Below are 72089 nucleotides of genomic sequence, written 5' to 3'. Positions count from 1 at the left end.
CCCACTTAGAAGTGTGTGTGTGTGTGTGTGTGTGTGTGTGTGTGTGTGTGTGTGTGTGTGTGTGTGTGTGTGTGTGTGTGTGTGTGTGTGTGTGTGTGTGTGTGAAAGAGAGAGAGAGAGAGAGAGAGAGAGATACATTTCACATAAGAGAAGCATTTCAATACTTTGTCGGTATCTTTAATGTTGATATGGTACATTCATCAAAATGTTAATTAGCTGTCCTGCATCTTAGATACCTGGCGTCTTAGATACCTGGCGTCTTAGATACCTGGCGTCTTAGATAAATTGCCTATTTGATAACTGGGGTCTTAGATAATCTGGGGTCTTAGATAACTGGGGTCTTAGCTGTCCTGTGTCTTAGATACAGTAGTCAGAAGTTTACATACACCTTAGCCATACACTTAAAGCCAGTTTTTCACAATTCCTGATATTTAATCCTAGTAAAAATTCCCTGTTTTATGTCAGTTGGGATCACCACTTTATTTTAAGAATGTGAAACGTCAGAATAATAGTAGAGAGAATGATTTATTTCAGCTTGTCATAGGCGTCGTAAGGATTGGACCAAGGCGCAGCGGGTAAAGTGCTCATACTTAATTTATTCGATGAAAACACTTAAACAAAATAAACAAACAACGAAAACAGTTCCATAAGGCTCCCAGGCTATACAGAAAATAACCACCCACAAAACACAAGTGAAACAACATCAACTAAATATGGCCTCCAATTAGAGACAACTACAACCAGCTGCCTCTAATTGGAGGTCATGCCCAAAAACCAACATAGAAATAGAAAACTAGAATTTAACCATAGATATAGAAAACATAGAAAAAAACTCAAAAACACCAAAACACACAAAACAAACACCCCCTGCCACGCCCATACCATAATGACCAATAACCCCTTTTACTGGTCAGGACGTGACAGGTTGCAGACCACCGCTGAAGGCTCTGGGTTGCAGACCACCGCCGTAGGTTCCGGACTGTAGACCGTCTCAGCAGGTTCCGGACTGTAGGCCGTCTCAGCAGGTTCCGGACTGTAGGCCGTCTCAGTAGGTTCCGGACTGTAGGCCGTCTCAGCAGGTTCCGGACTGTAGGCCGTCTCAGCAGGTTCCGGACTGTAGGCCGTCTCACTAGGTTCCGGACTGTAGGCCGTCTCAGCAGGTTCCGGACTGTAGGCCGTCTCAGTAGGTTCCGGACTGTAAACTGTCGCCGGACGCTCTGGACGGGGAACTGTCGCCGGAAGCTCTGGACGGGGAATTGTCGCCGGCAGCTCTGGACGGGGAACTGTCGCTGGATTGGGAACTGTCGCCGGCAGCTCTGGACGGGGAATGCGCACTGGAGGGAGAGTGCGAGGAGCAGGAATCGGTCTCACCGGACTGGGGAGACGCACTAAAGGCTGAGTGCTCACCATTGTTTTATTCTCTCACCTGTCCTATCCGCATGTTTGAAAATAATGTTACTGACAGTGTTTCTAGATGTTGTGCAACTCATTAAAATAGACTGACTGTAACGCCCTGGCCATAGAGAGGGGTTTTTGTTCTTTATTTTGGTTAGGCCAGGGTGTTACATTGGGTGGGTGTTCTATGTTCCTTTTTCTATGTTTTTGTATCTCTTTGTTTTGGGCCGTGTGTGGCTCCCAATCAGGCACAGCTGAAGCTCGTTGTTGCTGTTTGGGAGTCACACATAAGGAGCATGTTTTTCCTTTGGGTTTTGTGGGTAATTGTTTCAGTTCAGTGTGTTTCCTGTCAGTACTGTTTGGCCGTTGGTTTTCCTGTTTTTTGTATAGTGTTCTCTTTGTTTTTTGAATGAAATGTCAAGATGAACACTAACTCCGCTGCACCTTGGTCTCTCCCTCACGACAGCCCTTACACTGACAAGAGTGTAATTGAACAACAACAATATAACTTTTTTTAGATGTACATAGCAGGAAAAAACTGTCATAAAGACGTCATTGCAACACGTTTTGTCCACTGGGCAGTCTCAAGATCTCTCTGCCAGAACCCCTTTAAAATGTATATTTACCTGTATAACCTAGTTATAACTTGTTAACCATTGTTCTAACCATGTAGTTAACCAATATTTGACTGGATGGGTTTGCTGATGTTGTGGATCATCCTTTTCCCAAGTCGTCCTATATAATGTGGCCATCAATATGCTCACACATGCCCAGTTATTAAGGCAAGTTTACCTTACTCTCTACCTTCTCTCCTCTCCGAGCAGACTAGCCCACCTAGATCCAAGAACTCTTCAATAGAACATGTTTTTTATTGGTTGTTCTTGTTTTATTGTCGGAGGGACAGGGTAAAAAATTGCCCTGAAAGTGATCCGAACCACAGATCTCATTATTGTTCTCTGTGTGTAGTTATCGTTGTACTGTGAACGTGCCTGTTCACTTGAATTTGTTTTTTTTTTAAATCGTTATCGTTATAATCCTTGGTGTGGATGGCTCTTAACTATGGGAAGGAGAAGTGGGTGGAGGTGAAACAGATGTTGTCTTACGAATAGTTTTGGAGAATGTCTGTCAAAGTCGATGCCAATTGTTTGCAACGTAATCTACAATGAACAAAAATATAAAACACAACATGTAAAGTGTTGGTCCCATGTTTCATGAGCTGAAATAAAAGATCCTAGAAATGTTCCATACTGTCACGCCCTGATCTGTTTCACCTGTCCTTGTGATTGTCTCCACTCCCTCCAGGTGTTGCTTATTTTCCCCAGTGCATTTATCCCTGTGTTTCCTGTCTCTCTGTGCCAGTTCGTCTTGTATGTTAGTCAAGTCAACCAGCGTGTTTTTCCCATTCTCCTTTTGCTATTCTCTTTTTTATAGTCCTCCCAGTTTTGACCCCTGCCTGACTCTGGACTACTTTCCCGCCTGCCTGACCTTGATTCTGCCTGCCCTTCGGTACCTTTTGGACTCTGAACTGGTTTTGACCCTTTTGCTTGTCCACGACCATTCTCTTGCCTTACCCTATTGAATTAATAAATATTGTAAGACTCCAATCATCTGCCTCCTGTGTCTGCATCTGGGTCTGCATCTGGGTCTGCATCTTGTGTCATGATACATATGCACAAATAGCTTATTTCTCTGAAATGTTATGCACACAAGGTGCACCTGACAGGTGTGGCATATCAAGAAGCTGATTAAACAGCATGCTCATTACACAGGTGCACCTTGTGCTGTGGACAATAAAAGAGCCCAGATGTCTCAAGTTTTGAGGGAGCGTGCAATTGACATGCTGACTGCAGGAATGTCCACCAGAGCTGTTGCCAGAGAATTTAATGTTCATTTCTCTACCATAAGTCGCCTCAAGTCATTTTAGAGAATTTGGCAGTACGTCCAACCGGCCTCACAACCGCAGACCACATGTATAGCGTAATGTGGGTGAGCGGTTTGCTGATGTCAACATTGTGAACAGAGTGCCCCATGGTGGAGGTGAGGTCATGGTATGGGCAGGCATAAGCTATGAACAATGAACGCAATTGCATTTTCTAAATGGCAATTTGAATGCACAGAGATACCGTGACGAGATCCTGAGGCCCGATGTCGTGCCATTCATCACCTCAGGATTCAGCATGATGATGCACAACCCCATGTCGCAAGGATCTGTACACAATTCCCGGAAGCTGAAATTGTCACATTTCTTCCATGGCCTGCCTACTCACCAGACATTGAGCATGTTTGGGATGCTCTGGATCGACGTGTACGACAGCGTGTTCCAGTTCCCGCTAATATCCAACAACTTCACACAGCCATGCAACAGCCTAATGAACTCTATATAAAGGAGATGTGTCACGCTGCATGAGGCAAATGGTGGTCACACCAGATATTAACTGGTTTTCTGATCCACGCCCCTACCTTTTTTAAGGTATCTGTGACCAACCGATGCATATCTGTATTCCCAGTCATGTGAAATCCATAGATTAGGGCCTAATTAATTTAAATTGACTGATTTCCTTATAAACTGTAACTCTGTAACGATGTACGCTGAGAGTCGGGAAGCAAGTTCAGGGAGTGTAGTGTTTTAATAAATAAATGAAACAAACACATAACACAAACAACGGACAGACATGACCCAGGAACAGAAACAATGACGACTGGGGAAGAAACCAAAGGGAGTGACATAAAGGGCAGGTAATTAAGGAGGTGATGGAGTCCAGGTGAGCGTCATTATGCACAGATGCGCGTAACGATGGTGACAGGTGTGCGCCATAACGAGCAGCCTGGTGACCTAGAGGTCGGAGAGGGGGCACACGTGACAAACTCAGTAAAATCTTTGAAATTGTTGGATTTTGCATTAACATTTTTGATCAGTATATTTGATTTAAGTGGATTGATCAGAGAAAAAATAATTAACTATAGGGAATATGGTGCAATTTGGGACGCAACCCGGGTCTGTCTATTTGTTGACTGTGACACACACACACACACAGACAGACAGACAGAGAGCTGTTGCTGGAGACAGGGGTCACTATTACTCAGGGACCTAATCTGATATGGAATCAGTTGATTTTGAATTTTAGATATGATTTTAGTGTCACACCCTGATCTGTTTCACCTGTCCTTGTGCTTGTCTCCACCCCCTCCAGGTGTCACCCATCTTCCCCATTATCCCCTGGGTATTTATACCTGTGTTCTCTGTCTGTCTGTGCCAGTTTGTCTTGTTTGCCAAGTCAACCAGCGGTTTTCTCTTAGCCCATGGTTTTTCCCAGTCTCTGTTTTCTCGTCCTCCTGGTTCTGACCCTTGCTTGGCCTGATTCTGAGCCCGCCTGCCTGACCACTCTGCCTGCCTGCCACCCTGTAGTGTTTTGGACTCTGCCCTGGCTATGAACTCTTGCCTGTCCCTGGTCTGCCTTTTGCCTACCCCTTGGAGTATAATAAATATCAGAGCTCAAACCATCTGCCTCCTGTGTCTGCATCTGGGTCCCGCCTTGTGTCATTATATTTAGGACCTAAAGCACCATTGTTTTATTCCTCCACCTGCCCTACCCGCAGGTTTGAAAATAATGTTACTGACAGTGTTTTTAGATGTTGTGCAACTCATTAAAATAGACTTCCAAGAGTGTAATAGAACAACAACATAACTTTTTTTAGATGTACATAGCAGGAAAAAACTGTCATAAAGACGTCATTGCAACACGTTTTGTCCACTGGGCAGTCTCAAGATCTCTCTGCCAGAACCCCTTTAAAATGTATATTTACCTGTATAACCTTGTTATACCTTGTTAACCCTGGTTCTAACCATGTAGTTAACCCATATTTGACTGGGTGGGTTTGCTGATGAAGCAGTTCTCATTTACATGTAAGTAGTTCTGACAACTCCTTATCTCTTTCCTATATCTCAGCCCATCTCCTGCCCCTCCTGCACTGCTGTGACCTCTTCATATAACACACGCACGTACACACACACATACACACACACATACACACAGTAACGTTGTTCCTTCCCGGCTCCGCCAACCTGACTCAAACTATGACCAACACTTGTGGAATTTATAAGAACGAATAAGTTCAAACTGTTTTGGAGACAGTCTGTCCTGACTGTGCAGACACACCCCGGCTCTCTCCATCTATCCTGCTCTCTTTCTCCATCCATCCATCCTCCTCTCTCTCTCCATCCATCCTCCTCTCTCTCTCCATCTATCCTGCTCTCTCTCTCCATCCATCCTCCTCTCTCTCTCCATCTATCCTGCTCTCTCTCTCCATCCATCCTGCTCTCTCTCTCCATCTATCCTGCTCTCTCTCTCCATCCATCCTCCTCTCTCTCTCCATCTATCCTGCTCTCTCTCTCCATCTATCCTGCTCTCTCTCTCCATCCATCCTCCTCTCTCTCTCCATCTATCCTGCTCTCTCTCTCCATCCATCCTCCTCTCTCTCTCCATCTATCCTGCTCTCTCTCTCCATCTATCCTCTCTCTCATCCATCCTCCTCTCTCTCATCCATCCTCCTCTCTCTCCATTCATCCTCCTCTCTCTCTCTCATCCTCCTCTCTCTCTCTCTTCCCATCCTCCTCTCTCTCTCTCCGCCCATCCTCCTCTCTCTCTCTCTCACTCCATCCATCCTCCTCTCTCTCACTCACTCCATCCTCCTTTCTCTCACTCCATCCATCCTCCTCTCTCTCTCGCATCCATCCTCCTCTCTCTCCATTCATCCTGCTCTCAATTCAATATCAAAATAGTATGACAAAAAAACAGGAGGAATAAGAACTACTACAAGTACATTAGAGTGTCTAGTTTGAGAAACAGACGACTCACAAGTCCTCAACTGGCATCTTCATTAAATAGTACCCGCATAATACCAGGCTCAAAGTCAACAGTGAAGAGGCGACTCCGGGATGCTGGCCGTCTAGGCAGAGTTGCAAAGAAAAAGCCACATCTCAGACTGTCCAACAAAAAGGAAATATTAAGATGGGCAAAAGAACAGAGACACTGGACAGAGGAACTCTGCCTAGAAGGCCAGCATCCCGGAGTTGCCTCTTCACTGTTGACGTTGAGCCTGGTGTTTTGTGGGTACTATTAAATGAAGCTGCCAGTTGAGGACTTGTGAGGCGTCTGTTTCTCAAACTAGACACTCTAATGTACTTGTCCTCTTGCTCAGTTGTACACCGGGGCCTCCCACCCATTCTGGTTAGAGCCAGTTTGCGTTGTTCTGTGAAGGGAGTAGTACACAGCGTTGTACGAGATCTTCAGTTTCTTGGCAATTTCTCGCATGGAATGGCCTTAATTTCTCAGAACAGAATAGACTTACGAGTTTCTTAACCTCTACGGGCCACGGTGGCAGTATTGAGCATTTTTATTTGTTTTGAAAGTTATTTGTTTCTAGCCATTTTGATCACTTTGTTTCTAGCCATTTTGAGCCTGTGATCGAACCCACAAATGCTGATTCTCCAGATACTCAACTAGTCTAAAGAAGGACAGTTTTATTGCTTCTTTAATCAGAACAACAGTTTTTGGCTGTGCTAACACCATTGCAAAAGGGTTTTCTAATGATCAATTAGCCTTTTAAAATGATAAACTTGGATTAGCTAACACAACGTGCCATTGGAACACAGGAGTGATGGTTGCTGATAATGGGCCTCTGTTCGCCCATGTAAATATTCCATAAAAAATCTACCGTTTCCAGCCACAATAGTCATTTACAACATTAACATTGTCTACACTGTATTTCTGATCAATTTGATGTTATTTTAATGGACAAAAAAACAAAAACAAAAACAAGGACATTTCTAAGTGACCCCAAATTGTTATACTATTTTTATATTGAATACTGCATTGTTGGGAACAGCTTGCAACTTAAGCATTTCTCTGTACTTGTGCATGTGACGAATAAAACCTTGAAAGCGCTCTCTCTGTTTTCTCTATCCATCACAGCACCCAGAGCAGGGCTGAAGAGTGTGCAGCCCAGGCCATTACCTCTCCTCTCCTCTCCTGTCCTCTCCTCTCCTCTCCTCTCCTCTCCTCTCCTCTTCTCTTCTCTTCTCTTCTCTTCTCCTCCTCTCTTCTCCTCCTCTCTTCTCTTCTCTTCTCTTCTCTTCTCCTCCTCTCTTCTCTTCTCTTCTCTTCTCTTCTCCTCCTCTCTTCTCTTCTCCTCTCCTCTCCTCTCCTCTCCTCTGCTCCCCCAGCCTTGCCGCAGCATAACAACCATCCCAGGTTGGGTCTATTTCTGTCCTTCTGTCTCCCTGCTTTTACCAACGTGCTTCTGATGTCTCTCCAGCAGTAAACAGATGTTAATGGATTTAGCAGTAAGCATCAGCTAAAGAGAATTGTGAGTGAAGTAAGGATCTGAAAAATAATTTAATGCTCTATTAGAGGACATTGGCATTACAGTGAAATTCATATTGCTTAGGAGACTGGACAGGAGACTGTGTAGCTTTTGTGTCGTCAATTACACTTACTGCAAGGCAATTTCAACGTGATTAATTTTATGTCTAAATGTAATCATGTGTCACATTATAAAGATGAGATCTAGGGCCACAATTTGTGACATCCCTGATAAAAACAATTAAGTAGTGAAACTAATGGGGATATTCTGAGGAGGGAGAAGAGGATCATTCACACATTTCATCTGGGAAATTGCTGAGTCACTGGAAGTGCAGAGTTGCATTCTCTCTCTCTCGCTCTCTCTCTAAACCTTCTCCAGCTACATAAAGAGAAGATGAGGTTCTCTCTCACTCTTTCGTAAACACACACACCACCCAAACAGACACACACCCCACACGCTTATGGGAGTAAATAATTGGGTATCTTTCAGCCATGATAATGGAGGATCGCAGCATTCTGCAGCTGGACCTCCTCCTGGTCTTCTCCTTCTCCTCCTCCTCCTCCTCCTGGTCTCCTTCTCCTGGTCTCTTTCTCCTTCTCCTCCTCCTGGTCTCCTTCTCCTCCTCCTGGTCTCCTTCTCCTCCTCCTGGTCTCCTTCTCTTGGTCTCCTTCTCCTTCTCCTCCTCCTGGTCTCCTTCTCCTCCTCCTGGTCTCCTCCTCCTGGTCTCCTTCTCCTCCTCCTGGTCTCCTTCTCTTGGTCTCCTTCTCCTTCTCCTCCTCCTGGTCTCCTTCTTCTCCTCCTGGTCTCCTTCTCCTTCTTCTCCTCCTGGTCTCCTCCTCCTCCTCCTCCTCCTGGTCTCCTTCTCTTGGTCTCCTTCTCCTTCTCCTCCTCCTGGTCTCCTTCTTCTCCTTCTCCTTCTCCTCCTCCTGGTCTCCTTCTCCTCCTCCTGGTCTCCTTCTCCTCCTCCTGGTCTCCTTCTCCTTCTCCTCCTCCTGGTCTCCTTCTCCTCCTCCTGGTCTCCTTCTCCTCCTCCTGGTCTCCTTCTCCTTCTCCTCCTCCTGGTCTCCTTCTCCTCCTCCTGGTCTCCTTCTCCTTCTCCTGGTCTCCTTCTCCTTCTCCTTCTCCTTCTCCTTCTCCTTCTCCTTCTCCTTCTCCTTCTCCTCCTCCTGGTCTCCTTCTCCTCCTCCTGGTCTCCTTCTCCTCCTCCTGGTCTCCTTCTCCTCCTCCTGGTCTCCTCCTCCTGGTCTCCTTCTCCTCCTCCTGGTCTCCTTCTCTTGGTCTCCTTCTCCTTCTCCTCCTCCTGGTCTCCTTCTCCTCCTCCTGGTCTCCTTCTCCTCCTCCTGGTCTCCTTCTCCTCCTCCTGGTCTCCTTCTCCTTCTCCTTCTCCTTCTCCTTCTCTCCTTCTCCTTCTCCTTCTCTCCTTCTCCTTCTCCCGGCATAAGCCTTGCTATCTGACTCATAAAAACATCTGTGACAAGGACATATCCAACTGCATGCTTTTACAAATCAAAGATTGCTGTCATTTCCTGCTGAACTGATGGGCACCTCAGACCCCCATCACATCGCCTCAGGGCATTGTCACAGTCACACCAACTGACTCACCGAAGCCATCAATGGACCAGATCCCAGGCAACCTTATATTGACAATGAATAGATTACATCTCTCTAGAGACCCTCTGAGTCCTTTGTTGTACATCAGAGACTACGTAGATTTTGCCTGCACTGATCTGTCTCCTATCTTGCAAAGGTAATGGGATAGATACAAATTAGTTTGGCTACAATGTACTGTCTAACATTAGAAAATATTACCTAGGTGGCGTCGTCTGCTAAACCCCATTTCTGACTCATATAACAGTCTGAATTCATCTAAGCTAAAGCAATAAATCTGTCGATAATTTAGCTTTTTTTAGGGTGAGGAAGTCTTAGTCTCCCCATTTTACATCTAGTTAAGGATTTGTGTGCTTCAAAATGCAGTATTTCTTAAGTTTGACAATGCGCACTAAATGTGTCCAACATTAGCAGCCTGCTAGCTGAGCCAGTCCCTGAAACAATGCTGCTAACCAACCTACAGTACCTGCTTAGTGCTGCACACACAATGTTGCATGCTTTCAAACAAGCTAGCTAGTTAGCAAGCTACTGTAGTATTGTTAATTCTAACATTATTCTGAGTTTTCATGAAGCAGCTATTCTGCCGCGATTCATTGAGTCTCCGTCACTAAGCACAGTACACAGACTCATATACATTTGAAATAAAACGATAGCCCACACCATAGAGATATACAGAGAGGCTGGTGTTCTATTTAATTCTATGCTGATCACAGCAACCCTGCAACATAGTGGGGATGAAACCTCTGAATGGAACTTGAAACGAGTTATACACCATCAGTCTCCATCAAATCTAATCCAGTGGGAAGCTCAGTGGTGTGGAGGGAGGAAACAGTGAAAACGGGGTTTCCTAAAACTAAGTCAATGATTGACAACCATGATAATCCCATCCATTATGCTTTTCAATGGTTACTGACTCAGAGTGTTGATTTGATTGGTTCTAATTCTGGCAACACTTTAGTAACAATGAACATATGAAAACAATAAGCTAGAGAGAGTATTAACAGAATATTTTTCTGCTAAATTAATTGATGTTTAATTTAGGGTATGAAGTGATGGCCTTTATCATCTGATTAAGATTTTATAATTAATTTAATTAATTTTAATCTCCTAAATTGACTGAGTTGACCTCAGTCAGCAACAACAACATCAACAATGACTAAGGTCAAGGCAGGGGTGGACTAGGACCAGTAATCGGCCCTGGTATTTTTAACACACTGGCCCATATTTTCCCTTGAAGCCCCCACTATTAGCCAAATTATTATAATTTTGCCACCCCAAAAAATTACTAGTTAGACAGGCCCCCTGGGCAAAAAGTGGACCAGCCCATCTGGCATTTGCCCGAAATGGCCAGTCCGGCCCTGGGTCAAGGTGATGATAACAGCAATGACAATACAACAATGGTCTGGTTAAATCAAGGGTTCCTAACATACTGTAGCTTTCCCCAATTCCAAGAAGTCAGGGAAGCGTGGGATGCACTTTTATAGTATTTCAATAGGGCCAAAGAGAAAAACCTTAGAGTTGAGCAGGCACAAGGCCTGTGTTCACTAAAGTGGGGGTGTTACATTTTGCACACTTGCATTCATACATGTACAAACACTGAATCCTACTGTGACACTCACAACCTGGTATATGTGACATGACACACTGTTGGTCCAGGGGAGGGAACAAAGTGGAGTTTCTCTCTTTCTCTTTTACACACACACACACACACACACACACACACTTTTAGATAACTCTGTTGTGCGAAGGGGAGCCAAAGGTATCAAAGCATCATCACAGTGAACAATAACTCATACTGCAGCAGAGTACACAGATCAATAACACATATTGCGGGTCCTATACCCTCTACACCAGAGTCACTATCTGGCCGTACTGCCTGTCCTATAGCCTCTACACCAGAGTCACTATCTGACCATACTGCCTGTCCTATAGCCTCTACACCAGAGTCACTATCTGACCGTACTGCCTGTCCTATAGCCTCTACACCAGAGTCACTATCTGACCGTACTGCCTGTCCTATAGCCTCTACACCAGAGTCACTATCTGATCATACTGCCTGTCCTATAGCCTCTACACCAGAGTCACTATCTGACCGTACTGCCTGTCCTATAGCCTCTACACCAGAGTCACTATCTGGCCATACTAGGAAGGACTAACCACATTGCCATGTTAACTATTACAGAACCAGCAAGCTCAGAGTATGCGGGGGTAAGTGTATATCAATGGTCTACTGTGGTGTAAGGAAACTGGTAGATTCTCTGACCTATCCTATCCTGTCTAATGATTGTTGAGGGAGAGGAGGAACCCACTGCAGACTGTTGAGATGCACTCAGGACTGTGGAGTCAGGAGTCAGTCTGTGGATCTTGGATTTAGGCAGTGATTAAAGGATTGAGGGAGGGAGGGAGACAGCACTCTATTATTGATATACTGACATATACAGTGGTAGGTGTGTGTACAATTGTACTTGGGTGCATGCATACAGTACCTATGTGCTTGCGTATATACGTGCGTGTTTGTTTGTGTCTGTATTTACTAATGCTGTGTGTGTTGATTAGAGTGCTTAGTTTCACAAGCTGGAGGTCAGACTGGAGGGAGTAATTAATATCAACAGAAAGTGTGAAGGAACAGAGTCAAACACTACAACACCTTTCATCATCAGCATCTGGAAATAGACAGGCCAGTACATCAACACCTTGTGAAGTAGAGGCCCATCAAAGCCATTGAATGGGTCAGTAGGAACAGATGTTCCAACTGTATTCTGGTCAACACCTAGCTGATAGCCTGGATACCAGTCTGCTATTCATGCCACACACACACACACACACACACACACACACACACACACACACACACACGTCTTCCTATTTCTCCTCTGATCTGGTAGAAGTGTTAATTAGCTTTGTGCATGGTTGGAAGTTAGTCTACTCCACCTCTCTGTCTCTCAGGGTCAACTGGCTGTGACAGGGAAGGCTATACAACCTTATGTGCAAATAGTACATTTAATTTAGTCCAATCATTAATGGCAGGGAATTAGTGCGTTATCACTCTTCTTAATTGCAAGAAACTAAATCCCCCGTAGCCTGATTTAGATTATTATTATTATTTTTTTTTTACCTTTATTTAACCAGGTAGGCCAGTTGAGAACAAGTTCTCATTTACAACTGCGACCTGGCCAAGATAAAGCAAAGCAGTGTGACACAAACAACAACACAGAGTTACACATAAACAAACGTACAGTCAGTAACACAATAGAAAAATCTATATACAGTGTGTGCAAATGCAAATGGAGTAGATGGCTGAGTGCCAAATGCAGGCCTGCTGTTAACTTTTTTTTTAAACGTCAATGAAAGTTAAAGTGGTGCTGCTCCTTCTATTGTACCTCTGGTATTTGCTAACTCACGTGCGGTTTTAAGAATGAACATGAAACACTTTAACTAGTTGCCTTGAACACGGCTCCCTTGCTACTCAACAAGCACCAGCTACTACTAACTGCCAATCATCCTCCACACCTGTCCTCAATCTCCTTAATCACCACAGCCACACTACTTTAACCTGACCAATGAACGTTCCTTCTCTATGTTCTGTAGTGCATGACGTGTTGCAGTACACCATGCATTACTACCTTTATCAAGTTTTTGCATCCCTTCACCTTTTATCTAGGTTCTTCCAAGGCTCTCCTGGGGAGGGTCATCTGCAGCCCTCGGCTTCATCTGGTCCATTCTAATTCTCCTCCTGAATCCTCGTTCTCACATCCATTTCCTCAATAAATATTCTAAACCCATTTCAAAGTCTGGTCCTTAAACTTGTGAAACATAACACTTGAAACGCTATGTGGAGGTCATACATGGTGTTAAAGGACGGGGAAACATGCGTAGTGAAGTCTTTTATAGGCTGGTCATACTCATTAGGAGTGCACACGTGTGAACCTCATTCTTCACTGTGAAAAGGTTAAACAGATACAATGTCCAATGTGGAGGACATGACTTGGAACTCTATCGTCAAGATTGTTCAGTGGGCAGAACTCCGTTGAATGCTAAGTTTAATTTACATCAGGAAAGGAAATATTTGTACTCTCTTTGGGGATATTTTTCTAAAGTCAACTTTCTGCTTTGTAGACTGAAGATCAGCTTGGATGATTGGTGGGGGGTGGGGGGGGGGTTGTATACCTGAGACCTAAAAACTTCTGTTAGCGATCCAGGTTAATACCTAGACTTTAGCTCAGTGGGCTAACACAGATCAGCATTGCAAATAATAATCTCTTCTTAATTGATTTAACCTGTATAAATAAAGGTAAAATAAATAAATTAACAACTTGTAGGCTGCAGGAGATCTAGGTTCAAACCCAGTCGTCCCATGTGTTCACCCATCCCACTAAACTCTTCTTGACCCTGTCGGAATGTATTCCGTTCTCAAACACAAAATGTCTTGGGGTTGTTACAGAAAGTTCTCCTGAGAAAAAGACTGCAGCAGACACCATCCTCTAAATTTGCCATTTCATCCTTTGCAAGAGAACAGGGAGGTTAGGTGTGATTAAGGCTAAAAATCAGCTTATAGACTCGCTAATTAAACCCAGTGAAAACAGCAATCAGCACATTCTGATTTTCGCCCTAACACTCTCATCATCTGGCGTGATTTCCAATTTTAGAACGTAACATTCCACAGACATGCACGCTAGTGTAACAGGGTTGGTTATGTTTCCACTTGCCTCTAAAGAAATGTGTATTTAATGTTCAAGCATTCGTATTGGTTGGTTCAACTGATGACAATAAGGTGTGTTGTGATTGGCCCCGCTTGCAGATAGGGGGAGATCGCGAACGTCAGGTCTTCCCAGTATGAAAATGTGATGCAAGGGGTAGGTCACGTTCTGAATACTGTTTTATATTTTATATTTTACAATGTGTACAAGTTTGCTGTACGTTACTGATTTATACATGTGTGGGTATATGGTACCTGTTAGGGATTGAGGGGCTTTCTGGGATGTGCTTTGGCATATGATTGCTGTAGATAAGTGTGTTAGCTAGTATACACTGATGTAATGGTCACATAAGCCCACTGCTAACACAGTTGTCTTCATGCTACAGATTTTGCCATCGACAGCCATCAGTATCATTAAGCCCTGCACAACTACCGTGCTGTTTCCCATTTAACAGGTATTTACACAGGTTATATTTTGTATTGTATTTTTGTATTTTGTGACCCAGTATGAAAATGTAAAAGTGTAGGTTCCGTCCCTCTCTTCGCCCCAACCCGGGCTCGAACCAGGGACCCTTGCACACATCAACAACTGACACCCCACGAAGCATCGTTACCCATCGTGCCTCAAAAGCCGTGGCCCTTGCAACTCAAGGGGAAACCCTACTTTAAGTCTCAGAGCGAGTGACGTCACTGATTGAAATGCTATTAGCACGCACCACCGCTAACTAACTAGCCATTTCACATCGGTTACACTAGCATGCACATGCACCAACGCACATGTGCACAAACACACACGCACACACACACACACACACACAAACACATACACACACACACATGCTTTTATTTGGATAAACAGTGAACCATGGTGAACCACACAGAGGTATGTTAGAACGTCTAATCATCTATTACATTCTGACAGTCAGGGGTCTGTAAAGGCCTCCTTCATATGCAGGCAGATCGCTCAAGAGTGACTTCAAAATTGGACGTCCACACATGTCCAGGGCACGTCGGGAAATGACTTCAAACCCGCCCACTAGGGACAACAGTGAGCACTATTACCATCAAGTAGGCTAGGGTTTTGCTAGGGCGTGGTGGATGGGGGTGGTGAATGGGCATAATCCCATGTCTCTGTATATATATGTGTGTGTGTGTGTGTGTGTGTGTGTGTGTGTGTGTGTGTGTGTGTGTGTGTGTGTGTGTGTGTGTGTGTGTGTGTGTGTGTGTGTGGACACCCGTTTTTTATGTTTTTGCTTTAACCCTATCCTAAACCTTAACCTGTTGGAATGAGTGCCTAAACGTAGCCCTATTCATTTGACGTTTGGAGCAACTTCGAAATTTGATGTTTGGAGAAACGTCGATAAACGTCTAACTCTGCAGTGAGACTGTGAGAGCTTGTTGCCATGTGGACATGCTACCATTATCAGCTGAAACAGAGCGGTATTCCTAGACACACAGACACACAGACACACACTTCATGATCTACCAATGGAAACAGGATGTGACACTCAATCAATTGTTATTTCATGTGTGATCCAGGCACTCACACGCACACACACGCACACACACGCATGCACACACACGCACGCACACACACACACACGCACACACACACGCACACACACACACGCACACACACGCACGCACACGCACGCACACGCACACACACACACACACACACAGTGTGACCTTGGATATAGACATGACCGGTCTTGAGTCTACATGTCCCCTTCACCATAACATCCCCTCTGTAATTCATCCCATACCACAATCAACACTCTCAGCAGGACAGTACAGCTGTAACAGGAACTCATTTACATGGCTACCAGGCCTGGAGATCTTTTGATAAAGGCAGAAGAAGTACAGGAAGAATGTGGTGGCTGGGATTGAGGTTCCTTGGTTTGAGAAATAGAAAAACTGAATGGGAGTTCCCAAAAATAAACCAGACACAGTCTAGCGTGTTCTTTATATTGAGTTACAGAATAAATGTTATCTAGGTTCTTGATAAAACAAAATGTTTTGTTCATTGTTCTGTTCATTGTAAATATTCTGGGAGCTTAGGGAAAAGTTTTGTCAAAGATTCTGTCTCATCCCACCGATGTGCAAAGCCTTTCATCGCCAGAAAACTCTATCTGACCCTTTTGGCAAGTGAGTGTCTTCTCTCCTGCAGTGAAAATTGAACTGACATATACCTGGAGATGTGAGATGGAGGGAGAACGGGAGTACGCTATTTTTAAAGGCGAGATTCGCAGCATGCCCCTGGGGAGAACACATCCACTGGCTCCCCTCCTAGGATACCACTGCCGGAGGAACCTCTTAGCAGCTGAGACAGCAGCAGAGAGAGTTACCTGGCTGTGTGTGGAACAGACCAGGGATTTGGATGCAATCTATGTGTATGTGTAAGAGAGAGAAAGAGAGGAAGAGAGAGGGGGTGTGTGCACGTGTGCGTGTGTGTGATGGAGCCAAGGCTACTTTCCCTCCAGACTTTTTAGGATTACACTAAGCTACTTGGTTTTAAGCAATGGTTTGCAAACTTTATTGGCTACTGACACGAGTGATCCATCTATGACCTGCCAGTTTATCCCGATCCCCAATTTGGATTACCATTGGATTAAGAGTGAATATTATTAGATAATACTGCACAATTTTGGTAATATACCATAATGGGATTCATTGATCAAATGATCAACCAAAGATCATGTGTTGAGTGGAATCACATGTTAAACTGTTCATCCTTGCTGTTATGTGATGAACTGTAAAATATTTAAGAGCATAATAAAGTTAATTGTATTTTACTCCCGTTTCCCTTCCAAGACTGTCTGAATATCTAAAGCCATTCTGTACAGCAGTGTGTGACTTTATGTGCCGATTAAAAGGCAGGAAGTGAGTCGGAATAGCACCGTCATCATCCTGCTTCACTCTTACAAATATAAAGCAAGTTATTCCATTAGTCATGGCAACTTTTAGCTATTTGGTGAAAGAACGTAGCAGTGCTTTTTCAGCTCAATGCTTTTTTCTCAGTTGCTGTGACAACGACAGGCAGCCAGGAACGTAGACAGGCAACCTTGGCCAGCAGGAAAGCTTTGTACACAGTCAGAGAGGAGGACACAAGGCCCACACATACGGTTTGTCAGCTTAACTTTCTGACTCACTCACACGCACACTGGCTACACATCTCCACTGTAAACATCTGAAGACATTGTGTTTGGTGCAGCGCTTGTTCTTCGGCTGACAGGAAGCCCTTTTGAAAAAGGATTCGAGATGGCCTAAACTCAGTTGCCGTTTCTGACGTAAGACGCACTATAGGCCTACTTGGACCCTTTTTCAAAAGGACAACCTAACGGTTTCATTGTACCCACATAACAGATGTCCTAAGGATTCATGACTCATGACAGCTGCCATAATATTACATGAGTTATAGCTCTTGACTATTTATGATGTCTGTAACATCATTATTAGGACGTAGGCCAAAGGGCTCAAGTAAAATGCTAGTGAAATCCTATAACCTTGTGTACAAGGCTTTTAGTCTCTCTCTAGCCTTATACAACAACAATCACCTCTATTGTTCTGGATGTTCTGTGTCTGTGATGATGAATGGCTGTGGGGGTGGATTGTACACCAGCTTTAGCCAGACCCACAGGCTTCTCTGGCCAGATCCAGTGTTGCTGAGTGAGCCAAGGTGGAGGCACACTGGCATCCAAACCACTGAGAGAGCAGTCCATAGCCCTGTTCAATAAATTATCTCTCTGTCCCCTCCGAGCAATATTTTTTTTACATTTACATTTGAGTCATTTAGCAGACACTGTTATCCAGTGCAGCGTACAATTAGTGCATTAATCTAAAGATAGCTAGGTGGGACTACCACATAACCACATAATCACTGATCCAACCTCGAAAGGGAGGTGAAAGCAAGAGCTTAGATCCATTCATATCAGAAAAGGGATTACTTCAAGACAGGGAGGTAAGAAAGAAGGAGGCATTGCAAAAGTATTGGAATAGGGCTCAGGGCACAGACTACAGTGGATTACGGGAGAGAAATGGGATGAGACTAATGGTAGAGATGACTCATCTGGGTGTATCTCAATAGTGTAAAGTGGCTTTTCCTCTCCTCATCTCCTTTCCTCCAACTGCACTGGCATCAAACTGGACGAGTAAAAGCACAGATAAATGATTGATTGTTTTACCATAGCCTTTGTTTTAAGACCAGTACAGATGAAGGGAACAAAGAGGGAAGGGCCCTTTAGACCGTCTGTATTTCTACATAGCTTCCTTGTACTAATTAGGGGCAATATTCCCTGGTGTGTCAACACTTCAATGTTAATGCTTCATTGATACAGATTGAATAGAGCCATAGTACTACACAGTTTAAATCCCCTAGAGTCAATGTTCGTGCCCAGCGGGAATCTAATTAGCATAATTAAAAAATCCCAATAAAAATCTGTCAATTTAAGATAGAGATATCAGCTTGCATTGGATGCCTCTTAATCCACCAAATCCGCCGATGTCACACTTTCGCATCTGCGGTGAAAGGTGACAGTCTTCTCACAAAATCACCTGTAGCAACCGAATGGTTATGACCCCTATGACCCCTCTATGGAAATATGAGACTCTCACAAACACAACAGTGTTCTCCGTTTTGCTCTATGACCCCCAAATGTGCCTTGGGACTCGTCTGAAGTCGGTACAGCCGATCTGACAACTTCGGTCTGTAGCGTCCGAAAAGTTTGGACTACACACTAGGCCCAGATTTGGGTTTCCCGTCTGTGGAAAGGCGAAACTCTCACTAACACATACATGTTGGTTGTCTTTCTCTAGGACACCCACAGTCCTCACAAGACTCGTCTGAATGGCCCCCAGAACCAGTTGAAGAATACTGTATATGGCGTCTGTTTTGTGCCAAAAATAAGGGGTGTCAAAGAAATTCATATAAATACATGTCAAAGAAATTCAACAAATTCCATGTAGTAAATATGTTATTCAATGTGTTTGTGTAGGCTAGTAGCAGTAAGGCCAAATATATTTTTTCATAAAAAATGGTTTAATATTTTTCAGAGATACTTCAATGGGTCTTAACATTCTAAATCAAATAGCTAAATGGTCCTTGGTATGACCTTCTTAAAACAATTCCATATAGCTTAGTAGAACCCCCCTCCCCTGGGTTAGACAGGGCTTAGACTGTCATGGGTTTTAAGTGTCTGCCGGCTCCAGTATGCTAAGGTACAACAACTACATTTAATGAAGTTACCATGGAAGTAAACTCTTCAGAAGTTCCTCGTCCAGGACAGAAGATGATTTATAAAGAGCCTTCGGGAGAGGTTAAAGAAATTCTTCACAAAGTCGATTCAAAGGCTTGTGTGTCGCTAAGTGGAGGCAAATTAGTTTCGTCAGTCCTTATGTTGATGGGCCAGTGATTTCTGACTGAATAGTTCAAACACTAAGGGTGAGGTTGACTAAGAAGTCTGATGCACACAGATACGCCACTGCGGGTCTAAGAGATGTATTCAGAGCTCTTATAGAGGATAGGTTGTCAGAGAAGCCCTCTGAAACGCTCTATCATTTGCTTTGAACAGTTAGTCAGTGGTGTAAAGTACTTAAGTAAAAATACTTTTAAGTACTAAAGTAGTTTTTGTGGGGTATCTGTACTTTACTTTACTATTTATATTTTTGACAACTTTTACTTTTACTCCACTACATTCCTAAAGGAAACACATACTTTTTACTCCCATACATTTTCCCTGACATGCAAAAGTATTTGTTACATTTCAAATGCTAAGGCAGGACAGTGATATGGTCAAGTTCACGCTCCTAATAATATAACGCATTGCCATCCCTACTGCCTCTGATCTGGCGGACTCACTAAACACAAATAGCGCATTTGTAAATGATGTCATACTCAAGTATGTCAATGTACTACTTTTTCCACCACTGTACTTAAGTACATTTGAAACCAGATACCAGAGACGTTTACTCAACTAGCATTTTACTGGGTGAATTTCACATTTACTTGAGTCATTTTCTATTAACCCTCCTGCTGTGTTCTGGTCGAATTGGACCGATTTACAAGTTTTCTCTCTGAAAAATGTAGTTAATTTAATCTGATTGTCATAAGGTTCCATGACTTTGTCCACACAGAGCATCTGAACACACAAAATACATTTTGATGATTTTCATGACATTTTGGGTGTTTTATTTAACTTTTGTACAAAAATGAGCAGTCATTAGAAATTAATGAGTGAGACTACAATTAGTGTATAAAATTGACTTCAGGCACATGCCCATTCATCAGATGGACACACTTCCTCTCCCAGACCCCACATGCATGTGTGTTTGAACACACACACACACACACCTCACTCCCCTTCTTGGCTCCCATGGCAACCCCCATGGCAACCTTTCCCCAGTAGAATTTTTCCCCCACGGGAACCACACCTGTTGACATTCTCACAAACAATCACAATATTGTTGTTTCAATAATATATAGAACTTTTCTCGCAGCTCTGGTGTATAAAGCTTTTTTGAGGCCTTGCTCACAATTAGTTCTGTGGCAGCACAATGACCAAACGATATACTGTATGTGAGGATCTTGATCATATCTTTGATCATGACACTGGTGAGGAGGAGAGAGGCCAGGAAACTGACAGTGAAGATGCGTAAGAGGAGGAAGTGTCAGAAGTTGAAGACAACACAGAATATGATCCAGACCAAGAGACAACCGATGTGTAATAATGCAGTGATGAGGAAGAGGGCCCTGCTGAGGTTGTTGTCATTACATTCCAGTCAAGGAATGGGAATTTGTCCTGGTCTTCATCCCCACCTGAGAGGAGAGGATGGCTGTCGGCTGAAAATGGTATCAGGATGACCCCAGGGCCAATGAGATACGCCATATCCCGGGTTGATGACATAAAATCCTGCCACTATTTAAACATTTGAAATGGTTCCAAAACAAATGTCATTGTTAAACTTTGACACAAAGTAGTCTGTGATAAATAACACAATATGTTTCATCTGAGTATTTGTTATAGTCAAAACAATCCATACGTTATGGCTTTTTTAACTCAAAAACGAGTTGTATGAGCTCAGGTCAATGAGGCTTACAGGCCATAAATAGCAAATAGAAGTTCAAAACTTGTAATCATCACAAGAGCTTAAGTTGATACAATGATCTAACACAACATTAGGTGATAACATATGTATTATTATGGATTTATAATCAGCTATAATGGGGCGGTCATTTTGGACCAGGAACACATCATTAATTAACATGAAAAAAACACAACAGGACGGTTAAGGTATCTTTACTTTTCCTCAAGTATGACAATTATGTACCTTTTCCACCAAGTCTGTCCAAGTCAGCTCATTATGAATGGTCTGCTGTGACAGAGAGACTGTGGCTGACATCTAGTGGTGAAAACTGGCATTTCAGTTTAAAGGACAGCATGACTGATCACATCCACTGAGACTCAGAGGTCTTTCTTATTCCCATCACTCCCCACAGCAGGTAGCAGTGTCTTTTAGTGATTAGAGTCTGTACCTCTAGTTCATTATGTACAGTGACACAGCAGTCTGGGACAGAGCGAGGAAGAGAGAGAGGGAGAGAGAGACAGACAGACAGACAGACAGAGATTGATTTTAGTTAGCTAGGTACTCTTGCTGCCTGTTTGTGTGTGTGTGTGTGTGTGTGTGTGTGTGTGTGTGTGTGTGTGTGTGTGTGTGCGTGCATAGCCGTGGGAAGTAGGGGTGCTGAGGGTGCTGCAGCACCCACTGAAAAATACAAAATAAACAAAAGAATCATGAAAAAATATAGAATCTTTTGCAGAAAAAAAAGTTTCACAAAAGTAGTACCTTTACTAGTATTAGACCTTTACTAGTATTAGACCTTTACTAGTATTAGACCTTTACTAGTATTAGTGGACCGATATAGACGTCTTTAGCAAAAAGGTGGTTGTATAATGAAGAACAGTAACTTACAGGATTCAATAGTTGGAATTGTAAGAGTTGTTGCTATGTCCCTTTCTCTGTGATTCTGTCATTATAATGGAATCCAGAAAACCCTGTCCTCAAACATTTACATCAAAAGGTGCAAAGTTATTTTTTAACCTTTATTTAACTAGACAAGTCAGTCAAGAACAAATTCTTATTTACATTGACGGTCTACACCGGCCAAAACAAGACAATTTAAATATTTTTCTTGATCAAATACCATGGAAAACAACCACTTTTTGTGCAGTATTAATTTACCATCCTTACACTGTATTGTACATAGGCTGGTCATCTAGGTTTGTACCTGTAGACTTTTTGTCACCATGGAGATAAAACAATGACCAATACAGTAATTGAGTACATTGAGACATCAAGTGGTTTGTGATGATTTTATGTGGCCCAGTTGGTAAAGCATGGTGCTTGCAATGCTAGGGGTGTGGGTTTGATTCCCACGAGGGACCAGTATAGAAAATGTATGCACTCACTACTGTAAATTGCTCTGGATAAGAGCATCGAAGGAAAAGGAATTAAAAGACCATTTCAGTTTCACATAGAAATAAGTTGCATTTGCAAAGTATTTCAAGAAACTGGAAAACATATGAAGTAAGTATTTTTATATTCCACAAATATTATCAGATGAACTGTTTTGTACAGATTATTATCAGACTAAAGTTACAAATGCTGGTAAACACTCAAATACATTTAGTTTGAAAATATTACAAAAGTATTTACTTTACTAGGCCTGTATTAGCTATTAGCAGTGTCTTCATACACAACCCCCCCCCCAACTACTTCCTGAGGCTGTGTGTGTGTGTATGTGTGTGTGTGTGTGTGTGTGTGTGTGTGTGTGTGTGTGTGTGTGTGTGTGTGTGTGTGTGTGTGTGTGTGTGTGTGTGTGTGTGTGTGTGTGTGTGTGTGTGTGTGTGTGTGTGTTGTGTGCCTCCACCTTCTTGCAAATAACACCTGGTTGACTCATTCACACCACCACTTCCAAGCCTTGATTCAACATTGATCCACTTTATAATTGCTAACATATTATTATTAGTAGCCAATATTATATAATTTGATATCAATATAAACATGCAATGCATCCATTCTACAGAAGTACTCACACATTGTAGGTCTAGACTATGTTTCAATCTATTTCCTAAAGCAGGCATAGCTATTCATATGGGCCCACAGTTGAATAGCAGGACAAAGAAAGTATGGGCTAAGGGAAAAATACATGTCATAGTGCAGCTGTAAAGGAATTTTCCCAACCCAATCCGCGATATGTATTGTATTGTGGGAAATGTAGTTCAACCTACACGCTTGGCCGACAAGCTTACTACCGGATAGGCAAAACAAAATGGATACTTTTGATGTTAATTCAGTTTTCCTGAAATAGACAGGCCTACACACTGAATATTTAATTGCTTGCCAAAGCCACAATGTACAGCTCCACTAAAGACCGTTATTTTTTCTCCTTAGTGAGTTACACAACCCAATCTATTGTAATGGATTTATTGGGGTGGGTGACGTGAAGGACACCAACTCCCAGCGGCCTGTGCGAAGGACAACACTTTTACAGTTTAGTCATAAACCTATCTTGGTAGTTGTAGTTCTCGTAGTCAGACTGTTCCCTTGTAGCCTTCATGAGGCGGATTCTGCTCAGCAGAGGGAAGTAGATATGAAAATAGGGGCCAGGTAACTCTCTTTGTCTAAATATGCTTTCTACTTTGATAATCGTGTTACTGCACTACATTATTATGCATTTCAAGCCCGCCAGTGTGTCAATTTTGTCTACGCTATTTATTGTAATGCAAATGCCAACACAGTTGGTCGTTTTACTGTATAGCAGTGGTCAGTGTTAATGCACAAAATTACCGCACATGATTACATGACGTTGAATATTCTATTATTGGTTTCGCTTTGCGCAAATAGGCACGCGCGTCTTTGAAAAGCAATTGGCAACATCTGAACGTAATCGTGCATGTGAAAGGCTAGGCCTACACCTCTGCTTACAGGCATGCTTACACCTTGATGTTGTAGTCAGGATTATCTCTGGCTTGTCCAGAAATATCAAATTGCTGCAATCTTACGAAACGTGGTCCGCAGCGAAATTACATTAGAGACATGACATGATTTCACAGACAACTGCACTGGCAACAGTTGAAGGAGGTTATGCAGTGAGGGCGACGTTGTTTGTTGACATCCGGTAGGGCTACTTAATCTGCGTTTACACAGGCAGCCCAATTATGATGTTTTTTTGCCAGTAATTGGTCTTTTGACCAATCACATCAGATGCTTTTAGAGCTGATTTAATTGGTCATAACACCAATTAGTTCGAAAAATATCAGAATTTGGCTGCCTGTGTAAATGCAACCATTGTAACAACGCCTGTGGTATACTCGCGGGAAACTAGGGCTACCTGGGTAAAATAACCCATCCTCGATAGTACTTGTACACTGGTGGGTGAGGGTTTATTGCTTGCGTAACCATAATTAATTATATGATAACACTGTAACAGGTTATCTTGTTATGATTTGCAGATTGCATGTCTCCAGATAAATGTGCCATCTAACATTTTATTTGAATATAGGTATTTCTACCCCGTGACACAGTCCATGTGTTATCAATATAGCCTAGTGAAATGCTAATTCATAATTAGCCTACACTCAATACAATTGTATCAAATTAGTTTCTCCAGATTGAGATTATGGTAGAGATCCTTGGTATATCAGCCACATTACTATTTCCACTGAGTGGGTGAACCCTATTGGCACGATTCGCAGGGTGTATGCCTTTCACGCCAGTGACCCGGGCTCGCTTCCCTTGCCCTGCCGTTCGCTACACTGGTGTCAGAAGTGGGATGGTGTTTGTGAACTTACGGCCCAGAAGTATGAGGGGGCTGAGTTGTCGAGGGCATAGGGACGTGCCTTTCCGTTCTGAGGGTGCAACATAGCGATCCTCACTATGTGAGCCAGCGACCTGGGTTTGCTTCCCTGCCCTGCTATTTGCTACATTATTACAGGTTCTTGCATTGAAATAATACACTCTCTTTGCTCTCTGCCCACAGGATTGTGTGAATTTCTGGAAATATGTCCAAGAAAAGGGGCAGGTAGGTTGAAACACCTGTTCTTGGTTATTTCACTGATATGAGTACTGTTTTGGGTATTTCCTGTTTTGCTTTAACCTAAACTTTATTTTCCACCTATATTCTTCTCTCAGAAAGCGTAGTAGCGGTGAGCTGAGTGAGAGTTCGGGTTTGTCTCTGTCGTCGACCCCAGACCCTAACAACCTGCTGGGCCTGCGGATTGAGCACAATTGGAGGGAGAAGGGCAACCTGACCAAGTGGAAAGGCACAGTGCTGGAGCGCCTCACCGTCAACACTTCCCTGTACATGGTCAAATACGACGGCTTCGACTGCGTCTATGGCATCGAGCTGTTCAAAGACGAGCGGGTGTCCAACCTGCAGGTTTTAACAGAGAAAGTTGGTGGGTTCACCTACGTTTTGAGTATGTTGAAGCTTTGATTTAAGCATGTTGGTAATGAGAGAAGAAATTCTCGACCTGGAATGACCGCCAAGCAAATATGTACAAAACACAAAAGAACAGTGTGTGCTGGTCTTTGTTCCAGGTCAGTATGTACACAACAGATTCATCTTATCAAGGCCAATTGTAAATAAAAGCCTGCATACCATTATCCCCATTGCTCTCCTTATCCGTAGGTTAATGACCTACCGTTTCGTTATCATGTGACCTTTCCGCGCATTGCTAATTGTAATCTCCTGTACAGCAAACCACAAGATAAAGGTGTTGTCAACTCGATGCAAGATCATTTTGTTCAATCCCATCACCCCAGCACCTAGCTTGTACTGTATATGTGTCAATGTAGAAGAATTGTATAGGATTGGACCTATCCATTACATTCAGATTGAAAGGGCCTAGGGTTGTTTTTTTTTAAATGGAGTATTTGTTTCCCCATTTTACCTCTTGCCCCCAAAGTACACAAAAAGAGCAATTCTCTCAGTCTAAGTTAAATAACTATTTTAGTAGCCTGGTGGAACCAGTTCACGTTCTGTTTTGGGGCTCTCGAGTGGCGCAGCGGTCTAATGCACTGCATCTCAGTGCAAGAGACGTTACTACAGTCCTTGGTTCGAATCCAGGCTGTATTACATCTGGCTGTGATTGGGAGTCCCATAGGGCGGCGCACAATTGGCCCTGTGTCATCCGGGGTTGGCCCTCATTGTAAATCAGAATTAGTTTTTAACTGACTTGCCTAGTTAAATGAAATAATCTGAAACCAAAAGTGAGCACAGTGTTCCGTGTTCTTGACCAGGCTGCTATTTTAGTGTTTTTCAAAACTATAAATCCTTCTCTTTACCTCCATAGTAAACAACAAGATCAAGGTGCCCCACGATGCGCCAGAGCTGGTTGGCAAGGCTGTGGAGCACCTGTTTGAGAAGGAGGACGGTGAGAAGAATGAGTGGAGGGGCATGGTGCTGTCTCGCGCCCCCATCATGACCAACTGGTACTACATCACCTATGAGAAGGACCCTGTGCTCTACATGTACCAGCTGTGGGACGACTATAAGGACGGAGACCTCCGCATCCTCCCTGAAGCTGGTGAGAAAGACTTTATTTACTCCATATAATTATGTTAACCTTTAGAAGATGATGCGACAGAGGGTCTGATACAAATCACAGGTCTGTTGCAATGGTTAGTGCTGACACAAGGGAAACCTAGTTTATCATTAGTAAAGGAGTTTGTAAACCTAGTTTAACATTAGTAAAGGCCGTTGTAAAGACTTTAACCCACACATATCTTATCTCCCTAAGAAGAAATAGAAATGGTCTTCACTGCATAGAGCAGTTGAAATAGGGACATACAGCACAGTATGTGGATGGCCAGGGAGGAGCCATGTCCTCAGTACTATCAGAACCTGAGGATGAAGTAATTGTTGTAAAGCTGAATGAAAGGCAGGTTTGACATGTAAAGCTAAGGAAAAGATATACAGAAGAGATATACACACATCTGATTATACTGGGCAGATGCTGCTGGGGTTCAAAGTATACATCCAGAAAGACAACTTTAAAATCAGGTCATGAATGGCTTATGAGGCTACTGGTGAAATGGTTGTAGTCTGTTGAGAGCATGAGAACAGGAACACATGTCTTACGTGGCTAGCTGCTGAGTAGAGGACCTGAAAGAGGAGGAAGTATTTGTTCTGGTATGTGAAGTAAAACGGCAGACACCATATGCATATCTCTTTTTTCCTCCTTTATTTTTGCCCTCGTTTCCCAGAGAACAAACACCTTCTGCCTGCGGACAGGAAGCCAGGCGAGGAGACAGAGAGCCTTGTGGGTAAGCAGGTGGAGTACGTCACTGATAAGGGCGTGAAGAGGACTGGGCTGGTTATCTACCAGGTTCCCGCCAAGCCCTCCGTCTACTACATCAAATACGACGACGACTTCCACATCCACGTTTATGACCTTGTCAAAACCACCTAGAATCCATCTCCACCCGGTCAAAACCACCTAGAATCCTGGTCAAAACCACCTAGAATCCATCTCGACCCGGTCAAAACCACCTAGAAAACAACTAGACCTTGTCAAAATCACCTAGAATACAACTAGACCTTGTCAAAACCACCTAGAATCCATCTCGACCCGGTCAAAACCACCTAGAATCCTGGTCAAAACCACCTAGAATCCATCTCGACCCGGTCAAAACCACCTAGAAAACAACTAGACCTTGTCAAAATCACCTAGAATACAACTAGACCTTGTCAAAATCACCTAGAATACAACTAGACCTTGTCAAAATCACCTAGAATACAACTAGACCTTGTCAAAATCACCTAGAATCCATCTCGACCCGGTCAAAACCACCTAGAATACAACTAGACCTTGTCAAAATCACCTTGAATACAACTAGACCTTGTCAAAATCACCTTGAATACAACTAGACCTTGTCAAAATCACCTAGAATACAACTAGACCTTGTCAAAATCACCTAGAATACAACTAGACCTTGTCAAAATCACCTAGAATACAACTAGACCTTGTCAAAATCACCTAGAATACAACTAGACCTTGTCAAAATCACCTAGAATACAACTAGACCTTGTCAAAATCACCTAGAATACAACTAGACCTTGTCAAAATCACCTAGAATACAACTAGACCTTGTCAAAACCACCTAGAATACAACTAGACCCAATCAAAACCACGATAGAATACAACTAGACCTTGTCAAAACCATGATAGAATACAAATTCGGACCCGGTCAAAAACACCTAGAATATAAATTCGGACCCGGTCAAAACCACCTAGAATATAAATTCGGACCCGGTCAAAACCACCTAGAATATAAATTCGCACCCGGTCAAAACCACCTAGAATATAAATTCGCACCCGGTCAAAACCACCTAGAATATAAATTCGGACCCGGTCAAAACCACCTAGAATATAAATTCGGACCCGGTCAAAACCACCTAGAATATAAATTCGGACCCGGTCAAAACCACCTAGAATATAAATTCGAACCCGGTCAAAACCACCTAGAATATAAATTCGGACCCGGTCAAAACCACCTAGAATATAAATTCGGACCCGGTCAAAACCACCTAGAATATAAATTCGGACCCGGTCAAAACCACCTAGAATATAAATTCGGACCCGGTCAAAACCACCTAGAATATACATTTAACCCGGTCAAAACCTACCTAGAATACAACTCGACCTGGTCAAACTTACCTAGAAAGGACTTTCTAGTCCCCCCGCCTCAGACCCTCACACCTGTACACACACCTTGAGGTCGACTCCCATTTCAACTCAGTCAATTCACGAAGTGAGTTCAAAATTCAGTATTTACCAAATCGAAATATTGGGAAGCTTAATTCATCAATGGAATTTGAATACCTCTCCTGAATTGACTGGATTGAAATGAAACTCTGCAAACCTGACACTTACTGTCATTATTGTGGACATGTTCCCTGCCTTGTGTCTCATCTAATGGGAGAAGGACTACCAAGGTCAGACGTTTGCTAAAAGTGTGAAATCTGTGACTTAGATCCACTAGGCTTTTGTAAACAGTTCAAAGCTTACATCTATTTATTTTTCATTTAAAGTAACTGTCAAACTTTTCCAGATTTCTATGAAATATGACAATGAATTACTTACAATATGAGTAAAATAGTTTTCCTTCCAAAAAAAAGTAATTATGTTAAAAAGTAGCTTTTCTGTATTTGAATGGTGGGTGCGTACCCCAACAACATAATGGTGTGGGTGTATACTGGTCATCACAAATTTTAATGCGAGTAGGCCGCTGATTGGCCAGCTCATCCTCCTCAGGAGTATGACATCATACTCTGTAAGGAAATAGCAAGCAGTTTTTAAACTATCTGTTTTAGATACAAGTTTGAGGTGGGGTTTTTGAAGTGTTTATTTTTCTCCAATTTATGCTTTGGCCACATGAGTATAGGATGAGTCAACAACATTATTTGGCTTAACAGAATATTAACTTTTTTTAAAGTTACATTTTCACTCGACAGTTACTTTAAGAAACAAGAGATGAAGCAGCAATGTTTGATTTTTCTTATCTCTATGTGCAACTTATTTTAAAACATATTTAGCTATCATTTTTATTTATATATTCTGAAATAAAACATGGATACAAACTTTGTACCAGGGCAAAAGCTTTGATACAATGTATTCCCAACTGATGGTTGATGACTTGGTTACTATGGACAATAGAATTAGTGTTTTGTTTGGCTAAGGAAGTAGATGTTATCAGTGAAAATGACCTATGTTAATGTTCAAATGTGTTGCTTGAATAGTGCAAGAAAAAAATGTTATTTAATAGAAATTATTAACAATTGCCAAGATTTGCCTGCTCATGTTTCAGAACCACCCACACCAGCTAAGATCACATTTTAATTTGAGAGGAATTGTTTGACTTAGCTACTAGTTTCATAAGTTCAGAGAGTCATGTTTAAGACATTTTGGATTACAATCAACCCTTAGTCATGGTTGAATAATCTAATATTTCTGTCATGTTGTTAGACCGTCATAATCGTAACTGTACTTACTTTTTGTAAATACCTGTAATGTGTGACGCATTTTAAAAAATACTGCAAAGATGCTTTGGTATTATTTGCTCTTCCTGTTTGATGTTGAATAATGCTTTATTTTGCGATTGCAGCCATTGTTGGTTCATTATTGTTCCACCACTAGTGGCCAGGTTTACTTAGCATTTAAACCTTTTTTTTCAGTAAGGAATTAAACATAAAAGGTAATAAAACCGTTACATGTTTCTAGCTTAGTTTTTGTTCTTTGTTCACCTCAGAAATTAAGGTGTAAAAATGTCCCTTATGCGAATGCTTTTGTAAAGCTGCACATATGTTTTAATGGGTCTATTTATCCACACGAAAAAGGTTGATGTTGAAATTGACTTTATCAAAGATAAAGACCTTTTATCTTTATATCTGTGTGACAGGTGAAGATTCCCTACCAGTAGTGGCATTTTGCCAGAGAGATAACATTTTACAATGCCTAGAAGGCCCTAAATAATTAAATTTAGTTTATAATTCAATTATGTTTAAAAGTACTGTTACCTCAAAATGCCACTTAATTTAGATCTTAAATTCTACATAAATTTGGAAACTTGTCCTCCTCTCTTGTGTTCTGCTCTGTCATTCTCACAGTGTTTGATAGCTATTAAAACCATTCATTATTTCATCATGCCCATCAGACAGTCAGTGGTATTCAAAAAGCTCTGTTTGGGAAAATATCTGAATTTTCTCTCCTCCCTCTCCTTCGTTGTTAAGGTGCTTTATTGTGTAGTTTGCAAGTTTACAGAACTGTCGAGAGATTCAGAGGAAATATATTTACCATGTTATTTTGCTGCTTTCTACAAAAGTTGATTATTTAGTAAGCTTACAAGTGTTCAATTCTCCGTTTTGTCTGTTTGTGTAACAACACTATCATGGATAATAAAAGAGATATTTTTTGCACAAGGTGTGTGTTCCCAGCTCCTGGTACATAGCATATCTCCCATATTCCTGTACATGAGAATATGGCGAGAGGGAGAAGTATAAGGAAGAGGGCATACAATTACATTGTGTATCTGCCTATCTGACATTAAAAAATAATAATACATGCAGTACCAGTCAAAAGTTTGGACACACCTACTCATTCAAGGGATTTTCTTTATTTGGACTATTTTCTACATTACAGAATAGTAGTGGAGACATCAAACTATGAAATAACATTTATGGAATCACATAGTAACCAAAAAAGTTAAACAAATCAAAATATATTTTATATTCTTCAAAGTAGGCACCCTTTGCCTTGATGACAACTTTGCACACTCTGAATCTCAAATATAAAATATATTTTGATTTGTTTAACACTTTTTTGGTTACTACATGATTCCATATGTGTTATTTCATAGTTTTGATGTCTTCACTATTATCCTACAATGTAGAAAATAGTAAAAATAAAGAAAAACTTGAATGATTAGGTGTGTCCAAAGTTTTGACTGGTACTGTATACAGTTGAAGTCGGAAGTTTACATACACTTAGGTTGGAGTCATTAAAACTCGTTTTTCAACCACTCCATACATTTCTTGTTAACTAACTATAGTTTTGGCAAGTCGGTTAGGACATCTACTTTGTGCATGACACAAGTAATTTTTCCAACAATTGATTTACAGACAGATTATTTCACTTATAATTCACTGTATCACAATTCCAGTGGGTCAGAAGTTTACATATACTAAGTTGACTGTGCCTTTAAACAGCTTGGAAAATTCCAGAAAATGATGTCATGGCTTTAGGAGCTTCTGATAGGCTAATTGACATCATTTGAGTCAATTGGAGGTGTACCTGTGGATGTATTTCAAGGCCTACCTTAAAACTCAGTGCCTCTTTGCTTGACATCATGAGAAAATCAAAAGAAATCAGCCAAGACCTCAAAAAGAAAATAAATTGTAGACCTCCACAATCCTGGCTCATCCTTGGGAGCAATTTCCAAACGCCTGAAGGTACCACGTTCATCTGTACAAACAATAGTAAGCAAGTATAAACACCATGGGACCATGCAGCCGTCATACCGCTCAGGAAGGAGACGCGTTCTGTCTCCTAGAGATGAATGTACTTTGGTGAGAAAAGTGCAAATCAATCCCAGAACAACAGCAAAGGACCTTGTGAAGATGCTGGAGGAAACGGGTACAAAAGTATCTATATCCACAGTAAAACGAGTCCTATATCGACATAACCTGAAAGGCCGCTCCGCAAGGAAGAAGCCACTGCTCCAAAACCGGCATAAATACGCCAGACTACGGTTTGCAACTGCACATGGGGACAAAGATCGTACTTTTTGAAGAAATGTCCTCTGGTCTGTTTGGAGGAAAAAGGGGGAGTCAAAGAACTCCCCCAACCGTGAAGGACGGGGGTGGCAGCATCATGTTGTGGGGGTGCTTTGCTGCAGGAGGGACTGGTGCACTTCACAAAATAGATGGCATCATGAGGGAGGAAAATTATGTGGATATATTGAAGCAACATCTTAAGACATCAGTCAGGAAGTTAAAGCTTGGTCGGAAATGGGTCTTCCAAATGGACAATGAGCATACTTCCAAAGTTGTGGCAAATGGCTTAAGGACATCAAAGTCAAGGTATTGGAGTGGCCATCACAAAGCCCTGACCTCAAACCTATAGAAAATTTGTGGACAGAACAGCAAAAGCGTGTGCGAGCAAGGAGGCCTACCAACGTGACTCAGTTACACCATCTCTGTCAGGAGGAATGGGCCAAAATTCACCAAACTTGTTGTGGAAGGCGACCCGAAACGTTAGACCAAAGTTAGACCAAAGTAAAACAATTTAATGGCGATGCTACTGAATACTAATTGAGTGTATGTAAACTTCTGACCCACTGGGAATGTGATGAAAAATAAAAGCTGAAATAAATCATTCTCTCTATTATTATTTTGACATTTCACATTCTTAAAATAAAGTGGTGATCCTAACTGATGTAAGACAGGGAATTTTTACTAGGATTACATGTCAGGAATTGTGAAAAACTGAGTTTAAATGTATTTGGCTAAGGTGTTTGTAAACTTCCGACTTCAACTGTATGTGCCAACTTACACGGCTGGCGTCCTAGTGTCACTGTCCCTTTAAGGCAAGACAAGCGGTAGGCTAGGGCTACAATATATATGAGGTGGAAGGCAAGAACCACTTTGTCTGTGGCTTGCAGCAGTGTGATCATAGAATGCTTTACAGAACTTGGAGTTTTTAGGATAACCTTACTGGACCGTTTTGTTTTTACAGTTAGATGAAGTAGGATATTGGCCCAGGCGCGAAATTGTTTTACCAATTAAAGTCACGTATCTTACCTGAGCATCACCTGCGGCACTGAATAGAAGTCAACATTGTTATGCAGGTCCCAATGAAGACCATGTTTTTCATTTTTGCCGTTTGCCTGATGGCAGTCCTCTGGAGGGACACGTTTGATCCAGGTGAGTCCTCAAACAGTGCTCCATAGGACAGGCAGACAACAGTGCTCCATAGGACAGGCAGACAACAGTGATCCATAGGACAGGCAGACAACAGTGATCCATAGGACAGTCAGACAACAGTGCTCCATAGGACAGGCAGACAACAGTGATCTATAGGACAGGCAGACAACAGTGATCCATAGGACAGGCAGACAACAGTGCTCCATAGGACAGGCAGACAACAGTGCTCCATAGGACAGGCAGACAACAGTGCTCCATAGGACAGGCAGACAACAGTGATCTGTAGGACAGGCAGACAACAGTGATCCATAGGACAGGCAGACAACAGTGATCCATAGGACAGGCAGACAACAGTGATCCATAGGACAGGCAGACAACAGTGATCCATAGGACAGGCAGACAACAGTGATCCATAGGACAGGCAGACAACAGTGCTCCATAGGACAGGCAGACAACAGTGATCCATAGGACAGGCAGACAACAGTGATCCATAGGACAGGCAGACAACAGTGATCCATAGGACAGGCAGACAACAGTGATCCATAGGACAGGCAGACAACACACCTTTTTAGCTCATTTAAGGTTCTTGTTCGTTTAGATTCCCCCATCCAGGAAATTACTGTAATTGTCATTTCCCAGTGTTCGATTAGCTTTTTCCATTTCAAGTTTTTAAACTAAATTAAGATTTAATGCACTAGATTTAACTATTGTCATCATTTACAATATAATCAGAAAACAACTTTGACATCAAATGGGACACCACTCACTTTGTCAATTCAATTTAACCTGAGTCCTTGAACAGTTTCAATCCACAATGGACATTAGTCCCTTGATGACTGCAGATACCTATTAGAATATCTAGACTGGATTGGACTGGGCTAGACTGGACTGCGGAGACTTGGTAGATTTGAAGGATTTGCAGATGTGGCCATCGGGCAGATCTGTCCATATTAGGGCAGACATAACTGAGTGTGAAATAAGGTCAGGATCTATAACTTATGGATCATATTTAAACTTAATGTGTTACAGTATAACACTTCATTTCTTATCTTAATTTGTCATTGAGAATTTGGGACTAGACAGTTCTAATTGCAAACTGAGCTGTTGACATAGCCTTGTTCTGTACCATATTCTCTACCTATATACAACTCTAAATACCCCAATTCATGTTAAGTTAAAAAGAATACAAGATAAAATTGCTGACACCATTTAAACCAATGAGGGTTCAGAACCTTAAAGCCAATGAACTCCTAATCATCTTTTTGCAGATAACCTTTATAGTCCCAAGTTCTTGATATGCCAAATCTTATCTTAATTTTTCAGATTTTACCTTGATATCAACATAAGTTACTTTGACCGTCCCCGGTGCAGCTATGTATTTATTGCCTTTTATGTAATCAGTCCATACATAGTCTCTCCAGACGGCTTGCCTCCCACAATGTTACCAATGTTCCAGCATACACAGTGTGCTATGCTATGATAGTAGTGCAACCTAAACTCAGGGGTAGACGTAACATAGTAAATAAATATCCGGGACATTCAAATTAGTATGATATGCTACGTTTTGTATGGTATGTATTCATTTCTGGATGTCCATCATCCATTTCGAATATGTTCCGAATTACAATTCGTATGATATGTTGCGAATTACAATTCATACAATATGTTATGAATTTGCCATACGTATGATATGTTACGAATTCCAATTTGTTGTGGCTAATGTTAGCTTGGTGGCTAGTAGGCTAACACTAATGTTAGCTAGGTGGCTAACATTAGCTAGGCTAGGGATTAAGGTTAAAGTTAGAGTTAAGGTTAAAGATAGGGTTAGGAGTTAGGTTAAAGGGTTAGCTAAGTAGTTGCAAAGTAGCTAAAAAGTAGTAAGTATACTGAAAATAATATAAACGCAACATGCAACACTTTCAAAGATTTTACTGAGTTATAGTTCATATGAGGAAATAAGTAAATTGAAATTAATTAATTAGGCCCTAATCTATGGATTTCACATGACTGGGAATACAGATTCCCAGTCATGTTGATCACAGATATCTTAAAAAATGGGCTTCACAACGGGCCTCGGGGATCTCGTCACGCTATTTCTGTGCATTCAAATTCCCATCGATAAAATGCAATTGTGTTCGTTGTCCGTACCTTGTTCCTGCCCACACCATAACTCCACCGCCACCATGGGGCACTGTGTTCACAATGTTGACATCAACAAACCACTCGCCCACACAACGCCATACACGTGGTCTGCGGTTGTGAGGCTGGTTAGACGTACTGCCAAACTCTCTAAAACATTGTTTGAGGCGGCTTGTGGTAGAGAAATGAACATTCAATTCTCTGTCAACAGCTCTGGTGGACATTCCTGGAGTCAGCATGCCAATTGCACGCACCCTCAAAACTTGAGACATCTGTGGCATTGTGTTGTGTGACAAAACTGCACATTTTAGTGGCCTTTTATTGTCAACAGCACAAGGTACACCTGTGTAATGATAATGCTGTTTAATCAGCTTCTTGATATGCCACACCTATCAGGTGGATGGATTATCTTGGCAAATGAAAAATGCTTACTAGCAGAGTTGTAAACAAATTTGTCCACAACATTTGAGAGAAATAAGCTTTTTGTGCGAATGGAACATTACTGGGATCTTTTATTTCAGCTCATGAAACACCGGACCAACACTTTACATGTATTTCATCTCATGAAACAGGGGACCAGCAATATACATGTATTTGAGCTCATGAAACATGGGAACAACACTCTACATGTATTTCAGCTCATGAAACATGGGAACAACACTCTACATGTATTTCAGCTCATGAAACATGGGAACAACACTCTACATGTATTTCAGCTCATGAAACATGGGAACAACACTCTACATGTATTTCAGCTCATGAAACATGGGAACAACACTCTACATGTATTTCAGCTCATGAAACATGGGAACAACACTCTACATGTATTTGAGCTCATGAAACATGGGAACAACACTCTACATGTATTTCAGCTCATGAAACATGGGAACAACACTCTACATGTATTTCAGCTCATGAAACATGGGAACAATACTCTACATGTATTTGAGCTCATGAAACATGGGAACAACACTCTACTTGTATTTCAGCTCATGAAACATGGGACCAACACTTTACATGTATTTCAGCTCATGAAACATAGGATCAACGCTTTACATGTTGCATTTATATTTTTGTTCAGTATTTAATAGTATGTGATGATCATGATGACAATGAAGTATTTTACGCAAATTTGTGTTTAACCTTAAAACACCTCTATTTTATTTTAGTCACTGTGATCATGTGATCGTCCTTCCCCGTCAGTAGTCTTTCTCACCCCACGCAGCCTGACTGACTGCCTGTCTGTCCGTTTTTCCCTCCCCTCAGAGTCTGTTCGTTGTGCCAGGGTGCTGGTGACTGGGGCCAGCACAGGCATTGGAGAACAGGTGGCATACCACTATGCCAAGATGGGCGCCCAGATCGTCATCACAGCCAGGAGGGAGTACGCCTTACAGAAGGTTTGAGGATCTGTCTGTGTCGGTCTCTCTGTCTATCTGTGTCGGTTTCTCTGTCTGTCTGTCTGTCTGTCTGTCTGTCTGTCTGTCTGTCTGTCTGTCTGTCTGTCTGTCTGTCTGTCTGTCTGTCTGTCTGTCTGTCTGTCTGTCTGTCTGTCTGTCTGTCTGTCTGTCTGTCTGTCTGTCTGTCTGTCTGTCTGTCTGTCTGTCTGTCTATGAACTTCTATCCTTTCTACTGTCTCATGATGACCAGATAGATAGTGACAGCCTCTGTAACAGTGTGTCATTGCTCCCTCTGTCCTGTAGGTGGCAGCGAACTGCACACGCCTGGGGGCCCAGAAGGCTCTGTATGTGACAGGGGACATGTCCCAGTCCTCAGACCCAGAGAGAGTGGTGAGGATGGCTGTCGAACAACTGGGTAAGGACTGATCAATAAGAATACATTCAGTCATATTGTGAGTATTTATTATGTTATGTTAGAGATTTATAAGGCACACTAGTGTTTTCGCAGGAGGTCTTGACATCCTGGTTCTAAATCACATTGGATCCACCCCATTCGCCATGTGGAACGGAGATGGGGATCACGTCAGGGAACTGATGCAGGTACGCTTTTGTTTTCTTCTTCATATTATTCTATATTTCAAGTCTTGTGTCTGGCCAAGCGAGACAAGGTCATTCTATGAGTGTAGTTTTTAATGTGTTGTCTTCCAAAGTTGAATTTCCTCAGCTATGTGAACATGGCTTCAGCAGCTTTGCCAGTACTGGAGCAGAGTGCAGGGTCTATGATCGTAGTGTCATCTCTGTTGGGTGAGTATACATCACACAGCCTTATACAATACAGACTTACACAGATAGTATTATACCAATAGTCATACAGATAGTCTTATATACACTGCTCAAAAAAATAAAGGGAACACTTAAACAACACAATGTAACTCCAAGTCAATCACACTTCTGTGAAATCAAACTGTCCACTTAGGAAGCAACACTGATTGACAAAAAATTTCACATGCTGTTGTGCAAATGGAATAGACAACAGGTGGAAATTATAGGCAATTAGCAAGACACCCCCAATAAAGGAGTGGTTCTGCAGGTGGGGACCACAGACCACTTCTCAGTTCCTATGCTTCCTGGCTGATGTTTTGGTCACTTTTGAATGCTGGCGGTGCTTTCACTCTAGTGGTAGCATGAGACGGAGTCTACAACCCACACAAGTGGCTCAGGTAGTGCAGCTCATCCAGGATGGCACATCAATGCGAGCTGTGGCAAAAAGGTTTGCTGTGTCTGTCAGCGTAGTGTCCAGAGCATGGAGGCGCTACCAGGAGACAGGCCAGTACATCAGGAGACGTGGAGGAGGTCGTAGGAGGGCAACAACCCAGCAGCAGGACCGCTACCTCCGCCTTTGTGCAAGGAGGAGCAGGAGGAGCACTCCCAGAGCCCTGCAAAATGACCTCCAGCAGGCCACAAATGTGCATGTGTCTGCTCAAACGGTCAGAAACAGACTCCATGAGGGTGGTATGAGGGCCCGAGGTCCACAGGTAGGGGTTGTGCTTACAACCCAACACCGTGCAGGACGTTTGGCATTTGCCAGAGAACACCAAGATTGGCAAATTCGCCACTGGCGCCCTGTGCTCTTCACAGATGAAAGCAGGTTCACACAGAGCACATGTGACAGACGTGACAGAGTCTGGAGACGCCGTGGAGAACGTTCTGCTGCCTGCAACATCCTCCAGCATAACCGGTTTGGCGGTGGGTCAGTCATGGTGTGGGGTGGCATTTCTTTGGGGGGCCGCACAGCCCTCCATGTGCTCGCCAGAGGTAGCCTGACTGCCATTAGGTACCGAGATGAGATCATCAGACCCCTTGTGAGACCATATGCTGGTGCGGTTGGCCCTGGGTTCTTCCTAATGCAAGACAATGCTAGACCTCATGTGGCTGGAGTGTGTCAGCAGTTCTTGCAAGAGGAAGGCATTGATGCTATGGACTGGCCCACCCGTTCCCCAGACCTGAATCCAATTGAGCACATCTGGGACATCATGTCTCGCTCCATCCACCAACGCCACGTTGCACCACAGACTGTCCAGGATGCTTTAGTCCAGGTCTGGGAGGAGATCCCTCAGGAGACCATCCGCCACCTCATCAGGAGCATGCCCAGGCGTTGTAGGGAGGTCATACAGGCACGTGGAGGCCACACACACTACTGAGCCTCATTTTGACTTGTTTTAAGGACATTACATCAAAGTTGGATCAGCCTGTAGTGTGGTTTTCAACTTTAATTTTGAGTGTGACTCCAAATCCAGACCTCCATGGGTTGATAAATTGGATTTCCATTGATTATTTTTGTGTGATTTTGTTGTCAGCACATTCAACTATGTAAAGAAAAAAGTATTTAATAAGATTATTTCTTTCATTCAGATCTAGGATGTGTTGTTTAAGTGTTCCCTTTATTTTTTTGAGCAGTATAGATTGTCTTATATAGATTGTCTTATACAGATATAGTCTTATACAGATAGTGTCACGAATGTGTGTGGGAACGGACCAAGGCGCAGCGTGAATATCGTTCCACATATTTTATTATAATGTGAAACTATGCAAGACATACAATAAACAATAAACAAAACAACAAACCGTGACGACAGAGGTGCAACATGCACTAACTCAAAATAATCTCCCACAAACAAAGGTGGGAAAAACAACTACTTAAATATGATCCCCAATTAGAGACAACGATGACCAGCTGCCTCTAATTGGGGATCATCCAAAAAACCCAACATAGAAAAACAGAAACTAGAACCAAACAACATAGAAAAATAAAACTAGAATAAACCCCCCCCCCCCAGTCACGCCCTGACCTACTCTACCATAGAAAATAAGAGCTCTCTATGGTCAGGACGTGACAGTACCCCCCCCCAAAGGTGCGGACTCCGGCCGCAAAACCTGAAACCAAAAGGGAGGGTTAGGGGGTGTGTCTAGTGTTGGCGGCGGTTCTGGTGCAGGACGAAGAACCTTCTCATCCCGCGGATCCTCCCGCATCAGAGGTGGTTCTGGTGCGATACGAAGAACCCTCTCATCCTGCGGATCCGCCAGCATAGGAGGCAGCTCTGGTGCAGGACGAAGAACCCTCTCATCCTGCGGATCCGCCAGCATAGGAGGCGGCTCTGGTGCAGGATGAAGAACCCTCTCATCCTGCAAACCCACCAGCATCGGTGGAGGCTCAGGACCGCGGACCGTCACTGGAGGCTCCGGACCGCGGACCGTCTCAGGAGGCTCCGAGCCGTGAACGTCTCAGGAGGCTCTGGGCCGCAGACCATCTCAGGAGGCTCCGGACCGCGGACCGTCTCAGGAGGCTCCGGACCGCGGACCGTCTCAGGAGGCTCCGGGCCGCGGGCCGTCTCAGGAGGCTCCGGGCCGCGGGCCGTCTCAGGAGGTTCCGGGCCGCGGGCCGTCTCAGGAGGTTCCGGGCCGCGGGCCGTCTCAGGAAGCTCTGGACTGGGAACTGTCGTTGGAAGCACTGGACTGGGAACTGTTGCCGGAAGCTCTGGAATGGGAAGGCGCACTGGAGGCCTGATGCGTGGGACTGGCACAGGTGGTGCCAGACTGGTAACACGCACCTCAGGGCGAGTGCGGAGAGTAGGCACACGACGCACCAGACTAGGCAGGCGCACTGGAGGCCTAGTGTGTGGAGCCGGGACAGGTGGCACCAGACTGGTGACACGCACTTCAGGGAGAGTGCGAGGAGAAGGCACAGGACGTACCTGACTGAGGACACTCACTCCAGGGAGAGTGCGAGGAGGAGGCATAGGACGTATTGGGCTGTGGAGGGCACTGGAGACCTGGTGTGTAGAACCGTTGCAGGATATACTGGACCGTGGAGGTGCACTGGAGGTCTGGAGCGTAGAGCTGGCACAACCCGTCCTGGCTGAACGCTCACTTTAGCCCGGCAAATGTGGGGCGCAGGCACAGTGCGCACCGGGCTATGAATGCGCACTGGAGATACAGTGTGCATCACCGCATAACACGGTGCCTGATTGGTCACACGCTCCTCAGGGTAAGCACGCCCGCTCTCAACGCCAACACCTCTCTCCGGAATCTTTCGTCGAGTTCCTCACTCGACTCCCTGACTGGCTCTGGTTCACCCCTCGACTCCGCCGACCACTCCGTGTGCCCCCCCCAAAACATTTTTGGAGCTGCTTCTCAGGCTTCCGTTGTTGCCGTGCTAATTCCTCGTAATGTCGCCGTTCTGCTCTCGCTGCCTCTATCTCCTCCTTCGGACGGCGATACTCCCCTTCCTGCCTCCAGGGTCCTTTCCCGTCCAAGATTTCCTCTCAGGTCCATTCCTCTTGACCATGCTGCTTGGTCCTCTTGTGGTGGGAGATTCTGTCACGAATGTCTGTAGGAACGGACCAAGGCGCAGCGTGAATATCGTTCCACATATTTTATTATAATGTGAAACTATGCAAGACATACAATAAACAATAAACAAAACAACAAACCGTGACGACAGAGGTGCAACATGCACTAACTCAAAATAATCTCCCACAAACAAAGGTGGGAAAAACAACTACTTAAATATGATCCCAATTAGAGACAACGATGACCAGCTGCCTCTAATTGGGGATCATCCAAAAACCCCAACATAGAAAAACAGAAACTAGAACCAAACAACATAGAAAAATAAAACTAGAATAAACTCCCTCAGTCACACCCTGACCTACTCTATAAATAAGAGCTCTCTATGGTCAGGACGTGACAGATAGTCTTATGCAGATATAGTATTATACAGATATAGTATTATACAGATGTATTATTATACAGATAGTCTTAAAAAATAGTCTTATACAGATAGTCTTATACAAATAGTAGTATATAGATAGTAGTATATAGATATAGTCTTATACAGATAGTCTAATACAGATAGTCTTATACAAATAGTCTTATACAAATAGTCTTATACAGATAGTCTTATATAGATATAATCTTATACAGATAGTCTTATACAAATAGTCTTATACAGATAGTCTTATATAGATATAATCTTATACAGATAGTCTTATATAGATATAATCTTATACAGATAGTCTTATATAGATATAATCTTATACAGATAGTCTTATATAGATATAATCTTATACAGATAGTCTTATATAGATATAATCTTATACAGATAGTCTTATCGTGGAAAACTCTAGTCCTTCCAGTCAGATCTGGCCTTGTTTTCTGATGGCAATCTGTTGCAAGGTGGGAGTGCTCCACCCCCCTCCTCAGAAGTGTAAGTTTCCAGTTTCCGGTCACACGTCTGATCTCTCACTGGACCCTTGATCTGTCAATCGTCACCTCTGACCCTGCCCACCTTGGCCCTCGGCCACTTACAAGGCCAGACTGTCCAAAATTGGACTGCATGAACTCCAAACATTCTCTGGTGTAGATAATGAGTATATTCCATAAAACCATTAATTCAACTACACCATCAAGCCGTGTGTATCTTCGGCAGTAAAGGTTTGAACTTCAGTCTGTGTCATGTTCGTTATTGTGCCTCTAACCAGGTACCCAGAGTGATCGTCCCTTATATAAACCGGCACCTTCATTTTTGGAGTCCATCACCAGTTGGTGGCGCTCTATTTTTCACTTATACAGACAGTCTTATACAGATACAGTCTTATACACATAGTCTTATACAGATGCAACTGCACTAGTAATCCTTATAGGGGGAATACAATTTAAAATCCTGTTCTTCTCAGTCTGAAGTACTCAGACAAGCACTGTGGATACTGTGTAAACTCACCACCTTTCTCTTCCCTCTCTCCTCTACAGGTAAAATAACCACTCCTTTTGTGGGGCCCTACGCGGCCACCAAGTTTGCAGTGAATGGTTTCTTTGGTTCCATGCAGCATGAGCTAGCCATGCAGCGCAGCAATGTGTCTCTGACCATCACCACACTGGGCCTGATAGACACAGACTCTGCCATGGACAAAATCAGGTTAGTCACAGGAGCCATTTACACTTGGGTTTTCAACAGAATAAGAGATTTGTATTCTACAACTCTCGTCTCTTCCGAATAGATTCATGACATCAAGACTGGTTGTGCTTGTGACGTTGAATGACTGGTCACATAAGAGAAACATAACATGAATGAGTTGTATTGAGTGATTGTGTAATGGTATATATTTCTGACGGTTCAGTAACTGCTGCATTTATAGTAGGTCTTAGTTAAAGTGTAATGGGGAGTTAAGGTAAAACATTACAGTAGGTATCATGTAGGTCTTACCAATGTGTCGTTATTTTACTATGCAACCTTTATTCAAACCATTGAGATAACCTGGTGTGCATTTGAAATTGCACCTAGAACTGCACTATATAGGGAATAGGCAATTTCAGATGGAGTCCTGATTAAAGCATTCCCAAACACCCTGCAGGCAGCATGTCTTTACATTGTTCTATGCCACCTCCAGAGGATATACCAACATGACGGCCTACCCAGCCAGCGATGCTGCCCTCCACATCATCAAGGCCGGGGCCACCCACCAGAACGAGTCATTTTACCCTGGATACATCTACTTCGCCTGCTTGTGCAGAGACTGGTTCCCCTTCTTCAGAGACATCATCATCCAGAACTCCTACACATACTGAAGGAGCCACCATACCCCTAGTTAAGGAAGTACCTAAGCCTACAGGAACGTGTGTGTCCTCAGGCCAAGAATAGCAAAGCACCCTTTACTGGCTCAGCTGCCTTACCAACCTTTGAGTAAACAAATGAACAACAGATTTTCAGCACAGTTATAGGGAAGGGCATTCAACATGTACGGACGGCACTTACACAAATTACTGATGATTGGATGAGATACATTTATAATACAAATATTTTGGGAGCTGTTTTGTTAGACTTCAGTGCAGCTTTTGACATTATTGACCATAATGTGCTGCTTTACATCCCCTGCTATATTGTGGATGGAGAGTTACCTGTCTAACAGAACACAGAGGGTGTTCTTTAATGGAAGCCTCTCCAACATAATCAAGGTAGAATCAGGCATTTCTCAGGGCAGCTGTCTAGACCCCTTTACTGTTTTCAATCTTTACTAATGACCTGCCACTGGCTCGGAGTAAAGCCAGTGTGTCTATGTATGCTGATGACTCCACACATCAGCTTCCTTCCACAGCAACACTTAACTAAGAGCTGCAGTCGGGTTCAGAATGGGTGTCAAGAAACAAGTTAGTCCTAAATATTTCAAAAACTAAAAGCATTGTTATTGGGACAAATCAATCACTAAACCTTAATCCTCAACTAAATCTTGTAATGAATAATGTGAAAATTGAGCAAGTTGAGGACATAACCCTGGATTGTAAACTGTCCTGGTCAAAACATATTGATGCAACAGTAGCTACGATGGGGAGAGGTCTGTCCATAATAAAGCACTGCTCTGCCTTCTTAACAATGCTATCAACAAGGCAGGTCCTACAGGCCCTAGTTTTGTCGGACCTGGACTACTGTTCAGTCGTGTGGTCAGGTAACACAAAGAACGACTTAAGAAAATGACAATTGGCTCAGAACAGGGCAGCATGGCTGGCCCTTAAATGTACACGGGGAGCTATGTGGTATATATGTGGTAGTAGAGTAGTGGCCTGAGGGCACACACTTCATGTATTGGGAAATATGTTGTGAAATGTCATGTTTTTTTAATTGTATATAACTGCCTTCATTTTGCTGGACTCCAGCAAGAGTAGCTGCTGCAGGAACTAATGGGGATCCATAATAAATCCAAATATATAGTACACAGAGCGGGCATGGTTAGGTTAGGGGTCAGTTGTTCAGGATAAGATAGAAATACTGTATAGTAGGGTGTTCACCCACTCCGGCACAGATTGGGTGAACACGCGCTTGGTGTTGATGACATTTCACTTCCTTATTGTATAAAATACATTTTACCAAGACAAATATGATTCTGTTCTGGGTCTCTAAAGAATACTAATTTAACCATTCTTCTATTTGTTTAAAATGTAGTGGTACATTACATTTGTTGTACAGTGGTAAATATGAAAATAAAAGCTTCGAAATTAAACGAACATCCCTACAAGTCATTGTTTAAACTATTTATTTTATATGTGGTAGTGCTGTCCACTCAGTAGTGCTGAATCCCCCCCATCCCTCCATAAAAACCAACGATGGGACAGCACTGAGCTCAAACTCATGACACTCAGAACCAGAGCGAGCTGCTTAGAACACTGCACCGTGGCAGTTCACAATTCTTCAGCAAGCAGGGAGAGTATTTGATGATACTAAATGGAAACACATTTTTTTGTTGTATTTTGTTTTATGCTTTCCACAAACCAAAGCTCTAACCGTAACCCTTTGAGTTGTTTCTGTTCAAACCCGGTAACCACACGGAATGAACCCTGTAACAATGCGGAATTAATGGGTCAAAACTTGACATTCATCCACATTACGTCAAATCCTGACTTGAAACTATGAGATCAAGTTGCAGCTTTGGCCTCAGTTGATCTCCTTGCATAGATTTTGCTTTGCCATTTGTTCAAGTATGGGTAGCTGCAGCTCAATATGGCAAACAAAGGATGCGCGAGGGGTTGTGTTGAAAGGAAAGTAGTGGGAGTGTGGAAAGGAGTGGGTGTGTCAAAAGCGCTCCGCTATAGACAACTTTCTGTGTTTTCAAACATTGCTGCACGAGGGCTATGGGCTCAAGTTTGTGGCAGAACACAGAACACAAAAAAAGCTTATATTTACACGTTTGTAATGAGTGCATTTCACTCTTCTTTTAGATTATAATTGGATTTTAAGGCTCATACGAATGTTCTCCTTAATATAATGTTTGTGTCATTATCACAAATCAACTGCATTGTACTTGTTGCATTGTACCAGTAAAATGGCTCTTCGGCTAGCTTTTGCGACAGCGTATGCCAATGAGCGTTAGCATTTTAGCTAACAACTGCTGCATTCAAAATAGTTATTTTGCAAAGATCACAACCAAATATAATGTTAAAGACTGTTCAAGTAAGAATCAAAACATCATTGTAAGTGTATAAGAACCCCAAAAAGTGATTTTGTTTAGATGTAATAAAAATGTAAATCTAGGCTCTATTGAATGGGCGTAGATGGCAATGGCTTTCTTACTGCAGCCAAGAGAAGTGGCATCTGTATGTTATGTCAGTGTGTTGTGTACTAGAAAGGGGTCTATAGGTTAGACGGTTTTTGATTTAGCTGTTTTTCTTTCTTCGTTTCTTCAGTTTCTAAGCGAGAGGATGAGTGTGAGTCATACTTCTATCAGGATAAGGTAAGACCCAGATGCAGACCGTGTCGAAGTAACAATGTTTATTACAGCAACAGGGGCAAAGGTACAGGATGGTTTGCAGGCTCAGGGTCAGGGGCAGGCAGAGTGGTCAGGCAAGCGGGCTCAGGGTCAGGACAGGCAACGTGGTCAGGCGGGCGGGCTCAGGATCAGGACAGGCAAGGGTCAAGTCCAGGAGGACGAGAAAAGAGAGACTGGGGAAAAGCAGGAGCTGATACAAAAAACGCTGGTTGACTTGACAAACAGGAGACAAAGGGCTGTGAGTCATGAGTTTAACAAGGGACACATGAAAGGTGGGGTGTACACAAAGGGCACGGGGCAACAGAAGACAAACAGCAGAAGAACTAATAATTTTAGAGATGGGGAAACGGGCCAATAAACCTGGGGAGAGTTTGCAGGATTCCACCCGGAGGGGCAGACCCCGGGTGGATAGCCATACCTTCTGCCCGAGATGATACCAGGGAGCCGGGGTCTGATGGCGATCCACTTGTTGTCGATACCTGGAGGTGGTCTTGAGGAGGGCCGATCGGGCTCTCCTCCAGGTACAACGACAGTGGCGGACAAACATCTGGGAAGAAGGTACGCCGACCTCTTCCTCCTGCTCGGGGAAGAGCGGGGGCTGATAACCCAGGGAACATTCAAAGGGCGATAGGCCCATGGCAGAGCAAGGAAGGGAGTTGTGTGCGTATTCCACCCACACAAGCTTCTGGCTCGAGGTGGTGGGGCTGGTGGAGACCAGGCAGCACAGAGTTGTCTCAAGGTCCTGGTTGGCTTGCTCCGAATGACCATTGGACTGGGGGTGGAACCCAGAGGACAGGCGGGCCGATGACCCAATGAGGGTGCAGAACGCCTTCCAAAACTGGAACGAGAACTGAGGACCCCGGTCGGAGACCATGTCCACGGGCAGTCCATGATCCGGAAGACGTGCTGCACCATGAGCTGGGCCATCACCGTGGCCGTGGGTAGTTTGGGGAGAGGAATGAAGAGGGCAGCCTTGGAAAACCGGTCAACCACAGTCAGGATGGCAGTGTTGCCCTCAGACGGGGGGAGACCCGTGACAAAATCCAGGGATATGTGGGACCAGGGACAGTGAGGGACAGGCAGAGTTTGCAGAAGGCCAGCCGGAGCTTTGCCCGAGGAGTCTTGTTCTCAGCACACACTGTGCAAGCTGCGATGAATGCGGAGACGTCAGGGACCATAGTGGGCCACCAAAAGTGTCATCGCACAAATGCCAGGGTCCGGCGGGACCCCGGGTGGCAGGCTAGTCTGGAGGAGTGGGCCCACTCCAGGACCACGGAGCGGACCACGTTAGGCACGAACATCCGGTTATTGGGACCCCCGTGAGAATGCTGTGCCTCCTGGACCCGTTTCCCTATACCCCAGCTGAGTGCCGTTGCCATGCACGAGGTGGGAAGGATGGTCCTGGGCTCCAGGGTAATAGCCGTGGGGCTATAATGGCGAGACAGTGCATTTGGCTTGACATTCTTGGATCCCGGCCGATATGAGAGGGAGAAGGGCCCATCTAGCTTGCCTGAAGTTGAGGCATTTGGCGGTGCGGAGATACTCCAGATGTTTGTGGTCGGTCCATATGATGAACGGATGTTCCACCCATTCCAGCCAGTGCCTCCATTCCTCCATCTTCACTGAGAAAAGCTCACGATTTCCCACATCGTAGTTTTCTCCGTGGCGTTCCACCACGAACTGATGGGAAGGGTCAGGATGAACCAGGATGGGAGCAGTGGTGAAGTGGTGTTTGAGGTTCTGGAACGCCTGGTCAGCAGTTGGGGACCACGTGAACGGAACCTTGGGAGAAGTGAGTGCTGACAGGGGGGAAGCCAGGGTGCTGTAACCCCGGATGAAGCGGCGATAAAAGTTGGCGTACCCGAGGAAACGTTGCAGCTGCACCCTGGACGAAGGCTGGGGCCAATTCACCACCGCTCCCACATTCCAGGGATCCATCTGGACACTCCCAGCGGAGATGATGTACCCCAGAGATGGGATGGTGGAGTGCGGGCGCCAGGGGGGAAGAGCGGGAGCAGGTGTGACAGTACCCCCCCCTCTAGGGGCGCCACCCGGCGTCCCACCTGGGGGAGCCTGATGGGCCAGCCGTGGCACGGGCACTGGACAAGCTGGGTGGGTGTAAAATCCTGAAGAACCGGAAGAGATGTGAGAGCCTGGCGAGCCGGCTGAGGCATAGAAGCCTGACAATCCGGCTGAGGCGTGAAAGCCTGTCGATCCCGCTGAGGTGTGGGAGCCCGATGACCTGACTGAGGCGAAAGCAGCCTGATGAGCCGGCTGGGCGTAAAAACCTGACAATCCGGCTGAGGCGGGATGGGCGCCTGCCAAGCCAACCAGGGCAAGGAAACCTCTCGAGCCTGCTAGGGTGTGGAAGCCCTAGCTGCTACTTCTCAGCCAGGTCACCGGGCTCCTATCCCTCAGCCGGCTCGCCAGGCTCCCACACCTTTTTGGCTTTTCTAGCGCCTGTGCTTTGACCGGCCCGTCAGGCTCGCCCTGGGGGGGGGGGGACTGTCATGCCTGCTATTTGTGTTGTTTCTCCCATTCTTCTCTGCAAATCCTCTCCAGCTCTGTCAGGTTGGATGGGGAGTGTCGCTGCACAGCTATTTTCAGGTCTCTCCAGAGATGTTCAGTCGGGTTCAAGTCCGGGCTCTGGATGGGAACCTCAAGGACATTCAGAGACTTGTCCCGAAGCCACTCCTATGTTGACTTGGCTTTGTGCTGTTGTCCTGTCGGAAGGTGAACCTTTGTCCCAGTCTGAGGTCCTGAGCGTTCTGGAGCAGGTTTTCATCATGGACCTCTCTGTACTTTGCTCTGTTCATCTTTCCCTCAATCCTGACTAGTTTCCCAGTCCCTGCCGCTGAAAAACATCCCCACATCATGATGCTGCCACCACCATGCTTCACCGTAGTGATGGTGCCTGGTTTCCTCCAGATGTGATGCTTGACATTCATGCCAACAAGTTCAGTCTTGGTTTCATCAGACCAGAGAATCCTGTTTTCGCTTTGTCATTATGGGGTATTGTGTGTAGATTGATGGAAAAATGTTTTTTAATACATTTTAGAATAAGGCTGTAATGTAACAACATGTGGAAAAAGTCAAGGGGTCTGAATACTTTCCGAATGCACTGTAGGCTACATTCAGTTTGGATGCTGGAATTGTTTTGGAGTAGACGAATGTGCACAGGTAGCTTACTTTTTGAAGTGATACGTTTGACAATCAGATTAAAATATCATGACTGGTTGTGTTCATGCTACAAGAAGATTTATGGAACATGCCAACACTTTGGAGATAACAATAGATGGCAAAGTCAAAGATACTGGTTTCCCCTATCCATCTGTGGAGAAGTTTTCCCTAAATGCTTATGACAAATCCAGCTCCTGCTGGCTGATCTTTTGAATACGGTGTAGCAACAACAATAACATTTGCTAGCTGGATAAGGTTGGCATGCTAGCTAGCAGTTGTCAGTGCCCTACTTGTTGTTATTTGTCCACCACAACGTTCCCACCCCCAGTTCGTGAATAAGTATTTGCAGCCTGCGTCATTCTTCAGAGGTGGAACCTAAACAAGACAGGAATTACGTCAAAATAGGGGCGGCATTGCCGTCTAAAAGCAAAATTCCTAAAATTTTACAAATGTTGCCATGACTTATGCCATGTTAATATGATATCTGACTGAGAGTGACTAACAAAATCAATTGGGGCCCCCTAGAAGTCAGGGCCCCTGAGCACATGCCCTGTGTACCCGGTCGGTATTTGGCCATGATTACTATAAGTTTAGATAGCTGGCTAGACTAACTACCAATCAAAAGATTGACATGGGTAATTGTCAGCTAATTGAGTGACTTGCATAACAAGAGAAAAACTGCTGATGAACAATCACATTTCTAAATTTCACTTGGTGTATTTTACTATTCTTACTCTCAATAGTAAGTTAAGACCCCGCTTATGTCGCTTATGCCTGGGCCCGGGCCTGCTTGCAGACACACTGCTAATAATCACATTATAATACATATATTACATGGATGTGTACACCTATGTGGACCTATATCCTTTTACATGCATTTTTATAATGCTCTACTTCATCACATATACGTTATTTGACTTGAGGACCAGAAGTAGAACGTAATTTCCTTAAGAAAAAAATGCCCCAAGAGGGATTCAAACTCACAGCTGTTGTATCCCTTTGAACTTCCTACCTTTCCAGACTGCACCACTAGTAATTTTAAACTGGGTGGTTCGAGCACAGCATGGTGATTGGCTGACAGCCGTGGTATATCAGACCGTATACCACGGGTATGACAAAACCTGTATTTTTACTGTTCTAATTACATTGGTAAACAGTTTATATAGCAATAAGGCACCTGGGGGGTTTGTGGTATATGGCCAATATACCACGGCTAAGGGCTGTATCCAGGCACTTCGCGTTGCATCATGCATAAGAACAGCCCTTAGCCGTGATATAATGGCCATATACCACACCTCCTCTGGCCTTATTGCTTAATTATACTGTACATGTATTCTGTTACATGTAACAGATGTTTTATTTATTAACTATTATCAGTTCCGTTACCAGCAAAAGCATTGTAATCAGATTACACATTACTTCTAAGATTACTTTTAAATTCAGAAATTGTAATTTTTGAGGAAATAAATGCAAAATTACACTTATCTGTTTTCTCAATGACATTCAAATCACCATTGAAAAGAGGCACAAGTTGAAGTTTATTCTGTCTTAGCGAGTCTTACCACAAGTCAGAGACAACTTTGATGACACACTCTTGAAGATCAAGGGGTATTTAAGTAATTGAATTGGTAACATTCCTTTCTGTTTTCTTCTAATGCCTCGTAAGGGGCAAGTCATCTAAAAGTAACTGAAAGTAATCCGATTACATTAGTTACGTTATTGATTACAATGTTGGACATGTAACTAGTAACTGTAACGGATCAAATTAAGAAAGTAACCTACCCAACCCTGTTGATAAATGTATCTATTATTCTGTTAACATATATAATTATTTGCTCTGCTGGATGTCCTCAGTGTAGTGGCTAATGGTGCCAGGTTGGCCTATGAGAAAAGTTAGCATCTAGCCATAGACCACATGTATAAACCTCGGGTCTAAGCAAAAGTTTGTGAGTATGGTCGACAAATGTTTTACTCAAATGTTTGTTAACAAAGTCAATGTAAACAAACACTATACAGCCTCAAAATATGGTTAAAACAATCATTTTTTATACACTATATACAGTTGAAGTCGGAAGTTTACATACACCTTAGCGAAATACATTTAAACTCAGTTTTTCCCAATTCCTGACATTTAATCCTAGTTAGGATCACCACATTATTTTAAGAATGTGAAATGCCAGAATAATAGTAGAGAGAATGATTTATTTCAGCTTTTATTTCTTTCATCACATTCCCAGTGGGTCAGAAGTTTACATACACTCAATTAGTATTTGGTAGCATTGCCTTTAAATTGTTGGGTCAAACATTTCGGGTAGCCTTCCACAAGCTTCCCACAATAAGTTGGGGGAATTTTGGCCCATTCCTCCTGACAGACCTTTTGTAACTGAGTCAGGTTTGTAGGCATCCTTGCTCGCACACACTTTTTCATTTCTGCCCACAAATTTTCTATGGGATTGAGGTCAGGGCTTTGTGATGGCCACTCCAATACCTTGACTTTGTTGTCCTTAAGCCATTTTGCCACAACTTTGGAAGTATGCTTGGGGTCATTGTCCATTTGGAAGACCCATTTGCGACCAAGCTTTAACTTCCTGACCGATGTCTTGAGATGTTGCTTCAATATATCCACATCATTTTCCTGCCTCATGATGCCATCTATTTTGTGAAGTGCCCCAGTCCGTCCTGCAGCAAAGCACCCCCACAACATGATGCTGCCACCTCTGTGCTTCACGGTTGGGATGGTGTACTTCGGCACTACCAAGTTCCAAACTTCCTCTGGAAGCAATGTCAGCACAAGAACTGTTAGTCGGGAGCTTCATGAAATGGGTTTCCAAGGCTGAGCAAGCATTGCCTGGAGTGGTGTAAAGCTCGCCGCCGTTTGACTCTGGAGCAGTGGAATGATGAATCACGCTTCACCATCTGGCAGTTCGATGGACGAATCTTGGTTTGGTGGATGCCAGGACATTACCTACTATGCATAGTGCCAGCTGTAAAGTTTGGGGGAGAAGGAATAATGGTCTGGGGCTGTTTTTCATGGTTCAGGCTAGACCCTTTAGTTTCAGTGAAGGAAAATCTTAATGCTACAGTATACAATGACATTCTAGACTATTCTGTGCTTCGCTACACTCACAATAACATCTGCTAACCATGTGTATGTGACCAATAATTGGAACGCCGACTGAGCGTCAGGCCTAATCGCCCAACATCAGTCCCTGACCTCACTAATGCTCTTGTGGCTGAATGGAAGCAAGTCCCCGCAGCAATGATCGAACATCCAGTGGAAAGCCTTCCCAGAAGAGGGGAGGCTGTTGTAGCAGCAAACGGTGGACCAACTCCATATTAATGCCCATGATTTTGGAATGAGATGTTCGACCAGCAGGTGTCTACATACTTTTTGTCATGTAGTTTATCATGGATGGTCAGTCCTTGCATCCATAGCTCTATCTATGTATTTGAGAGTGATTACATTTCTCCAGCCCCATCCATCAGCTTGTTACCGAAACAGTGGTGGGGACAACACTTTGTTATTATTTCAACTGCGGACTGGCCCTTTAAGTGAACCGCCGTAGGTCTATGGCATTAACCACTTACCACTGTTCCCACACAGGAAGCCAAACTCCACCTATGGTTGGATGTTGTATCTGTGTGGTACTCATCCTGTGTTCAAAATGCTTTCATTTGTAATAGGGATGGTTAATGGTTTCCATTGTAATGGCGGTGGGGATGGTTAATGCTTTCCATTGTAATGGGGGTGGGGATGGTTAATGGTTTCCATTGTAATGGCGGTGGGGATGGTTAATGGTTTCCATTGTAATGGGGGTGGGGATGGTTAATGCTTTCCATTGTAATGGGGGTGGGGATGGTTAATGCTTTCCATTGTAATGGCGGTGGGGATGGTGAATACTTTCCATTGTAATGGGGGTGGGGATGGTTAATGGTTTCCATTGTAATGGTGGTGAGGATGGTGAATACTTTCCATTGTAATGGGGGTGGGGATGGTTAATGCTTTCCATTGTAATGGGGGTGGGGATGGTTAATGGTTTCCATTGTAATGGCGGTGGGGATGGTGAATACTTTCCATTGTAATGGGGGTGGGGATGGTTAATGGTTTCCATTGTAATGGTGGTGAGGATGGTGAATACTTTCCATTGTAATGGCGGTGGGGATGGTTAATGCTTTCCATTGTAATGGTGGTGGGGGTGGTTAATGCTTTCCATTGTAATGGAGGTGGGGATGGTTAATGGTTTCCATTGTAATGGTGGTGGTTAATGGTTTCCATTGTAATGAGGGTGGGGATGGTTAATGCTTTCCATTGTGATGGGGGTGGGGATGGATAATGGTTTCCATTGTAATGGCGGTGGGGATGGTTAATGCTTTCCATTGTAATGGTGGTGGGGGTGGTTAATGCTTTCCATTGTAATGGGGGTGGGGATGGTTAATGGTTTCCTTTGTAATGGGGGTGGGGATGGTTAATGCTTTCCATTGTAATGGTGGTGGGGGTGGTTAATGCTTTCCATTGTAATGGGGGTGGGGATGGTTAATGGTTTCCATTGTAATGGTGGTGGGGAAGGTTAATGCTTTCCATTGTAATGGGGGTGGGGGAGGTTAATGGTTTCCATTGTAATGGTGGTGGGGGTGGTTAATGGTTTCCATTGTAATGGGGTGGGATTGGTGAATGCTCCTTATCCACTAGCCATGTGCAGCACCCATTGTGACTAATCAGACTTACCTGGTCGGAGGACGTGGGTGGTTATATGGGAAGCATTCCTCCTCAGGCTGTATTGATTGACAATATTGGCTATATCTCATTATGGGTGGTCACAAGTGTGCAATTGATGGCTGCTTTAATGGTACATTTTGAGAAAATGGGCATTGATTTCAGATTGGCCCACCTTAATTTAAGCCCCCTCCAGGTGGTATGTGCAGGGGCATGAAAGGCTTTGTGTTCTAGCCACGGGTTCTTCTAACCAACTGGTCCTTTAACATGCAAAATTGTGTCAAGAGAATAAGATACACAATAAATATTAGTACTATGGCGCTCAGCGGAAGGTTGAAGTGGGGGTGTAACATGAAGACCTTTGAAGTGTGTGTGTGTGTGTGTGTGTGTGTGTGTGTGTGTGTGTGTGTGTTGCAGACCTGGGTTCAAATGCTATTTCAAATATCTCAATTACTTTCACATACATTCGAAGTAAATATTCAGGTATATTTTATTTGAAAAGACAAGAAGTTGAACATATTCATGTATTTGGAAATAAACTTTGAATGTATTTGAAAAATTAGAATATACTGACTCAAATACATGCCTCTGTGTTTAACCCAGGAATTTGAAAATAGTATTTGAAAGAAATATTTGAAAATCCTCTTAAATACAATTTGGTCAACTATTTGATTTTTCAAATAACCATTAAAATATTTTCAATACAAGATACTCAAATACACATATTTGAACCCAGGCCTGGAGTTATGACATGCTGGACAGCAACACTGACAGTGTGCAGTCATAGAATCAATAGGATACAGAGGAGTCTAGAAAGGCTGTCGTCATTTCATCAGTCATTGGGCCAAATGGAACACTCAGTGGAATGCTAAATTCATTTGAATTATTCCAGTTCAGCAATGGACCATTTTCAAAATGTCCTCTTTTACATCCTTTGATGTCAGATAAAGCAATTCTAAAAGTGTTTTTATCTATGAGGTGTAGTCATAGAGCCATACACTGTGGGCCTTCTGTACTTCGAACTGTACGTTTGCCCTAGTTCAAATATATCAGTTTAAAATGCTAGTCTCAAAAGATTACCAGGGGGAAATGGCTGCCTCTCCCTTTGAGCAGCATGCCTGGGAAACTGATCAAAGCATGTGTACTCACGAGATTCCACATTTCTGATGTATTTTCTGATTGTATGGATGTGACCATTTGTACCTGTTTTGTATTTTATCAATGTTCCAGTGTTTAATTAACTTTCATTACCACACACACACACACACACACACACACACACACACCTGATGTTACTGGACTCTATTATCATTGCACAATCTGTTGCACAATTCCCACCACATATTGTAAATATCAGTCTTAATTTAATTTGCATTCTTGCATTATATTTTATAATATATTATTTCTAAATTACTACTCTATTTTATCCCATTGAGTTTTCATTTGATTGTTTTATTACCTGTTTACTTTTTCTACTGTTGTTGCACTGTCAAGAGGTGAACCTACAAGTCAGCATTTCATTTCACTGGGTACTCTGTGTATATCATGTGTATATGACGAATAAGCAAACTGGAACTTGAACTTGCAGTATGCAGCAGACTGTAGGCCAGTGCCCTGTGCTGAGGGGCAGACTGGGACTTGAACTTGCAGTATGCAGCAGACTGTAGGCCAGTGCCCTGTGCTGAGGGGCAGACTGGGACTTGAACTTGCAGTATGCAGCAGACTGTAGGCCAGTGCCCTGTGCTGAGGGGCAGACTGGGACTTGAACTTGCAGTATGCAGCAGACTGTAGGCCAGTGCCCTGTGCTGAGAGGCAGACTGGGACTTGTTGTTCTCATTGCTCAGCATCACAACAAAATCACTAGTCTTCCACACAGCACTAGGATCAGTTGTCTCTCGCTCCATCCATCCATTCATCCATCTGGTGTTCCGGATCCTTTGATTCAGCTGAAAGAAAATATTAAGAAAGACGTGATAGCACAGAGCCTTGACACAAATTATGAGGGAAAAAATCCCATTCCACTTGACATTTCACATATGCACCCACCTAACATTTTTATTCCCGCTCTGCACATCCACATTTATACAGTATGCACTCAACATGTAAATACCACACTCTACTACTCATACTTATTGGGAGCTGTAGTTGGAACTCTAGTGGAAGATATGAAAAGTGACAAGGGGTGTAGAGGTGAGAGGTTTATTTTGCACTGTCCTTTTCTCATCCCTGTGTTTTCTCTCTATCTCTCTGTCTCTCTCTCTGTCTACCTGTTTCTGTATGAAGCCTGTTGACATTCCGTTCTGCCTTTGTTCTAATGCCAACCTTTCAGCCCTTCTCAAAGAGGCAAAGGAGAAGATGGGGGAAGAGGAGGACAGCAGTATGAGGGGAGATGGGGGAGGGGAACATAGCACTCGTAATAAACCCTATTTGCTAAAGCACTGCTACTGCATGGAGTGCCTTCTTTTCTCATCAAATTCCAATATTAAAGAAATAGAGATGGCCTTAATATTGGGGTTTGCCTGAGCTACATACTGTAGATAGTTGTGAAAACGGTTCTACATTATCATAGTGTTCATATTGTGTTACATTATCTACACAGTACTGTCACCACTAAGGAAAACAGACGACAGTCAAAGACTGAACTTCCACAAGGAGATAAATCCAATTTTTATTTGCTTTTGGCTTGATTTTATCATCTGGATAGTGTGCACGCTCACAGCTATAATCATTGTCTTCCATCTCCAGTGTGTTTCATGGGCAGAGCAGGTAGCTATGCAACAGGACTGGGAGCAACTGGGAGAGGAGGGTGGGGTGGTGGTGACAATTTAGTAAGGGAAGAGAAGGGAAGGTTGGGGGGGTGGGAAGGGAAGGTTGGGGGGAAGAAAGGATGACAGTAAATGTTGGCAACCATGGTTTGTAGAGAGGCTGGCAGATCACAGGCGGAGAAAGCTCTCTCTCAGGAAAACAGATCATTTAGAGGAGATGTGTTATTATATGTGGAAAAGTCAATTCCTCTTTTGAGTAGGTCTTGCTTTCCAAGTCATGCCTTTCCTTCATTTTCTGTTGACAGTAACATATCTTTTTTTTTAAATGACACTCAAATGTAAAATTATATATGAACATCTCAATGGCTCTTTTTGACATGGATTTCATGAAGCTTTCCACTTGAAAGTAACTGGGGATTTCAATGAAGAAAACAAGGCCAGATGAATGAAAGGTGGTGTGGAAGAACTAGTAGTCGACTAATGATGTCATTACATGGTCTGATCTTGTTGCTAACAGGACCAACAAACAAATTGAAAATCTAGTAGCGAATTTATTTAATTTTTATAAACGATATTTGTTATTGATTGTCGAATAGACATTGTGGACGTGGGAGCTGTCCAGTGGCTCAGTGCTGAATGACGCCCTAACCCCAGCATCAGACTCGCCTTTCCCTACACCGGCCCCGGAAACCACATGTTGCACGAAAGTTTTCCATCTAATGCTGATTAAAATACCCTAGATATTCGACGTAAATGAAGACAAACTACGTAAATAGGCTACTGAAAGTTAACCGATACACACAACATTTTGAGATTTGTTCGACAAAAAAAAAAAAACAGCAACGGGATCGGGAATATTTGTCTCGGGGCTCAAGCTATATGGAGCGAGAGAATGACATTGCATTTCAGAATAATTTCTGTAAATATGGAGTCCACTGTTAATTTGCCAATGATACGAACAAATGTACTTCTCACACTGACCGTTTTCTTCTTTCGGGCACGTCCTGGATCCCTTCAACCATAATTGTGTAAACAACACAATATATTGTCTGTACAATTCTCTCTACAATGGCAACGTCTTTACAACAAGTTAACATTTTTTTTTACCTGTCTAACATGTGAAAGTGAAATAGAGGACGTCTGACTTACCATCATAAAGCCTACGGATCAACAGGTGACTCCTTGGTACCGTTTCTATTGGGCTGGGTGCTCGTCTTGTCGCCCCGCTTTCTCTCTCTTCCGGCTGCCATTGAAACACACGTCAATCTCAGCTGTAAACCCTCCCCATCTGAGGTCCACGCAATGGTTAGGATGTTACTAGGTAGCTCAGCGAGAGATGAAATTCTGTCCGTTTATATATTGTCCAAACACCAGAAAGGGGGCTGGATCAATGCAGATGACGACTACAGGAAAAGACCAATTGAGATTCGATGTTTTTTTTATATATATATTTTTGAAAATCATGGGTGCGGCCCCAACAAATTATGACCTGAAATTACAAATAAAAACCAATGGAGTGAAACATAAATTATCTAAAAGGCAAATAGGCTTACACGCACATTATATAATGTATAACATTTATTATAGATGAAAAAGGGATTTATGAAATAGATTTGATTGATTGATCGATCATATAAGGCTGTTCTTGTAAGCATTAAATCCCCTATCTTGAGAAAAGGTGAAATTCATGAGCCAATGTTCTGCAAATTGCCCCAGAAAATGGCCACAGTGTATGGTCACTTTACAGACAGTTAAAAAGCAGTACACCAACAAGATAAATGATCATATGAATGTGTGCATACTGTATTTTCCTACCTGGAATTACCTGAACAAATAAAGGAAATAGGAAATAATATGCAAATAGATCGCAAGGGTGCCCTCTTCAAATAGATTGCCAAACTTTCAATAACCACCGAAGGTTATGTGTGACTCATTATTGTGGATGCTGCTCATCTCACTCCTCTCTCAGATAAACATATTTGGAAAACCCAAGTGGTTCTATTTTCCATTTCAATGCTCATTTTAACCCCCCCACCCCTTATACCACACAAATACCTAATTACTAAAAAGGTTGAAGCCGTCTCATAGCCAATGTGTTGTAGACTAAAATCTAAAATGTGAGTATGTTCCCATCTGAGGGCCTTGAAGATGTTTCTGGTGCACCACTGCCCTTCCTATGAATAAACTCAATTACGCAGGAGCATTGTCTGTAAAGGTCGCTGTTAATTGTGAAGAGTCCCGCTCGTGCCTCAAGAGGGCCCCAAAAGGCCGGAGCCATGCAAACTCAAAAACATGTACAAATACAAATGTGAGGTACAAAATGGGTGCAGTTTAAAATCATATATCTCTGACTGTATCACTTGAACACCCTGTTTCTCAAAATATCATTCTGGGCGTGAGTCTGTAAGGACTAAGGATGCAATGTAGTGTCAAATCAAATCAAAATGTATTTGTCACATGCGCCGAATACAACAGGTGTCAGGTTACCGTGAAATGCTTACTTACAAGCCCTTAACCAACAGTGCAGTTCAAGAAAGAGTTAAGAAAATATTTACAGAGAATGTGTGGGGGTACAGGTTAGTTGAGGTAATTTGTACATGTAGGTAGGGGTGAAGTGACTATGCATAGATAAAAAACAGTGAGTAGCAGCAGTGTACAAAACAAATGGAGGGGGGGGGGGTCAATGTAAATAGTCCGGTGGCCATTTGATTAATTGTTCTGAAGTCTTATGGCTTGGAGGTAGAAGCGGTTAAGGAGCTTTTTGGTCCTAGACTTGGCGCTCCGGTACCGCTTGCCGTGCAGTAGCAGAGAGAACAGTCTATTTCTTGGGTGACTGGAGTCTGACATTTTTTGGGGCTTTCCTCTGACACGCCTAGTATATAGGTCCTGGATGGCAGGAAGCTTGGCCCCAGTGATGTACTGGGCCGTACGCACTACCCTCTGTAGTGCCTTATGGTCAGATGCCGAACAGTTGCCATACCAGGCGGTGATGCAACCCGTCAGGATGCTCTCGATGGTGCAGCTGTAGAACTTTTTGAGGATCTGGGGACCCATGCCAAATATTTTCAGTCTCCTGCGGTGGAAAAGGCATTGACGTGCCCTCTTCACGACTGTCTTGGTGTGTTTGGACCATGATAGTTGGTTGGTGATGTGATCACCAAGGAACTTGAAACTCTCGACCCGCTCCACTGCAGCCCCGTCGATGTTAATGGGGGCCTGTTCGGCTCATCTTTTCCTGTAGTCCAAGATCAGCTGGTTAGAGAGGCATACAATCCTATAAGGACACAGCCTATTGAATGACCAAACTAATGTTTAACAGCAAATAGTGTATGCAAAGTATTATGGCCTAGAAATAGGATAAAGCATCAAGTCACGTATCCTTACAATGTTGTATTGAAAACCAACCCAAGATATAGCCTTTCTGGGTAGCCAACACAAAGCCACGCTCCTTTAGCCCTGTTTATACCTGGTTCTAAAATGCAGCCTTTGTCCCGATCTTGTCCACATTCTGATTGTGCCCACATGTTTAGACAATTGTAGATGATTAAAAGACACATTGTGATCTGATTGTGATCAGATCTTATAAGTGTAAACAGGCAAGATCGGGACAAGATCAGGAAGTAGGACGCATGTGAACAGCAGGTATAACAGAGTCTTTGATAGCCCAGCAGTCTGGTGGTGATTAGCACTACAGCTGGGTTCAATATGGATCCTAAAGACCTCTCTCTCTCTGGGCCATCTCCTGATAGACTCATCAGGAGGCAGGATTATGCATATGAAGACATCTCACTCTATTCTCCAGCCTGCTCTCAAGGCTTAATTTAATGGTAAAGCAACTAAGCTGGAGCGGGTGCAGAGATGTAACGCTTTGCATGCCCTGTTGTATGCCTACATCACAATACATCTGTGTAATTTGCATTGGATTATGATTGGGTTCTACAGTAGACAGCAGACACAATACATTATCTGCCTGACAAACACACCGTTTGATCCTTCATTGTTTTTCTGTTTGTGTCTGTGGTCCAATAGTCTCCAGCAGTTTCCAATTGTCTATCCGGTCCAAAAACAAACCCCTGTCTGCTAATCTCTCTGTGTTTGCAGGTCTGAATGGACTGGATAGGTGTAAACAATGGCGGACCAGTCACTATATTGCTTAAACCAGTTGTGTTCCTTCAGATTAGTAAACAAGCAACCAGGTTAGATAAAGGGATGGAGCTTGGTAAGGGTTGTTTTCAGAATGAGCCTCCATCCCCTCTACCTCCACGAACAGTGAAGGGTAAAGAGGCACCTTATTGGCCTCTCCTTTCAGTTCAGTGATCATGAAGAAAAGGAGACAAGTAAAGGAAGCAATTCAATACTATTAGGATGCAGCTGTCCTATGGGCCCAAATGGAACATTACCAGTTCCTGACCTTTTGGTGTTGGCAGGTCTCTAAGGACAATATTGTGGGAAATCTTTGTAGCCATTTGTGGTACTAAGTGAAGCAGAAGCACCATATTTTTCCCACCTCCCCAGCCGTTTCACACCTGTGAACCCTGAAGGGGTGGGAGCAAGCAAACTAGCTCTGAAGGGCTCTGGACAGCCACAGTGTTTGCAAGCTTTTGTCATTGCACACTCACCCAATCAGAATAATCCACAACCTGGACTCAGGGGTAGACGTAACATAGTAAAAGTAAACCCCGGACACTCCAAGTAGTATCATTTTGTTTTGTTTTGTTTAGTATGTATTCATTTCTGGATGTTCATCATCCATTTTGTATGATATGTTGCGAATTACAATTCGTACAATATGTTACGAATTGCATTTCATACTATATGTTCCCGAATTTGCAAAACATATGATGTGTTACGAATTGCAATTTGTTGTGGCTAACATTAGCTAGGTGGCTAACGTTAGCTAAGCTTTGATTTTATTTTGTTAAGATCCCCATTAGCCGACGCCAATGGCAACAGCTAGTCTTACTGGGGTCCAACACATAACGAAAAAGACATTAGAGACAAAAGACTACAATTGACATACATTTTAAAACCTGTTGGGGCTAGGGGGCAGTATTTTCACGGCCGGATGAAAAACGTACCCAATTTGAACAGGTTACTACTCTGGCCCAGAAACTAGAATATGCATATTATTAGTAGATTTGGATAGAAAACACCCTGAAGTTTCTAAAACTGTTTGAATGGTGTCTGTGAGTATAACAGAACTCATATGGCAGGCAAAAACCTGAGAAAAAGTCAAGCAGGAAGTGAAAAATCTGAGGTTGTAGTTTTTTCAAGAGATTGCCTTGACTGTATACAGTGACTTAGGGTTCATTTTGCACTTCCTAAAGCTTCCACTAGATGTCAACAGTCTTTAAAACGGTGTTTGAAGATTCTATGGGGAATTTGATGGGAATAACAGCACAAGGAAGTAGGTGTCCCCTTATAAGGCATGGGCTCAGTCACGTGCAAGGACTTGGGAGCGAGCTGAGTTCATATTCACTCCTAAAGAGAACGGATAGGTCCGGTTGGAATTTTATTCAAGATATATGATAAAAACAACCTAAAGATTGATTCTATACATCGTTTGACATGTTTCTACAAACTGTAGTATAATTTTTTTACTTTTCGTCTGGACTAAGTAAGCATGCGCGTTGTGGATTTGGATAGTGAACCTAACACGTGAACAGAATGGATTATTTGGACATAAATATGAACTTTATCGAACATTTATTGTGGAGATGGGGTTCCTGGGAGTGCCTTCTGATGAAGATAATCAAAGGTAAGTGAATATTTATAATGTAATTTCTTATTTTTATTGACTCCAAGATGGCGGGTTTCTGTTTGCTTGTTATTAGTGTCTTCTGGGCTGTACTCAGATTATTGCAAATTGTGCTTTCGCCGTGAACCTTTTTTGAAATCTGACAAAGCGGTTACATTTAGGAGAAGTGTATCTATAATTCTGTTTATGATGAGTATTTCTGTAATATGTGTGCTCATTGTGCTCATTCACCGGAAGGTTTGGGGGGAAAACATTTCTCAACATTACGCGCCAATGTAAAATGCTGTTTTTGGATGTAAATATGAACTTTATCGAGCAAAACATACATGTATTCTGTAACATAATGTCCTAGGAGTGTCATCTGATGAAGATCGTCAAAGGTTAGTGCATAATTTTAGCTGAATTTCTGGTATTTGTGACACCTGTCCTTGCTAGGAAAATGGCTGTGTGGTTTTTCTTGTGTTGGAACTGTCCTAACATAATCTAATTTTATGTTTTCGCCGTAAAGCCTTTTTGAAATCGGACAATGTGGTTGGATTAAGGAGAGGTTTATCTTTAAAATGGTGTAAAATAGTTGATTGTTTGAGAAAATGGAATTATGAGATTTTAGCTGTTTTGAATTTGGCGCTCTGATTTTCCACAGGTTGTCAAAATCAATCTCGTTAACGGGATAAGAACGGGAAGGGGTCCCCTAGAGGTTAAAACATGGACATGTAGTGTGCGTGTGTGTGTGCGCGTGTGTGTGCGTGTGTGTGCGTGTGTGTGCGTGTGTGTGCGTGTGTGTGCGTGTGTGTGCGTGTGTGTGCGTGTGTGCGTGTGTGTGCGTGTGTGTGCGTGTGTGTGCGTGTGTGTGCGTGTGTGTGCGTGTGTGTGTGTGTGTGTGCGTGTGTGTGTGTGTGTGTGTGTGTGTGTGTGCGTGTGTGTGTGTGTGTGTGTGTGTGTGTGTGTGTAAGCATCTGTCAGTTACATATACATGCCAATACATAGACACAAAAGGTAGGTCACATGGGGAGAGGCATTGTGCCGGGAGGTGTTGCTTTCTTTTGTATTTTTTTATCCAGGTTTGCTGTTCACTTGCCTTATATGAGATGGAAGGGAGTTCCATGCAATCATGGCCCTCTACGGTACTTTATGTCTCCTTGAATTTGTTCTGGACCTGAGGACTGTGAAAAGACCACCAGTAGCATGTCTGGCGGGGTAAGTGTGTGTGTGTCAGTGTTGTGTGTAAGTTGACTATGCAAACAATTTGGAGTTTCCAACACATTAATGTTTCTTATAAAAAGAGGAAGCGATGCAGTCAGTCTTTCCTCAACTCTTAGCCAAGAGAGACTGGCATGCATAGTATTGATATTTGCCCTCTGATTACAATGAAAAGCAAAATATGCCGCTCTGTTCTGGGCCAGCTGCAGCTTAAATAGGTCCTTCTTTGCAGCACTTGACCATGTGACTGGACAATAATCAAGATCAGATAAAACTAGAGCCTGCAGGACTTGCTATGTGGAGTGTGGTGTCAAAAAAGACAAACCTCTCCCCATCTTTAGTACCATTGAATCAATATGTTTTGACTATGACAGTTTACAATCTAAGGTAACACCAAGTAATTTAGTCTCCTCAACTTGTTCAACAGCCACACCATTCATTACCAGATTCAGCTGAGGTCTAGAACTTTAGGGAATGATTTGTACAAAATATAATGCTCTTAGTTTTAGAGATGTTCAGGACCAGTATATTAATGACCACCCATTCTAGAACTGACCGCAACTATTTGTTTAGGGTTGTAGTGATTTCACTATATGTGGTTGCTGACTTCCTGGTAAAAATAGAAGAGTAGAGGGCCAAGACAGCTGCCCTGCGGTACACCACACTTGACGTGTTAACATTAGAGAAGCTTCCATTAAAGAAAACCAACCCTCCGTGTTCTATTAGAGAGATAGCTCTGAATTCACAATATAGCAGAGGTTTAAAATACCATAACACAGGTTATGGTCAATAATATCAAAAGCTGCACTGAAATCTAACAGTACAGCGCCCACAATCTTCCTATGGTGAATAAAATGTCAAGCATAGACTGTATAATACGGAATATGCATTTTACATTATGAAAAACAGAAATGTGAAAACGTATCACTGTCTCTTTAACAACCATCAGTCATTTGTGTCAGTGCAGTACATGTTGATTGCCCTTCTTTATAAGCATGCTGAAAGTCTGTTGTTAATTTTTTTCCCAAGGAAATAGCATTGTATTTGGTCAAACACCATTTTGTCCTACAGTTTGCAAAAAGCTGGCAGCAAGCTGATAGGTCGGCTGTTAGAATCAGTAAAGGCCGCTTTACCATTCTTTGTTAGCAGAATGACTTTGGCCTCCCTCTAAGCCTGAGGATAAACACCTTCCTCGAGGCTCAGATTAAATATATGACAGATAGGAGTGGCTAGAGTCAGCTACCATCCTCAGTAACTTTCCATCTAAGTTGTCAGTGCCAGGAGGTTTGTCATTATCGTTCGATAACAATAATTTTCCACCTCTCCCACACTGAATTTACAAAATTAAAACTTACATTGCTTTTCTTTCATTATTTGTTTTTGTATGCATGAATGGGACTGCTCACTGTTCATTGTTGGCATTTCCTGCCTAAATTTTCTCATTTTGCCAATTAAGTAATTATGAAAATAATTGTCAACATCAAATGGTTTTGTGATGAATAAGACATCTGATTTGCTGAAAGATGGAGTTGTCGTTCTGCCTATAATTTAATTTAAAGTATTCCAAAGTTTTTCTATATCATTGATCTTGGCTTCATAATACAGTTTATGTTGATTTAGTCACATAATTTCTCAATTTGCAATAAGTCAGCCAGTCAAATATGCAGCCAGCCTTATTAGTCACTCCTTTTGCCCCATCTCTTTCAACCATACAGTTTTTCAATTCCTCATCAATGCATGGAGCCTTAACAGTTCTAACAGTCAGTTTCTTAACAGGTGCATATTTATCAATAATTGTAAAAAGCAATTTCATAAATTCATCAAGTGTAGATTCTGGATGATCCTTATTAATCACACCAGACCAAAATATATTTTAAACATCATCCACATAAGAGTCACAGCTAAATCTTTTGTACGATCTCTTATATATTATTTTAGGCCCAGCTTTTGGAACCTTGGCTTTCCTGGATATAGCAGCGCATCACTGCATCCAATGGGTACAGATACAGCTTTAGAACAAAGTTCTACAGTATTAGTAAAAATGTGATCAATACAAATGGATGATATAGTTCCTGTAGTGTTTGTAAACAGCATGGTAAGTTGATTTTAACCTCTATGGGACCCCCTTCCCGTTCTCATCCCGGTAACGGGATTGCTTGACAAGATAGCAAAAATCTAATAATTTCAATTTCTCAAACAATCAACTATTTTACACCATTTGAAAGATAAACATCTCCTTAATCCAACCACGTTGTCCGGTTTCAAAAAGGCTTTACGGCGAAAGCATAAAGTTAGATTATGTTAGGACAGTACATAGACAAAAAATTACACAGAGCCATTTTCAATGCAAGGACAGGCGTCACCAAAAGCAGAAAACCAGCTACAATTAGGCACTAACCTTTGACAATCTTCATCAGATGACACTCCTAGGACATTATGTTAGACAATACATGCATTTTTTGTTCTATCAAGTTCATATTTATATCCAAAAACAGCATTTTACATTGGCGCGTGACGCTCAGAAAATGTATTTCCCCCAAACCTTCCGGTGAATCAGTACTACAATTTACAAAAATACTTGTCATAAACGTTGATAAAATATTAAACTGTTATTCAAAGAATTATAGATTAACATCTCCTGAATGCAACCGCATTGACAGATTTCAAAATAACTTTACTGGGAAAGCACACTTTGCAATAATCTGAGTATTGTGCTCAGAAAAATACACTACGCAATACAGATAGCCGCCATTTTGGAGTCATCTAGATGCTTAACCTGTTATGGATAGGGGGCAGTATTTTCACGGCCGGATAAAAAACGTACCCGATTTAATCTGATTATTACTCCCGCATATAATTATTATTAGCTTTGGATAGAAAACACTCCAAAGTTTCTAAAACTATTTGAATGGTGTCTGTGAGTATAACAGAACTCATTTGGCAGGCCAAAACCTGAGAAGATTCCTTACAGGAAGTGCCCTCTCTGACCATTTCTTGGCCTTCTACACTCTCTTTATTGAAAACTGAGGATCTCTGCTGTAACGTGACACTTCCTACGGCTCCCATAGGCTCTCAGAAGGCGGCAAAACGCTGAATGATGTCTTTGCAGGCCCTGGCTGAAAAACATTAGCGCATTTGGATAGTGGTCGATCAGAGAACAGAGACTGGAGACGCGTGCACGAGGCGACACCATGTTTTTATTCTTTCGTCTTTGAACGAAAGCAACGACTCCCGGTTGGAATATTATCGCTTTTTTACCAGAAAAATAGCATAAAAATTGATTTTAAACAGCGTTTGACATGCTTCGAAGTACGGTAATGGAATATTTAGATTTTTTTTGTCACGAAACGCGTCGGGCGCGTAACCCTTCGTCACCCTTGGATAGTGTCTTGAACGCACGAACAAAACGCCGCTATTTGGATATAACTATGGATTATTTGGAACCAAACCATCATTTGTTATTGAAGTAGAAGTCCTGGGAGTGCATTCTGACGAAGAACAGCAAAGGTAATCCAATTTTTCTTATAGTAAATCTGAGTTTGGTGAGGGTCAAACTTGGTGGGTGTCAAAATAGCTAGCCTGTGATGGCGAGCTATCTACTCAGAATATTGCAAAATGTGCTTTCACTAAAAAGCTATTTTAAAATCGGACACCTCGATTGCATAAAGGAGTTCTGTATCTATAATTCTTAAAATAATTGTTATGTTTTTTTGTGAACGTTTATCATGAGTAATTTAGTAAATACACCGAAAGTGTTCGGTGGGAATGCTAGTTCTGAACGTCACATGCTAATGTAAAAAGCTGTTTTTTGATATAAATATGAACTTGATTGAACAAAACATGCATGTATTGTATAACATAATGTCCTAGGCGTGTCATCTGATGAAGATCATCAAAGGTTAGTGCTGCATTTAGCTGTGGTTTTGTTTTTTGTGACATTATATGCTAGCTTGAAAAATGGGTGTCTGATTATTTCTGGCTGGGTACTCTGCTGACATAATCTAATGTTTTGCTTTTGCTGTAAAGCCTTTTTGAAATCGGACAGTGTGGTTAGATAAAGGAGAGTCTTGTCTTTAAAATGGTGTAAAATAGTCATATGTTTGAAAAATTGAAGTTTTGGGATTTTTGAGGAATTTGTAATTCGCGCCACGCCTATCATTGGATATTGGAGCAGGTGTTCCGCTAGCGGAACGTCTAGATGTAAGAGGATAAGTAGAATTAGAAATATTCACTTACCTTTAATAAACTTCATCAGAAGGCACTTCCAGGGATCCCAGGTCCACAACAAATGTTGTTTTGTTCGATAAAGTTAATAATTTACGTCCAAATAAAATGTCACGACGAAAAGTAAAAAAAAAAAATCTATTTACGTTCGTTCAAACATGTCAAACGTTGTATAGCATCAATCTTTAGGGCCTTTAGAACGTGAAGATTCAGTAATATTCCAACCAGACTCATGCATTGTCTTGAAAAACGTTTTGGAACAGAGCTACCTCTCGCGTGAACGGGCGCCAATGAACTGACATCTTTCTCTGGGTTACCAACTTCCCAGCCTTCTCATTCGGTCTCTGTTCATCATAGACGCCTCAAACAACTTTCTAAAGACTGTTGACATCTAGTGGAAGCCTTAGGAAGTGCAAAATGATTCCTTAGATTTTTCATTTCCTGGTTGTATTTTTCTCAGGTTTTTGCCTGCCATATGAGTTCTGTTATACTCACAGACACCATTCAAACAGTTTTAGAAACTTCAGAGTGTTTTATATCCAAATCTACTAATAATATGCATATTCTAGATTCTGGGCCAGAGTAGTAACCTGTTTAAATTGGGTACATTTTTCATCCGGCCGTGAAAATACTGCCCCCTAGCCCAGACAGGTTTTAATAACCTGAACCAGATCCCAGGCACTGGTGTGACCACCATTTGCCTCATGTAGTGTGACACATCTTCTTTGCATAGAGTTGATCGGGCTGTTGATTGTGGCCTGTGGAATATTGTCCCACTCCTTTTCAATGGCTGTGCGAAGTTGCTGGACACGCTGTCGTACACGTCGATCCAGAGAATCTCAACGATGCTTAATGGGTGACATGCCTGGTGAGTATGCATGCCATGGAAGAACTGAGACATTTTCAGATTCCATTAATTGTGTACAGATCCTTGTGCATTATAATGCTGAAACATGAGGTGATGGCGGCGGATGAATGGCCTCAGGATCTCGTCACGGTATTTCTGTGCATTCAAATTACCACCGATTAAATGAAATTGTGTTGGTTGTCTGTAACTTATGCCTCCCCATACCATAACCCTACTGCCACCATGGGGCATTCTGTTCACAACGTTGATATCAGCAAGCCACTTGCCATCACAGTGCCATACACGTGGCCTGCGGTGTGAGGCCGGTTGGACGTACTGCCAAATTCTCTAAAATGAGGTTGGAGGCGGCTCATGGTAGAGAAATTAACATTACATTCTCCGGCAACAGCTCTGGTGGACATTCCTGCAGTCAGCATGCAAATTGCACGCTCCCTCAAACTTGAGACATCTGTGGCATTGTGTCGTGTGACAAAACTGCACATTTTAGAGTGGCCTTTTATTGTCCCCAGAACAAGGTGCACATGTGTAATGAGCATGCTGTTTAATCAGCTTCTTGATATGTCACACCTGTCAGGTGGATGGATTCTTTTGGCAATGGAGAAATGCTTACTAACAGGGATGTAAACAAATTTTGAGAGATTTGGAACATCTCTGGGATGTTTTATTTCAGCTCATGAAACATGGGACCAACACTTTACATGTTGCGTTTATATTTTTGTTCAGTGTAGATACTGACTGTTAGCACTTGGTGGCCTATAGCAACACCCTAAAATAATAGGCTTTTGATGATGCAGGTGAACCTGCAACCACAACACTTCAGCTGGCGGTTAGGGTTAAGGTTAGGAGTCAGGTTAAAGCGTTAAGGTTAACTATCATGCTAAGTAGTTGCACATTTTCTAATTAGCTAAAATTGTACATGAGATTCAAACACACAACCTTTGGGTTGCTAGACATTCGCATTATACGACCACCCTACTTTCATTTTTAACCTAAGTAACCTTCTGTCTTACGTAACCATACGTAACATAGGCCTACTAATTTCAGTTTCCTAGATTTACATTTGCTATGTTACATCTAGTCTGTAAGACCATGCTGTACATTCAAATGATTATTTTGAATCAAATGGCAACAAAAACCTGCACGAACTACAGCCTGATCTTGGTGAGGAAATGGAACAGGGGTGTGGATGAGGCTGCTGCTGTAGGAGACAACGCCCTCTGGTCATTCCTTTGCATTAGGACAGCTACAAGAGCCATCTAACAGAGGGCTTCAGTTCATAGTACGATATTCATCACACACAGCAATCAATCAAAGCACTTCAGCAATAGTGATGTGTCTCGAGGCATTATTCCACACGTTCTGACGATTACACATGCTCCACATTCCCATTCAGACACAGTTGATCATACAAACGATTACACATGCTCCACATTCCCATTCAGACACAGTTGATCATACAAACGATTACACATGCTCCACATTCCCATTCAGACACAGTTGATCATACAAACGATTACACATGCTCCACATTCCCATTCAGACACAGTTGATCATACAACGATTACACATGCTCCACATTCCCATTCAGACACAGTTGATCATACAACGATTACACATGCTCCACATTCCCATTCAGACACAGTTGATCATACAACGATTACACATGCTCCACATTCCCATTCAGACAGTTGATCATACAACGATTACACATGCTTCACATTCCCATTCAGACACAGTTGATCATACAACGATTACACATGCTCCACATTCCCATTCAGACACAGTTGATCATACAACGATTACACATGCTCCACATTCCCATTCAGAAACAGTTGATCATACAAACGATTACACATGCTCCACATTCCCATTCAGACACAGTTGATCATACAACGATTACACATGCTCCACATTCCCATTCAGACACAGTTGATCATACAACGATTACACATGCTCCACATTCCCATTCAGACACAGTTGATCATACAACGATTACACATGCTCCACATTCCCATTCAGACACAGTTGATCATACAACGATTACACATGCTCCACATTCCCATTCAGACACAGTTGATCATACAACGATTACACATGCTCCACATTCCCATTCAGACACAGTTGATCATACGATTACACATGCTCCACATTCCCATTCAGACACAGTTGATGATAAAAACGTACACTCGAAAACCTTATATACAATCACTTTTTTTTATTCCGTTTCTCTCAGTACAGAAATATTTATCTTCATAACATTCTTTAGGCATTTCCAGTTGGCAGCATTCTTTGTATTTATTTGTTTCTAAGTGGCATAAAAGGTGTACAAATGCTTATTTAGGACTGGAGCTATTATATACACCAAACAGATCAGCGTTCCACCTTTCTCAGATAATATTCAACTCTCAGAACAAGCTATGGGTGTACTAATGGACACTTTTACACAGCTCAAATAAATACCACTCATTCAAAGATGGCACACCAGGTCACGCCAACACCACATCCAAACTGAGAAAATGAAAAATAATCACTAGAAAAATCGGCCTAAACATTTCTTTTAAATGAATTAAAACAAAATGAGATATTTTCACATCTGCTTAGAGTCAAGAACAAAATATAAGCTGAGGAAAAAGATAAGTGCCATGGACTAAATATATCCTTATTTTCTTTTTTACCACAGACACAGCACAATGCACTAGTAATGCCTTTAAGAGGCCATCAACATCTTTCCTTTTTTCTTTACAGTGACTTTCAGTTACTGCTACACCCAGGAAAAAAAGTTCACCTGATTAAGATTAAAAATGTTACTTTTGATATTTCAGTTTTTTCTTTCTTGTATAAGTCTCAATGCAAAGGTTATGCCTAGTTATTTACATCTGTTTTGAATGCTACTAGCCCATTATCACACTGAGTGCAATTGCAACTCAAGACAGCAATAATGTGAAATGTGTCTAGGTAAATGTAGGTTAAAGATAGAAACTGGTT

General features: G+C 42.7%; 3 protein-coding genes and 1 long non-coding RNA gene across 5 annotated transcripts in view; 2 read left to right on the top strand and 2 right to left on the bottom strand.

The window, feature by feature from the left end:
- Window positions 1–21341: 21341 nt before the first annotated feature.
- Window positions 21342–23329, bottom strand: LOC115157798 (uncharacterized). The gene is made up of 2 exons (XR_003868554.1): window positions 23155–23329; window positions 21342–21625 (listed from the first exon to the last, which is right to left on the bottom strand). It is a non-coding gene; the product is annotated as an uncharacterized LOC115157798 (long non-coding RNA).
- Window positions 23330–23619: 290 nt separating this feature from the next.
- Window positions 23620–31043, top strand: LOC115157416 (spindlin-W). 2 transcript variants are annotated; one of them, XM_029705642.1, is made up of 5 exons: window positions 23620–23728; window positions 25101–25142; window positions 25253–25518; window positions 26416–26649; window positions 27329–31043. In XM_029705642.1, the coding sequence occupies exons 2-5, from the start codon at window positions 25123–25125 to the stop codon at window positions 27532–27534; spliced, it is 726 nt and encodes a 241-aa protein (XP_029561502.1). In that variant the 5' UTR covers window positions 23620–23728; window positions 25101–25122; the 3' UTR covers window positions 27535–31043. The 2 variants fall into 2 exon arrangements, with proteins under 2 accessions (XP_029561502.1, XP_029561503.1); XM_029705643.1 differs by lacking the exon at window positions 23620–23728 and adding an exon at window positions 24011–24239.
- Window positions 31044–33286: 2243 nt separating this feature from the next.
- hsd11b1lb (hydroxysteroid (11-beta) dehydrogenase 1-like b) lies at window positions 33287–44408 on the top strand. Its single transcript, XM_029705641.1, has 7 exons — window positions 33287–33545; window positions 36951–37081; window positions 37385–37496; window positions 37590–37681; window positions 37792–37885; window positions 42890–43055; window positions 43528–44408. The coding sequence occupies exons 1-7, from the start codon at window positions 33464–33466 to the stop codon at window positions 43703–43705; spliced, it is 855 nt and encodes a 284-aa protein (XP_029561501.1). The 5' UTR covers window positions 33287–33463; the 3' UTR covers window positions 43706–44408.
- A 26896-nt stretch (window positions 44409–71304) lies between these two features.
- The window catches only part of LOC115157414 (fizzy-related protein homolog), an 11828-nt gene continuing 11043 nt past the window's right edge, over window positions 71305–72089 (bottom strand). The window contains exon 13 of the mRNA XM_029705640.1: window positions 71305–72089. This exon is cut by the window's right edge and continues 938 nt beyond it. The gene's annotated coding sequence lies outside the window, so the exon portion shown is untranslated.

The sequence above is a fragment of the Salmo trutta genome, chromosome 21, assembly GCF_901001165.1.
Source record: "Salmo trutta chromosome 21, fSalTru1.1, whole genome shotgun sequence".
Taxonomy (NCBI): Eukaryota; Metazoa; Chordata; class Actinopteri; order Salmoniformes; family Salmonidae; genus Salmo; species Salmo trutta.
This window is presented reverse-complemented; position numbering and strand designations above follow the sequence as displayed.

Bases quoted from the DNA above. Each gene is read 5' to 3' on its own strand.
- LOC115157416 (XM_029705642.1), top strand. From the start codon at position 25,123: ATGTCCAAGAAAAGGGGCAG. The intron at 25,519-26,415 runs GTGGGTTCACCT...TTACCTCCATAG, and splicing joins GGTTTTAACAGAGAAAGTTG to TAAACAACAAGATCAAGGTG. The intron at 26,650-27,328 runs GTGAGAAAGACT...CTCGTTTCCCAG, and splicing joins CCGCATCCTCCCTGAAGCTG to AGAACAAACACCTTCTGCCT.
- hsd11b1lb (XM_029705641.1), top strand. From the start codon at position 33,464: ATGCAGGTCCCAATGAAGACCATGTTTTTCATTTTTGCCGTTTGCCTG. The intron at 37,082-37,384 runs GTTTGAGGATCT...TCTGTCCTGTAG, and splicing joins GGGAGTACGCCTTACAGAAG to GTGGCAGCGAACTGCACACG. The intron at 37,682-37,791 runs GTACGCTTTTGT...TGTCTTCCAAAG, and splicing joins ACGTCAGGGAACTGATGCAG to TTGAATTTCCTCAGCTATGT.